Source organism: Pomacea canaliculata, linkage group LG14 (assembly GCF_003073045.1).
Source record: "Pomacea canaliculata isolate SZHN2017 linkage group LG14, ASM307304v1, whole genome shotgun sequence".
NCBI lineage: Eukaryota > Metazoa > Mollusca > Gastropoda > Architaenioglossa > Ampullariidae > Pomacea > Pomacea canaliculata.
The window spans coordinates 3,235,116-3,307,204 of record NC_037603.1 but is presented as its reverse complement, the minus strand read 5'-3'; the positions used below and the strand labels follow the sequence as shown (position 1 = coordinate 3,307,204).

The 72,089-nt window shown below is 41.1% G+C and overlaps 3 protein-coding genes, 1 long non-coding RNA gene and 1 other non-coding gene across 7 annotated transcripts; 4 read left to right on the top strand and 1 right to left on the bottom strand.

Annotated features, from left to right (window-relative positions):
- Positions 1 to 26,875: 26,875 nt before the first annotated feature.
- LOC112555395 lies at positions 26,876 to 29,032 on the top strand. Of its 2 annotated transcripts, XM_025223764.1 has the most exons (4): positions 26,876 to 27,042; positions 27,665 to 27,791; positions 28,071 to 28,195; positions 28,635 to 29,032. In XM_025223764.1, the coding sequence occupies exons 1-4, from the start codon at positions 26,997 to 26,999 to the stop codon at positions 28,646 to 28,648; spliced, it is 312 nt and encodes a 103-aa protein (XP_025079549.1). In that variant the 5' UTR covers positions 26,876 to 26,996; the 3' UTR covers positions 28,649 to 29,032. The 2 variants fall into 2 exon arrangements, with proteins under 2 accessions (XP_025079549.1, XP_025079548.1); XM_025223763.1 differs by lacking the exon at positions 28,635 to 29,032 and having other exon boundaries at positions 28,071 to 28,338.
- A 3,101-nt stretch (positions 29,033 to 32,133) lies between these two features.
- LOC112555992 lies at positions 32,134 to 32,259 on the bottom strand. Its single transcript, XR_003097587.1, has one exon. It is a non-coding gene; the product is annotated as a U8 small nucleolar RNA (small nucleolar RNA).
- Positions 32,260 to 33,292: 1,033 nt separating this feature from the next.
- On the top strand, positions 33,293 to 40,626 carry LOC112555735 (UDP-D-xylose:L-fucose alpha-1,3-D-xylosyltransferase 3-like). The gene is made up of 5 exons (XM_025224228.1): positions 33,293 to 34,446; positions 35,314 to 35,416; positions 36,534 to 36,654; positions 36,830 to 37,470; positions 37,930 to 40,626. The coding sequence occupies exons 2-5, from the start codon at positions 35,324 to 35,326 to the stop codon at positions 38,179 to 38,181; spliced, it is 1,107 nt and encodes a 368-aa protein (XP_025080013.1). The 5' UTR covers positions 33,293 to 34,446; positions 35,314 to 35,323; the 3' UTR covers positions 38,182 to 40,626.
- A 10,862-nt stretch (positions 40,627 to 51,488) lies between these two features.
- On the top strand, positions 51,489 to 58,447 carry LOC112554861 (protein toll-like). Of its 2 annotated transcripts, XM_025222924.1 has the most exons (4): positions 51,489 to 51,699; positions 52,324 to 53,071; positions 54,583 to 54,704; positions 55,199 to 58,447. In XM_025222924.1, exon 4 carries the CDS (start codon positions 55,234 to 55,236, stop codon positions 58,411 to 58,413), a length of 3,180 nt encoding a protein of 1,059 aa, XP_025078709.1. In that variant the 5' UTR covers positions 51,489 to 51,699; positions 52,324 to 53,071; positions 54,583 to 54,704; positions 55,199 to 55,233; the 3' UTR covers positions 58,414 to 58,447. The 2 variants fall into 2 exon arrangements, with proteins under 2 accessions (XP_025078709.1, XP_025078708.1); XM_025222923.1 differs by lacking the exon at positions 52,324 to 53,071.
- Positions 58,448 to 64,588: 6,141 nt separating this feature from the next.
- On the top strand, positions 64,589 to 65,591 carry LOC112554863. The gene is made up of 2 exons (XR_003097334.1): positions 64,589 to 64,854; positions 65,495 to 65,591. It is a non-coding gene; the product is annotated as an uncharacterized LOC112554863 (long non-coding RNA).
- The last annotated feature ends 6,498 nt before the right edge of the window (positions 65,592 to 72,089 follow it).

Genomic DNA, 72,089 nt, shown 5'->3' with positions numbered 1-72,089 from the left:
TGAACGTGCACGCCCATAGAGAGACAAATGAGACTGAAGAAAAAGAGAGGAGAGAAGGCCGAGAGAGAGAGAGAAAGAAATAAACCCTCATTTATTGTAGTCAAACACATGGTAGGAGAGAGTTACTCCCCTTCTACCCCTAACCTCGGAGTCCAAACATACAAAAGGTGTTTCAGCTCGGAGGTGAGCGGAAATTAATTGTCCTCGGACACCCCAGACATGTGGAGTGGATGCGGCACGCGGGTGAGATGGAAGGTGTTACTATATTTAGGACAAGTACACGACAGTGACAGCCGGGGGGAAGGTGTCAGAGAGAATTACAGCATACACACGACAGGAGTGGCCGTCAACCCTCTTGTCACAGAGGAACAAATGAACACAGGAAGACGGCCAACTGACAGGATGAAGTCAGAGGAACATCGTAGTCTTGGATTGAGGGTCGACTACAATATGGGGCAGGACCTGCACATGGAACATGGGATTGATTTTGTTGTAAATGTAATAAGACACATAACTCATTCACACACGTGATCTATATTTGAACATTTCTCTACAATTAATTATCATCAGGTGCTTTATCTGTTACTTTTTTATATCTATTATTATTTTATTGTTATCACTGTTTTAGTAAGCCGGGCTACATGATTTAAATGTGATTGGTGTTATCTGTTATCTACTAAGCACTTACGTACGATCCGTTTAATACAATTAAAAAAAATAGTGGGAGTGTTAAAGGAATAAATTTATTTTAATTCGCCATTTTAATTTATTTCGTATCATCATATCATATGCACAAAGTTGCATAGTTAATTTGTTCCAATCTGGCACGGTGAGTCAAGCTTTCCGAAATGTTCGTGTGTGTGAATGAGTGTGTGTGTGTGAATGTGTGTGAGTGTGTGTGAATGTGAGTGTGTGTGTGTATGTGTGTGTGTGTGAATGTGAGTGTGTGTGTGTGAAGGGAGAGTTCAGCGGGTCAGTGTAGAGAAACTTCCGGCACTACAAGGAGCACAGGTGCATCATTCACACCTGTCACACTAAGCAGCTTGTCTCCGAATCCTGGCTCAAGGAAATATTGTAGTCACGTGGACATTTTCAACACACTGCGAGCTTGTCGCATGCACTCATGAGCACATAGACACACACATACACACCTACACACACAGAGAGTTGCTGCACATGGCGGTGGATGACAGAAGACATCAGTGTGGCTATTTATAGCCTATCAATTAAGCAGAGAGTGATAAGGTGTGTTTGCAGTTCTGTTAGTGAGATTTTCAAATCCACCGTTTGCCGGATTCTGAGCAAATTTTGCAGGAATATTCTGTTTGTCTACACTAAGGTTGTAGATGTTTGTATTTTTTTTTTTTTTCCAGAGCATTTTTCTTTTAATATTGATTTCACTTGTGATGTGTTACAGATGGCTTCAGAAAATCATCATGGATAATTTTGGAAAAGATTTTATTTTAATCACACGGGTGTCATTTCCTAGAAAGAAAGAAGGAAAGAGAGAGAGATCAGTAATTGATGAGTAAAACCTTTTGGACTAGTGTTTCACTATTTCTCTACATTGACACAAAGCATGTAAATCACTCAGAAATGATTACTAAAAAATGTAAATCTGTGCTTTGTAACTACAGAGACACGAATTTCTTTTGGATTCCCTTATTTTTCCATAAGCAACAATTAATCTTTATTCAGGAATACGGCCTGTCAGGAGTCTAATTGCTACCTTTGTACACTCCCTCTGACGCAACGTCAGTCATTGACACACGGGTAGACGCTGCAGCTGACAAGCCACCCGTTCAGCAATTTATTATACATGTACAGCCCTTCTACGACCTGGACGACACCTTCGATATCAAATTTTCGAATTACATGCCAACGCCCCTCGTCAGACTCGGTCAAAGGCCTTTTTAATGTCTATGAAGTTGTGCTGACGTATCACTCGTCAACAAAGTCTCCTACGTATTAAATAATACAGTTAAATATTAATAATTCTCCATACAGGAGGCGTGTTAGGGTGTGTCTATGTGTTAGATTGCGTGCCACATTATCTATATTTTTATCGTCCAAGTTATCTTTCAAAGACACCGCGCAACATCGTCGGGCGAAGTTCGTGAGACCGGCGACAGACAGCTGCAGTCTCACGTCCACGTTATCGTTGATCACGTGATTTTGAGCAGCCGATAAATTTGCGATTCGTACTTTCGATGTCTTTTTTGGATCGTTCATGCGATAACGAGGGTTTCTTAGAAACGATAACATTGGTCAGAGAGGATTGGCTACTGCAAGTCTGTCTGTCTAGTTTGCGTGCGCGACTATGCATGTGTGTGTGGTGTGTGAGCGTGTGTGCATGCCCTTGTCTGTATGTGTGTGAAGAGAGTGTTTGTGTGTGTATGTGACTGGGCGAAAGAATTGTTCGTGCGTTTGTGTTACTGTGTGAGCGAGAGAGAGAGAGGGAGAGAGAAAGATTTGTGTGTGTGTTAGAGAGGGAAGAAGAATGTTGGCTTCTTGCTTCTCTCTTTCGTCTACCTGTTCATTATCAATCGTCCTCGTCTGCATCATTAGACACGCATGCTCACTGTGGTTTATCTCTCGCGCGCGCAAGTATGCAATCCGTGTAGCCACTTCATTCCTTTAAGCCCACAAGAACAAAAAAAATTATCATTAAAATTAAAAAAAAAGAAGGGAACAGACATACCGAGACGGAATGAGTCATCTAACATCTGTTTATTCGCTCACATTTCTTGTCAACATCTGCACATAACAACTATATTGTGATCTCTCCTGTAGCTGCTGTCGTCTTCACTTTAGATAAGACAACAAAAATCAACAACAAACACAAGTCATCAGCGAAAACATTCACACAGCCAACAAAACAGTTGCTACCCTGTCTAGATACCCTGGTCTACCCTTGAGAAGGTTATAGGTTTAAAACAAATTACAGAAAGACTCCTCAGTGAGATATAAAAGCAACCAATTTATCAAAGATGTCAGACACGTGTAACATCTTCCCTCCCTGTACTCCTCCCACCCTTGGTCTACATCATTATATACATTGCCTTACAACCATACACATGCCCTCGCATTCATACAAGTTTGAAACACACTTCCGGGTATGTGAAGGCATTCCACGCAGTTTTTTTTTTTTTTTTTTTTTGCTTGTTTTTAATGTCAGAGAGGTCGCCCCGCTGTACAGCTGCACACATCACGGTAAAGGCCGACTCACATGGTACGACAAAAAGTATTTTCGAAGGAACCATCTGTTGATACCGACTGCTGTGAATCTCGAATAGGTAAACAGTTAAGTTGTTGATAATAATCAAACTAATTTTCGCCCATTTTATTCTACTATTCTGACCAGGTGAGAACGGTTCAATATCAATAATTAATGATGGTCGGAAGGTAGAATTTTGAAAGGTAGTTGAGTGTTTTCTGGTGTGACAGCCCTGGTGGTAGTAAAGAGTGGAAGCTTAGAGAATGGCTTGCAGTGGCTCTTTAAATGGTTGGGTGAGGGTTATATCTGTGCAAGTCCACGTGGATGAGGTTTAAAGATGAGAACATGAGGGGACAACTCCATAAATCCACAAGAGGCCAATCAGCTGGACTGCCGTTCAGCCGCAAGGGTCGACAAACTCTTGCAGGCTGGGATATAGTAGTTCAAAGAAAACATTTTGATGACAGTTTGTTTTATAAATAGACTGGCATTCTGTTGAGAATTGAATAATTTTAAGTGAGGAGATCTGCAAACATTTTGTGCTGTCAGGGGGGAAAATTTTCTGCTGAAAACAGCAGCAGTTTGAAGACAGCCGATACTGAAGACAATATGCTTTATTACAGACGAGTATTCTGTTTAGAATAGTATCCAGTTCAATGTGATTATAACTGACTATATTTCCTTTTACAACAGGTGAATATTCCGGTGAGAACAGCATTGACTGATTGATGAGAACAGCAGTAAGTCGAAGTGATCAGATACAGCAATCAGGACATCCCGATTTACTTACATTTTGATGATTAACTAAAAGGTAAAGTAGTTGAATTCCACGCATCCCTGCTGCGCCATTGACAAACGGAAAATTGTGTTTTTCCATCCTTGAAACACGTAGCAGTGCAAGTATTCAACTTTTATCTCTGTGAATGTTTTTAATGAGAGATCGCCGCGCCACAACCTTTACGTCCTGTGGAAAGTTGCCGAAGAGAAAGGTACGACACCCCAGCATCATCCCCAACATCCTCCACACCCCAACCCTGCAACTGTACTCTCCAGCCCCTGGCGTTTCGCTTAGTGACCACAAACAAAGAGGACGAGCACGAAAGGTCCTTGACCTCTTGTCGCTACGTGGAGCTGCAGGGGTCAGGCATGTCGCAAACAAGGGAGACGAGGATCTAACTCAGGTCGGAGAGTGAACTTTGTCAACACAAACACACACACTATCGGTACAGGCGCTGTTTTGGTTGCCGCCCTTTCCCCACAACCACCCGTTGATGTTGTGTTGCTTCCCCTAACCTTTCCTTCATTAAAAAAAAATTACCCCTTTATCCCTCCACAAACAAAAAAAAAAAAAAAACATAAAAAAAAAACAAACAAACAACAACACTGCATTCCATGTGACGTTGAAGACTTAGGAGTATGTGATATCAGAAGAAATACGCAGTTTTGGGAGCTGGGTCTGACTTATTAGGTATTCTGATCATTCTATTCTTAGTTTACTGAAATAAATTTTAAGGAGTGGCGCTTTTTCATATGATAAAACAAACAACGAACCGATTGACACCATCATCATATATTTTGGTGAAGCGGACTACCAAGATGGCGACGAATGGTGCTACATCCCATCAAACACGTCACGCTGAAAGCTTTTTTGTTTTAAAGATTCACACTTGATTACATGCATCATGGCTGCTGGTTACTGTGAAAAATACAGAACGATTGTTATAACCCTGTGTCTATTGGTGACGTTTGCATGACGTCATATAAGTATCATCTATAAAGTTTTTTGGGGAGGGGAAAATCACTTCAAATGTCTCCCCCTAACTCCGCGGTCACTGGATTGGTCTTCGCCTCACCGAGTTTCCTTTCCTTACAGCGTTTGCTACTTAAATAAACATATAAAGATTAAACAGTGAGCTGTGAGTGATTCACCGTGTCTAGAACACGTTAGAAGACCGGTACCCAGTTATTTTTTTTTTTATTTTTTTTAAACATACACTGACAAATCAAAAGTTATTACAGATGGTTTCGCTGGCTTTGAACCACTAACACATCCTGTGTGGCACATTATTTGTACGAATTTGCAATTCCTGTAAAATCCCAGCATGAGTGAAACGATGCATTGAAAGTTTTTCCGTTTTCAAATCGACAAACCACCCGGATATAAAGTACGGCTATTGACTCTTGTCTAAAAAAAAAAAAAAAAAAAAAAAAAACAACAACAACAAAATAGCGCCATCTGCCTCGTGAGAAGGAAGAAAAAAAGATTAAAAAGAGGAAAGAGAAAAATGCTGGATGGTGGAACACGCAAACAAAGTATAAAATGACTCAACACAAGAAGAGATAAATCGGAGAGGAACACAAAGCTGTTGCTGAAACGGAAGTAAAAATTGTCTCGACACCAGCGAGGAGCAGGAACACAATATGGCCGACACCTTTTGTGTTCGTCTTTACTGAAGCTTAACACATCAGCTTTTGTATTCTTTGTATTATTCTTGCTATTGGAGCACTGTCTGCTTCACATCGTCTTATTATTTTGTTGTTTATTTTTTAACAATAAGACGAAGACGTAAGAATTTTTTTCAGCCATGGACGTAAACATCGGTGTTAGGTTTGTCAACTTTTTTAGTTGCGATTAAAAGATTACCTGCAACGGTCCTGGTTTAAAGTTGTACCTCAAGAACTAAATGATTCCCAAATGAGTGAGCTGAGTTCATTGTAAGACCCAAAATCTGAGAAAAAATCTCCGTTCACAACATTCAGGTTTGGAAAAGGACACAAATTATTTACCGTTGCTTTGGCAACACATTTTCTTCTAATTTTCCTATTTTTCTTTCTTCATTACTTAGAAATTAAGTCCCTTGACATGAGATTTTACTAGAATTACAACTCACTGTACATTGTTTTTAGTACACTAATGACAACATTATGTTTTATTTCTTCTTGTTCCCAATCACCCCTACAGGAGCATAGGGCCGCGATGTTTTGTTTACTCACCAACAATGTAGAGATGTTTTTAAAACTCGGGTAGTCCTTTAAGGTCCCCTCCCCACCGTAAAAAAGGTTTTCTTACTCAGGCTTGTCCACCTGTAGTTGAGGGAATCTTCCTGAAGCCTCAGTGCGAAGGAAGTATTTAGTCATCCTTTTTTTAAATGTTGTTTGTTCTCTTTACTCCTGAACATTCGCAAGTTCGTCAAATGAAACATGGCGGACACCAGGCATAGAAGCCTCGCGTCCGCTACGTTTCATTCGCCTACCCCTTACATCACCAACACTCTTGTAGAGAAGTTTTTTTTTTTTTTTTTTTTTAGGAAAAAACGTGTTTCTTTCATACTTTTCATTTGGGATAGCTCACACGGTCTAGCAGGAAGCAAACGTGTGCCCGGGTATTTTCCAGTTGAAATCCCTTGCCGCCCTCGAATCATCTGCTTGAACAAGTCCTCACCCTCTTCTTTGCCAGCGTTCCACTCTACACGGTTGAGTGGGTATACGGAGGGTTGAGCGTCAATCCCTGGTTTGAAAAGACATTCCAAACACCCCGGGGCCTGCGTACCTGGCGTTTTATGTCACACGCAAACAAAAGTTACCAACCTGCCGGTAGGTATGCGAGTGTTAAATACAGACAGAAAAGCGACGGTGAAGGCGGTAGCTGTGTCAGCACGAGCTTTTCTCCTTCTCTCACTCCAGGCCCGGGACTTTGCTGGAAGATACGGAGGGCGACCAAGGAACATGTATTTTGAAGCAAGGTGTGATTTGTTTGGGTTAGGAGCACTTCTTGGAGAAAACTGTCACGTGATGTGTTTTAACACGTGTCTGTACTTTTGAATACGATAAGATACGATATTTTTAATGATTCAGGTGTATGTCTATATATATATATGACTGTCTGTATGTGTGTATCTGACTGTATGTATATTCATGGACGTGTACAGGTGGACTGCTGTCTGCCAAGACCAACGCTTAGCCTCTTGCGAAGTGATCCGTTGTTAGTCTCGGCGAGCCGTAACAAAGAATGTGACTAAACCGGAAGCTTTCTTGTCCAATGCCTCGTTTTAGCAGTTAACTAGAAAAAAAAAAAATCGTCTGCCAGCAGTCCAGGGATATTAGTTCGTGGTATATCTGTCTGTATGCACTCAAGAATATCCCGCGATAAACAGCGCTGAACTGAATCGAGACTCACATGCAGCAACGCCTCGTGCATTGCATTCCGTGAGATGACCTCTGACCTGCATTGCACACCCAATACCCCTTTAGGTGCTCTCCATAAGCTGGACCAGACCCCCCTAAACCTTTTATCTCTCCTTGCACCCATAATGCACTGCGGCACACTCTCGTAAACCTGAGTCGCAAACATCGTCCATGGGGAAAAAGTGTCGATGTAAACAGAGGGTGGTGATGTTAAAGACAACTCCCTGCCCCCCAGGGTAGGGGAATGGCCTCAAGGCAGCTTCTAGTGTGGAATTAATAGGGCAATCGCTTTGTTTTATTGCGTCATGGGTTGTATATTACCCGGCACATGCTGCATAAAGTGTAAATGGCTCGGAATGATTGCCGAGTGTGGTGCGAGTCATCGGTTGTCGAACTCGAAATACTCCGATGCAAGGCTGGGCTGCATAAAGTCATCCATCTTTCACCCCACCACCCTGTTTAAAAATCAACAACAACAGCAACAACAACAGCAGCAACAACAACAAAAACTACCCCTAGGACCGTTCATCCAGTAAATTTTATGACTAAGCCTGGACCTTGTTGGCCAAGGTAATGGCGAGCTTGTGAAAATATTTTGGCTTGACGCCAGGTGGAACGTTTGTCAGCAGCAATACGGTAATTCTCGATGTGGCAACGAATTTTGAACGAAAGAAGGTTTGAGGCCGATAACTGGACTTTGCAGAAAAGGGAGAGTCGGGGGTGAGGAAGGTGGGGGCAGAGCTGAATGACCGTTCACTTCTCATGTCTCTTGGATTTATCTCCTCTCGCTCCACTTTGCAGCTATGATATCTCTTTCACATCTCTTCATATTCTTTTATAATTTCATACTATTGTTTACATTTTTATCGCACACAAAACTGCAGACAGGATCGTTTTCATCCTGTAAAATGACAACAGGCTCAAGCTATGAAAACACGCACGAATGTTCTTGCAAACTTTCATCCTGTTCACATTTTTGTGTGAAAGGTAGATTCCCTAATGCAAAACATCCCAACTTCTTCGCATAACATGCTTGTCCCATATAATCTGAGCTTTTTTTATTTTTGAGTGTAGTCACAGGCAACTGTTATCTATAAAAAAATTAATAATATGCGCATTTGCCGGAATCGCCTTTTAAACGAGCGTTGACGGCGAGTCGCATCTTACTGCGCAGTGAGATCAAACGCATGATAATCGAGAGAAGGGTTAAGGCTGATTTTTAAAAGCCGCCCATCCCATCGACTCCACCATCAGGACAAGTGTGCGACGACCCGAGGTTGGGGTGGTGGTGGTGGTGGTGCACTTGAAAGCTTGGGAAAACTAAGAGCAGACAATTCCGAAAACAGTTTTGGCGTGAGGGGGAGAGGGAAAAAAATCCAGGTTTCATGTCTCCCGACAATGTCCTCTAGAGATAAATTGCAATCTCACCTTTGATAACACGCTGTTGATTGCCTCCCCTTTAGCTATGTTTTGACACTCTTTCTCTTTCAATCGAACGCACGCACGCACAGAGCTGGATGGCGAACTCGAGGCTTAAATATGAAGAGCAATACAGACGTTTGCTTTGTTTTAGCATATGTTCTTAGTGAAAAATAGTGTTGCTCCGGGCCAAGGTTCGACTGATAAAACATGTATGAGATGCCAACAACACATGAAGCCACTACTCCACTCTGTTGGCGTCGGACAGGTGTAATCAGGTGGGTAAAACGTTTACGTGCGGTCTGGCTTGAAGATGAAGAAAGACTTACTTTATGATTAAAAGAGAAAAAATCCGGGATCGTTCAGGAGTTTAAGACAGAGAAATATTCATGACTGTGTTACTGAATTCTGTTCTGTTGTCACCTGTACAAAGACCTGGAGCTGTCAAGGCGAGATGTTTGGCTAAAGCAAAGAATGTACGTTAGCCCCTCCACCTACCTCGGAAATAAAACATGTTTATGAGACACTTTCATGAAGATGAAACACCGATATAAACATTTTGATCTGCTGGTGGTGGTAGGTATAACATGGAGAGACAGAGAGAGAGAGACAGTGGATTACACACTCACCATCGTGTAACTCCATCACTACAGCCTGAAAGTCTCAGCAGGAAGAGCAGCTCACCAATTAAAAAAAAAATCTGTAACGTAACCAGATCTCATTTACATTTAAAACAAAGTACGTCTCTACGTTCTTGCCACGTAAACCTTTTACGAGACCAACGAGAAGATAAGAAACATCATTGGCTATGAATCTGTCTTGGAGAAAACGACAGAAAGTAAGTGATGGAGATAGCAACCTTGACTCCAACGGTAATGTGATGTGAAGGGGCGTGTTTATTGAAACACACACAAACAAACACACACACAGATTGTTAGTGTGCTAGCACTGTAAACATCAACAAACAGAATCGTCATGAAGAGGTGTGACTACAGTTCTTCCAACTTTTTCAGAGTTGTTTGAATCCAACTGGACACACCCGAACACACCTACGAGACCTACAAACGTTTTCCATCAACACTTTGGCAAGGACATAAAGAATAACGAAAGAAGAGACAGGATAGCAAAAAAAAAAAAACAACAAAAACAAAAAACAAAAAACAAAAAAACAAAAACAAACAAAAAAACAAACAAACAAAACAAGCAAAGAAATCAGGACTGGAATAGAGAAACATAAATTATTTCTCCAACACAAACTTTTTTATAAGTCTAGGTAAGATGATTAAACATTTACACAAACACAAAGAGATGGATTTCCTTTCCCGTAGAATAGGTAGGTAGTGTGTCAGAGAACTACAAACCACAAACAAATTTTCCAAGATAGTCTGAAAATGTAAATGAGTTTAGGATGGCGATCCCACTGTACAAAATGTTTATAACTGGGTGTTGAGACAGACATTTCTACAGCTCAGTGATTACATGTATACTTATGTACACTTTTGTGGCAAATGTTCCATGAAACTGTTTATGACAGGCGCTGGTCTTCAAAAAACAAAAATTAAAAACTTTTAACTGTGGTGTGAAAACCTTTAGCACTCTATGGAAAAAAAAACCACAGACTGCCAAAGAGAATGTATTCATGAAACTAAAAAAAATATGTTTATTCGTTGTTGGAGTACACAGCTTAGCGGGTACATGGTGGATAGTCGGGTGTGATTTGTCATAGCCGGGTGTTTCCGCAGTAAAAGCTCTGACAAAGAGCTCAGCTTAATGTGCGCATTACTTACGGTGCATATACCACAGGTCGGTGGGAGGCCCGGATGTCAAAATGGAGGGTAGTGGTGGGGATTGGTGGGAGGAGGCGAGACGGGTGGAGGTGGGGTGTAGCTTAGTGTTCGTGGCGGGGTGGCCGTCGTCTGGGTATGTCTATAACTTTCCCAACAAATCAACAACAACCACAACATCTGAATTTTTTTTCTGGCGACATCAGGACAAGCCGTTGACACGTGTTGGGAGGATGTCCTATAAAGTCGGGAGGAGCCTGGGAATCCAGTGACGTCACTGTCCAATCAATACGCACGATGACGTTTGCTAGGTCGTCGAAAATAGCAGACGACAGCGGAAACTGTTAGCAGCAGCCATTTTTTATTTATTTATTTTTTATTTTGGAGTGCTGACGCACCGCTCGGGCGAACGACACGTCAGCAATCGTGGCGGGTGAGTATTGACTAACAGTAAAAAGGAGTCGGAGAAGGAAGACTTCAGGTTGCACCCTGTATTGATTTACCCACATACAAACACACAGAGAGAGAGAGAAGAAGAAAGATGAAAGGAATAAAGAAAGATGGAAGGGAAAAAAAAGATACTGATACATGCGCTTGAGCCAATAAACAGACCTAGCTCTTTAAAACGCATTATACACTTTACACACCCATCCACCCGAATAAAAATATGATCCATAATTTACAAAAAGAATTATATATATATACGTGCGCGCGCGTGTGTGTACATACACTGTGAAAAATATATATATATAGGCCGTCATCATCTTTTTCCAGACTTTTTCTCAATATTTCAGCATTTTGCCTATTTTCTATGAAACTCGAGCCACCTCCGCTTGTAAAGAAGTATGGATCAACTCCCATCATCTGCGCACGAACTGTTATCTCTGTACAGGTTCGTGACTGACCTGGACAAGCTGTAACGGAAAACTTTTTTCTCTGAGGTCCTGATTTGCTGGCGGTGCAGCTGGGTGGTCGCTTCTTGATCGCATCTCTCGTCTGAACTCAGTTCGCTTCCCGCTACTACCTCGACATTTGTCTCGACCACTTGATGCGAAACTTCTCGACACTCGCTCGCAGCTCGACAGGTAATCGATTCGAAGCCCAAAGCGGGTGTCCATCAACAGAGTGATCATTATAATACCTCATTGATTTTGTGTGTGTGTGAGTTGCGGGTGGCATCTACCCGTAACCTTTCTGTATCGCTCACTTTGTGGAGTGGTCGAAGCCTTTTACGACTTGCTTGCGTCAGGAAAGAGAGATAAAGATTTTTTTTTTAAAAAAAGGCAATAAAAGATGGCCATAAAGACCAAAATAAATACATAAAAATACAAGGTCAATAAGCGAAACGATACTGACAAAGTTTTTGATTGTCAATGTGGACATGTACGCATTACAATTGTATACTTTTGTGTGTAATATATGAATGACCTGCATGTGCTCGTATGTGCACATAATTATAAATGTGTGTAAATGTATATATGTGTATATGTATTTGTGTTATTATGGATAGAGAATGCTTGTTGAAATTATCTGAAATATTCTGTTTACTCTCTTTTTTTTTCTTTCTATTTTTGTCACAAATCGCAGTCCTTCCGTTAACCGCTCATCCCTTTGTTTTGTGTTTCCAAAACATTCCCCCGACACCAGCGAGACATCCTGGCTCCAGGCAGGGCAGTGGACAGTGAACATGAACACATCTGTCATGTGAGTTTTGTCAACAGCATTGAGGAAATGGCCGGTGAGGAACAGGAGCTTGCAGACATCCTCTTTCCTTGACACAATTAGTTTCTGCTGCACGGCGATCAACGAGACACACTAGACTGATAACAGATAACTGATAACAGATAACATCGACAGCGTCGACACAGACATCAAAGTCATAGCGATAAAAAATGTTGGATAGCGATAATAAAGGTTCAGACAAGCAACTCAGAGGTAGGAGTTAACTGTCTCCAGATAATTATCTCCAGATGAAAGCAGCAGCGAACCGAAGTCTACCTTACTGACAATTTCAAAAACCTTTATTTTTCAATCTGAAAACAGCTAGTGCAGGATAACAGACAGGTCAAAATGAGATGTTACTGGAATATTATTTTTTTGGAATCTTTTACACCGAGTTTTTAATTACTAGTATGATGATATAAGACCTTTGCAAGCTTCGTCAAACTTTGTAGGATTTTATTGAGTTGTGAACCAAGTTTCAAGATGACATTTTTTGTGAACACAGCAAATAAAAAATAATATTGGTTAATTTTGACAGTGTGGCTTCCTCCTCTACAGATGTGTTTTCTGTGTATTTTCTAATCGTTGATGTTGATGTCCAGTCAATCAGCCACAATTCGCAGTCTAACATATTTTTATTCACTTTTTTTGCGTATGCTTTTAAGGGGAGATAATAAATCAAACGCGGGACCTTTGCCATTCTGAGAGAACTCTCTTGCATTGCACCATGCACATTTTTTGTCACACCAGTTTAGGCTCTGGGGAGCGCGGTGTCGAGCTTGAAAGAAGGGAAGAAATAAACCCAAGCGCATGATGTCACCACAATGCGTTATTGTTTCGTCACTTGAAGGACAAGGGAGACAATGCACCCCTCGGGGGAAGGGAAGGGGCAATGGAGGAGGCCTGGGTTATATATCTATTCTAAGATCACTCGTAAATACCGACAATAAGATCACTCTTCCGTGTTCCACTTAATGTGAGATTAATTTATTCACATGATCCTAACCCTGACGTGGGTTTCTAGCAAGGTAGGGGGGCAAGAGAAAAGGAGTGAGGAGAACTGAATCCATTCCCCAAACCATACCTTCCACATGAGCACGTAACTCTCCGTGTTCACCTCGTGCGAGGAGAGATAATTCTGCTAATATATACAGTACATTAATTCCTCGACGACCTCACTCGAAGCTTTATGGAGGGCTGCGAGGCAAGTCGGGAACTGGTTTAGCCATGTTGTGTACGCACCCTGCACACATCCTGACTGTCCTGGTCCATGGACAGGGTCACCCCGACAAGTGTCCAGAACGAGGCTGTGAACATAACGGGCAGTCGGCACGAGCTGGCGGGTACCTGCGTGACGTCACGTTCATTCCTGCACGCATGCGGAGGTCTTCTACTTGGCAATGCACATGCACTTGAGAATAGTTGCTCTGGGTTCAAATCCTCATTTGAATATTACTTGACTTCGTTTTAACCATGACTAGCTTCAAACTTTAACCTTAACCCAAACTTTCTAATTCGCCAATCAACCGATTCGTCAACCCTAACAACAATGTCTGACCCCTACATTGCATAACTCCAGCTTTTTATGTCATGGGGTCAGGAACCCTCTCAAAGTACAGTTGTATCATCTTTTATGAATATTTATCCTTCTAAAAAAATCTGTATATTATTATTATCCATTATGAACAGATGCTGGGAATTTTCTCGCATCCGTCGATTGCAAAAGCTTGGCGCGAGGTTGTTTGCGTGAAGCCAACAGAAGTTGAAAAGATCCAGCAAACAGTCCAGATTGACAACATCCAGCAAACACAGTCAAGATGTCTGGAGTGACTCCCACAAGTCCTTCTTTCAACGGTCGAAGAAAGCAAAGAAACATGTCAGGGGAGACAAGACTCGTGTAATGTGAGGAGTGCGACTCTATGTCACATCACAAAGCGCTCTTTTGTCGAAGAGATTAAACTTAAGACAGATTGTCAGATGCTGCTGGTGTGGAGACGGTTGTTGGAAGTTTGTGGTGATGGTTGCGGGAAGGTCAGGAGTGAAGGAGGTGGTGGGGTGTGTTTTTTCTTTCTTTCTTTCTTTTTTTTTTTTTTTTGTAAGTCTTTTGTGTTTCTCGTCAAGATTCAGCAAGTTTCTTGAGAAAGACAAAGAGACAAAGAAATACAGTGTGTCTGGAGAGAAAGAGGGAGGGAGAGGGAGGGGTTGAAGGGGTGACATGAAGATTGAGTGTGGAGGGAAAGAATGTGCCTTGACTTGTGCGGTCTTAATTTTAATCTTTATCATACCTGGGGAAAACTCAGTTTTCGCTGCAGTCTTCACAGTTTTTCGAATTTAATTTTGTTGAGATCGGTGTCCTTTGGAAACATTTATTCAGCATTTACCAGTTTCCTTAGTGACGTGCGCAAACCGGAAGATGGGGTCGAGTTTATGTACGCGGCTCAGCTCATAGTATTCTTTCATCTCCAGCTTTTTGCATAACAAGATTCAAGATTCAAGATTCTTTTATTCTGTCGCCCTCCAGGGGGTATTGAGAAATTAGGAAGTATCAATGCATATACATTCACATTCTTATCATTAAATATAGGGTGTCTCTCATTCACATATATTCAAAATCATCCACTCATTCTTTCCTTTTTCTAGTCACTTCGTGTGAACTTGGATATTGTAATCGAGTAGGTTAAAGCATCTGGACATATCAGAACATAGGATAACCACTCTCTTGTTCTCCCTCACTCTCTTTCACAGGTGTTCTGTATTCTTTACAATTTCTTTATCACAGGGGTAATGCACTCCCATCCATCCCTGTGTACAATATATCCCACACACACACACGTTTTATCAATTTAACTAATTTACTGTTCTTAGTAATATCTTTACAAATTGAGATAGTCTACTGAGGTCTTTTTTATTTTTTGAGGCTAATAAGGATTGGAATTTGTAAGCATTTGGGTTACGAGTATAGTAGCTTGGTAAGTATTTTTGCGCTGGGTATCAAATTTGTTACAATTAAAAAGATAATGGAATTCATCCCCTATGTCCTTGGTGTTGCAGAGTCTAACAGAACCTTTCATTTCTAGGGATATCTGTTTGCCTACCTTTATTCACTGGAAAGTGGTTATTCAATGACCTAAATTTTATTAAGGGAGGTAATCATGTGGGGTAGGATTTTTCAAGTAGGGTTCTAGTAAGAAGCTGCTTTAAACATTCTATAATTTGAGTATATTTGTTTGGAGTCTAGTTCCCTAACCAATTCTGGATATACTGGTCCTGTAGGACACAATCTACTTTCCTTCTTGAACCAATCACCTGTTATGTTATGCTTTTCTGTTTATCCATATTCCACTTAGGCCAAGTCTTGCAGCGTTGTCTGGATAGTACTGATATAGCTAGACTTAAGAATGTTTGTTGTGTAGATTTAAGAGCATTCTATATGTAGTGCTTGATAGTTTATTACTGTTGCTAATCAATTTAAACCAAAAGCTAAGCATCCTACTTTTAATAAGAAGACTAACAGGGAAGCGACCACACTCTCCAAGCACTATACAAGATGGGGTGGACTTTCTTATTTTTGATGGACCATTTTATAAAATCTTAGCTGTAGTTTACCACAATGTCACTAATTCCTGGATGCCATTTTCACAACCATAGGTAAGACTGGAAGAACAATTCTGTCAAACATGTCAAGTTGAATATCTAGTGGTAGCTGTGACTTTTACATTTTTTCAGTAAAGCAAACAGGCTCTTGAGGCTCTGTCATATAGGGTCTTTTTGTGCTACTAGAAATTTGTTATTGTAGTTTAGTTTCAGGCCAAGATAGGAGTAATAACTACTATTTCAAGTTCTCACCGTTATAAAACAAATGTGGTTTCTTTCTTATTTTACTCTAGAGAAAATAACTATTTTTGTTTTGTCTGAGTTAATTGTCAGGTTCCACTTGTCACAGTATTTTTCATGCTGTCTAAGGCATTCTGTAGATTTTCTGGTGTTTCGGATAAAATGACAGTATCATTGCATATAGGAGTGATGAATAATTTTAAGAAGCACATCAGTTTCTTGGGGGGTGAGGTTATTTGGTGTCAGTTTGCCGCTAGTTCTGGGAGACCACTAACACAGAGTCTGCTAAGAGATGAGTTTTCAGATCATTAAGATATTTGCAAATAGTAGAGGAGATAGGTTCTCCCTTGTCCTGACACCATGACTACTTTTAAAGAACCTCTGACTGGTTTCCATTAATCTTAACACAGGATTTTGCCTTTTGTAAATATATCTTGATTATATTCATGAATCTTCCCTTGGCTCCAAGATCTAGCAATTTTTTCCCACAAGTAGTTCTATTCTATCTTGTCGAATGCTTTCTGGGTATCTATAAACGCGCAGAAAAACTCGTTTTTCTACTTAGTAAAATTTCAAGGATCTGCTTTGGTTGCATGGTGAAATAGGTGGTCAAGGGTGGATAACCCCTGCCGAAAGCCTGCTTGTTCTGCCCTATGAGATCATTTTCCTCTAGGTAATGTTTAAGCGTACATTAAGGACACTTGTGAATAGCTTACCAAAACAGCTAAGGATTGTAATGCCACGGTAGTTATTTGGGATCACTTTGTTTTCCTTTGTTTTTAAAAACTGGTGTTATAATTACCTGCCATTGCCCATTCTGTGGGGCATGACCTGTTGCTAATATGAGGTTAAAGAGGGCTGTGAATAGGGTCAGAGTCTTTGGTTGAGAAAATTTTAAGAATTCATTTATTATATTGTCATTCCACAATGCTTTAAATTTCCTTTTAGCTTTTTAGGCAATTAGCAACCTCACTCTCTGTTACTTCACTGTTGAGATAGTTATTGCTAGTTTCAGTGGTATTCACAAGTAGGTCAGTTTTCAGGTGTGTAATTGCCAGGATTGTTTATCTCATGAAGTGCTGTAAAAAGCTTCAATTACAGTTGGGGTTTCCTTCTTTATTTTATCACTGTTATTCTTGTTCCAGAATGTTCCAGAAAACCTTTGGGTCTTACTTCTTAAGTGTCTGATTTTCCTAAACCATTTTTGCTGGTAGAGTTTAAACTGCTTTCTTATTTTCTCTTGTAATCATGTCCAGCTCTATCATGCGTGATTAGGGATTCTGGCTGTTACACGTTTTCGCTTGGCGCGTGCTTTAAAGAATTCGTGTCTTTTCTGCGACAGCTGGGGTAAACCACCTGGTTTGGTTTTAGGTTTTTGACTAGGGACTTGCTGTTTCTTTGGGTTGCTGGGCATAAGGGAGTAGGCCACATCTACTAGCACTATCCAGCATAATATTACATACCTCTTGGGTTATTGCATCAATCGTGTGTAAGTCTACTTCATGATTTCTTTGTACCAGCTCGTTGACTTCATTGTTAAGTGGCTAATCTTGTTAGAATCTAGGGAACTAATAAAGTCATCTTTCATTCTGCTTTTTCCATTTGGGTTTCTTTAGTGTTGTGTCCTCTTTACTTGATCATCATTTAGTAATTGGGAGTACTTTGGGTTGAAGGTTTTGTTTGGAGGGTAGTTTGAGGTGGAGTTCTAGTGGACAGTGAATATCAGAATATAACTCATAATTCTAGGACATTAAAGTCTTCAATTATATATTAAAGAGAGTTCTCTAGACAGTATGAAGTAATCTACTATGCTTTGAGTTTTTACAGGTAAGCTTTCCTGTGTTTTGTCGGGGACCTGCTTTCCATTGACAATTGCAAGGTTCTAGGTTTCTGATAATTTCAATTAGTTTTTACCATAGTTATTAGTACTTTTGTCTTGGGAGACACGTTTTGGTAAGATCATAATAATTATTGAGACTACAATCAGGGTTCAGTGGTTCATCACTCAGGTTTTCTGAGATTTGCCCAGTTCTAGCATTTAGGTTCTCCATTATACACTATACTGTTCTGTTTTAAGAGCAAGAAGGGTCTCCTCTAGTTCACTAAATGCATCTAAATTTACATAGCGTGACCTTCAGGGGCATGTACATGCCCACAAACATAATATCCTGCCTATGGCTTCCTTTTTTACTTTTTAGAAATAAGCATCCTGGTTTATCTTGTGATCAACAAAAGAGTAATAATGCACACTATCCGTTATCTATATTATTTTTTCCAGCTTGCTCTTCAAAAATAGTTACATATTGAGCGAGCGATTCCCTTACTAGCATAAGAACACCTCCCGATCTTCTTACGCATTTGCTACGGTTCTTGTAGAAAGACACATAGCCATCAATGTGGATCGAATTCAGTGTTGTCTAACTTGCTTTCACACAAGGCAACAAATATCGTATGACTTAATCAAGTCTTCTAGTCTGGGAAAGTTAACTCGAGGTAACGCCACTAGCATTCAAGGGTAAGGCAGGACAAAGATTTACCGAGTCCACAGGTTTCTTAGGGTAGGTATTACTACGTAGGCCCACGACGGCATGGAATGTCATAACGTGCATATGCGGTCGCAAATGTTCAGTAACACTGTTGGCTCGCTAGTTGGAGAAGACACAGAGTTATCCCCCCCTGGGCTGGCCTAGGCCTGATGATCGGTCGTAAGGGTTTCGTCTTCAGGTTCAAGGAAGATACTCTCTGCCGGTGTCTCGGACAGGTACTCAATCCAGAGAGGCCGTAGTCCAATAGCCTTCACCCCAAGCTTGAAGAGGTCATCTGGGTCTCGATCGCTATTTGGTTTTGGATGATCTGCAGGGAAAGTCCAGGAGGAGATTTCTTGGTGCACATTATTTTGCCGTCTATAGTCCACCCATGTAGCCCAGTCTCTTGACATAACCGAGCAGCCTGGCGCGAAGAGGAGTGATGTCATCGTTGATGAAGGTGCGCTCGTAACCGGGTTTACTTTTTAAATTCTTTTTTTCTTTACCATCACTTCATTCCTTTTGCGCCTAGAGACAAACTTGACCAGCACAGGTCGGGTCCCCCTGGCTGCCTTCCTGCGCGGTGGACCACAGCAATGTCAGTAGCAGAGACATCTACTCCAGTATCTTTGAGGACTTTGATGCTTTTCTGCTCCACTTGTTTGCGTCTCTCCCTCATTCAGCGGAATGCCAAACACTCTAACTGAATCTGACGAACGACTGTATGCTGCAACCTATCGTTTTCGTAGGTCAGTTTACGTACAGCAGCTAGTAGTCTTTCACTCTCTGGTTGTTGTTGTGCTGTAACGAGGTGGCTCTGTGTAAGCGATTGTCGAGCTCGGCCGTCACGCCTTTTATTACCTCCCTACCATAACGGATAGAGCTGTCGCGAGGATGGGAATCATTTTCCCAATATGATCACTTTCGTCACCACTCGCAGGTTGAAGATTGACAAATGCCTCATTTACTTTCGAAAGGATCTCATCCTGGAATGACGAAGGACCGCCTCCATAGTTTCCATAGTTTCCTGCAGCTTTTACCGTTGGTGCACAGGTAGAGGGCATACTGGCAACATGCACAGAAGCTGGTGAAAATGACGAGGATGAGGAGGGAGACGGCGTCGCGGTTTTTAGTTTGAGTTTCTTTGGGTTCTCCTTGCTAGCAGAAAAGGGTGATGAGAACAAACTTTTCTTTGCTTTCCCCCGGAAAGACATAGCAACACTGCTAATACTGGGTCAAAGGGAGGTTAGCGCACAACTTACGCAGCGCAGGGCCGGTATGACGACGTGAGAAATCAGGTAGACTAGGTCTAATTTCGCACAAGGCACATAAAACTTATATCCGGTGGATCAGCACTTCAAATCCTTCCAAGAGGGCAAAAAAAAACCATGGCACTATTACGCCACAACAATAGTAATTATCCAAAAGTTCAGCAAGAAATCATAGAGCTCGAAAACACAGGTGCTACCTCCATTGAGCACAGTTCACCCACCCAACGGGATATTCAGCCGACAGTATATGGGAAGAGAGAATGAAAAGAAAAATACAGAATTAAAACAAATATACAATTATTCATTTTTATGTTTTTGTGTTTTCTTTTTCTTTTGTTATGTATGTCTGCTCAGGAGATCATTGAATTCACGAGACTATATTTGTTTTTTTAAAAAGCTTACATTCATTCTTATGTTTTTTTGTATTCATTCGTTCATTCGTCCAACTATGCTCTTCATAATGTAACATCACTACAAAAAAACATCGAAATTATTCATCTCAAAATATTTTTTTCCACAATTGCTTTCCCAGGATATATAGAGCAAAATAAATAAATAAAATTTTAAAAAATCATCTACGACAGGACTGGAAATAATAAGTGAAAATCTGTGACACACAGATGAAATTCCTTCAGATAAACTTAAGTATTTAACTATAGGTAGTTAAGAATAAAAACAAGCGGAATCCGGAGAATGTACAGAAATTAAAGAAACATGTACAGGTAAACTTTTGTGATAAAGTAATTAAATTTTTATTTTTGCATGGAATATGTGATTACATTGACCTGTAAGCCACTGTGTTCAGTTTGTAAATTTTAAGATGCTCCGAGCAAACATCAGAATTAGTATTAAAACATGAGATTCACTTCAGATGTTTCTTTTGTGTTGCTTTACAGCCTTCCTGTCAGTGACAATGGAAATAATTTTCCTTGGAAAGTAACTGACCGCAGAAGATAATTATTGAAAGAAATCTGACAGAATGCAATCGTATGGAGCATAGGAATCAGGGCTTGTGTTTACAAGTCAAAGTAAATAAGAAGAAAAGAAACAATAAAGATTAGAAAGGTAATGAAAAACGATAATTTTGCACCAAGACGAAGCATCCTTAGGCCAAACATTAAAATAATAACTCAGGTGAAACAGCAAGGTCCTGGGAATTCTTTTGTGTGTGTGTGTGTGTGTGTGTGTGTGTGTGTGTGTGTGTGTGTGTGTGTGTGTGTGTGTGTGTGTGTTATTCTGTAAGTGGTGGTCACTGTCTTCTTCCTGTCCTCAGAAGCCAAGTCACATGGTTATCTCGGCACTTGAAGTTTCTTCAACTATCCGTGATATTCATTGGGCCTAGAAAAAAAACAGAGAGAGATGAAAGAAAGAAAAAAAAACCGACAAAATAGATTCATCCCTTATTATTTCAACTTATTCTAAACAGTGTGAGAAATAACAGGTAAACAATAGATGAATATCTATCCCAAATTTTTCTAAATATGTGACTGTGATTTGTGGCTTATAGACAGAGCTTGCATATTTCACACTTACATTTACTGAATTCACTTCATTGACTGTTGACACTTACAGGTGTGCTAGTCTAACGAAGCTGAATTCTGATTGTTGTGATAAATTAACATCGATGGTAGATGATGCTTCGATAAAAGTACTGACGCAAGTCAACTGCATGGATTGTTTTAATTGTTGTATAACAGTAACATCATTAATCATCTATTGTGGTCAAACAAAATTGAGTGTTTGTGTGTTTAGACAGCAAACTCAGCCAAGCAGTCAACCCTATAGAAATACGCTACATGCAGACAAAAAAAAAAACCCAACAAAAAAACAAAAAAACCCAACAAAACACAAAAACAAAACAAAACAAAAAACAACCAAAAAACAACCAAAAAACACAATAAAAATCAAAAACAAAAAACCAACCAAAAAAAACAACAAAAAACAACAAAAAACTAAACAAAAAAAAGAAACGTGGCTGGCCGAGCTGGGATATGAACCCAGCACAGACAATCATCTCTGTATTGGTGATAAGAGCCCAGCCTCAGTGACTATTGTGATCAACTTTGTATTGTAGGTCTCCTGATGCTGCGCTGTGTATTACGAGACTTGACGAGACACTTACACTTTTTGCCCAGTGGGGCTCCACTGTTGTCACGTGTCCATAAACCGTCGATGAATTTAACTTCAGTATTGCCCCAACAGGCATCAGCCAGCTCATCAATGCACATCGGCATTTCTCTCAGCTTTCTGTCAACCAAGTCAAGAAACTAAAGTACCGAGTGAACTACACTGACAAAACCCTGTTGACGACATGAAAAAAACAAAATTAAGTTCTGAGTAGTTCTAACCGTCTTTTTCCTGTCTTCCTGTTTTTTTTTTTTTTTTGATTTGGAATTGAGTTCTTATTTTTGTCTTTTCTATTTTCAGTATTGTTTTCGAAAATTATTGAAAAAAAATAATTTAAGAAACTAGTCCCTGACTTGCAGTTCTGAATGCTTGTGTCCGTCTTATCAAGCCCATCAATTGTCGCCTGGCACTCAGTCACCCGACTGTCGGCATCTGCAGGACATTCCGCAAGTGTGAAGTCTAGAACTGAAATATGAAACAAACACTGCACCAATATTATGGTCAATAACAATATCAACGACGATTAGAACAAACAAATGCTGCAATGAAAGTTTTACTTTTCTCAGCCAGCCAGACTGTACGATATAAAATGGCATTGGAACAAAAATAATAGGCAGGGCATACAATAACCAAAAAAATAAATAAATAAAAATTAAAAAAACAACACAAAAATAACCAAAATTTAAGAGTCATGGGTGGTGCCTTTGAAACATCATCATCGTGTCACCTCTCACAGATAACGAGGATCGACAGAAGTCTTTCATGGCATTAATCCTCGTGAAAGCGATTTCGATCCAGGAATATTAGCAAAATAAATACAACAAAGAAAATCTCGAATGTTTTTAGTGAGTGGACTTGTTCCTCTCTTTTTGTTGATACACAAATACACAGTTTTCTCCCCTTTGTCTGTTGTAGATGAACATCTAGAGGCTTTTTTACTCATCATCTTTATTTGAGTTCTGTATGTTCTTGGGTGTGTGTTTGTATTTTGTGTGTAAGACTCTCTCGCTCTCGTGTGTGTGTGTGGTCTTAAATTCAACCTCCACAAGGGAACCTGGCGACCATCAACTTATGTTTGATAAATACATTATGTAGAGAGAGGGTGGATCGACAGAAAGCGAGATGACGAGTGAGAGAGAAATAGAGAGACGAAGGAAAGAAAAAAATTAAAAGGCAAATTTGACGAGTAAAATGAATTTTTGTTTGCCTCAATGATTCTATTGTCATAGCCTGGTCACAATAGGATTTTAACAACCCCCTGTCCCTTCCAAAAAAGCTAGCTTACACCTATGCAAATAATTATTAAAATATCGTTAACAATCGACTAATGAAAGTTTAGTCTATAGACACATTTTTTTCTCTATTTTTTTTTTCAAGGATTCTTTCCAGTACTAAAATATTTTGTGTGAAGCTTTGTGATGTTTATTAATGTATATAACACAGAAGTGCTTATGTTCACACTTATAAAGTTCTCTGCCAACTGTTATTTATGAATGAATGAAAGTCGGATAATCTCTTGCCCTACTTCTGTCCACGTCTGATGAAGATGATCGAGCTTACACTGTAAGTAGTTGTTTTGCTCCTCACCGACTTTCATACCCACGATATAATTTTTGGGATTTAGCTGATTAAACACGGATCACTTATTTAAAATATTGACAGGAAATGTTAGTCTGGTGTCTGCGCGAAGTTCTTTCTTCATCTCGCATCATCTCGTACACACCTGGATCATTTTTCTGAAGCCCCGCTTCACGCAAGCTGAGACAGGTTACCTGAGTGGCTGACGTCATTGAAACAGGTGAACTGCAGGTATGACCTCAGCTTTACCTGCCACCTGCTTCAGTCAGGTGACAAATCCATTCATACCTTCACAGCATGATCGTTAACACCGGCTGAGGTATTCACACTTACCTGGCAATGGGGCGCAGGTATGCCATCAGTGTATTTACATTCCTCATCGCACTTTTCATCGGCATGTCACTTGTGGTGGGTGTGTGTGGGTGAGTTTGTGGGGTGGAGGAGTAGGAGTGTGAATTAGTGTGAGGGGACTGAGCCTTGGGGCGAGTCTTCCAGCTTACCTGGCGATTTAATCTCGGGATATTAATGCGGCATGTACTTGATTAATTTCTGAGGAAAGATATCTTCATGAATAGACGGCCAATCAGAATGAAAATTATTGTCACGTGGGCTTCATTCGTGTAAGATACTAATGAACCAATTAGCAAACCATGGTTCTGTTATACACCACTAAACCCAGCTGGGATGTGGAAAGACAACTACATTATTGTCACGTGACACAGGTGAGCTTGGCAGCTTGCTGATTATTTGACACCTGGTCTTGAAACTCTCGCACTGGCTACGACTATTTGATGTCAGTAGTTGGGTCACATGACATGGTCTCGGCGTGCACAGTGGCAAGACCATGTGTCATTCAAGGTGACGGCCGGAAACAGGAAGTGCGCATGAGCAGACAAGGCTGACCGAATGAGTCATGACAGCTGGCGTCTCCTTCCGTCTTTTGGTTTTTGCTGCTGTGCGTTGATGGGGGGAAATAATTAGGTGTGGAAGTTAAAAAAAAAAAAACAACTGAAAAAGGTAAAGGTCGTTCCATGACCTTTTCAAGTCAATGTGGGGCGAGGAGTTGGAGACCTCGCTTTTCTAAATTTCTTTACACGAGGGCGGAGCTCATCTCATTTCTCTTGCTGACTTATCCTCCCCAACCCTTAATGGCGTCAGGTACCCACTGGGTCGATTGAGGGAAGTTTCTGCGCTACTCGGGTATCGAACTCGCGCGCCTCTCAGTTCGAACGCCAGCTCTCTAACTTCTCATCTATCCGCTTCCTCCGATGTAGGGTGAGTCGAGGGAAGGAAAATGTCTGCTGACCCAGGTAGCGCATGCTGGAACTTACTTGCAGAGGTTCGCACTGAATACGAAAGTCAGGCAGGCATATATATTAATATACTAATAAATAATAAATAATAATAATATGGGGAATGTATACAGCACATTTCTTACTTAACAAGCTCGATGCGCTTTAGAGAAGAAAGGAAAATACATAGACAAACCATACGTAGACCCATGCCCTCTTTTTTTTTTTCTGTCTCTCTTTCTCTCGTTTGCCTGCATGTTCACGGAGGTTATTCTCTCAAGCGGAGTCACGTGGTTTGGGACTATTTCTCAATTGTGCCAGACGATGACGCACAAACACCCAATCAATTCCTTTGTCTTGCAACATTTTTCTTTCTTTAAAAAAATCACAACTGAACGTGCAAACTACTTCCTTCTTTCATAGTTTTAAGATCACTTTGTTTGTTTACAAGATGTTCTCTTTCTACGCCTGCCGCAAAGTAATTATTTTGTCGAGAAAATTTAGCCCTTCTGCTTTAATAAATATCACAAACAACTCTCACACAATAAATATTTTTATAGATGAAAGAATCCTTAAAGAAACAAAGACAAGCGTGTGTAGATACATACTCAGCTTTCTATGGTCGACTTCTTAAAAATATTTTATAAACTTATTTGCGTAAGTGCGAACTAAATTTTGTTTATTGGTAGCAAGGGTTGTTGAAGAATCTACTGTGACCAGGCTATGACAGTAGAAGCATTGATGCCAACAAAAATTCATTTTACTCGTCAATTTTCCTTTTAATTTTTTTCTATTTTCTCTATTTCTTTCTCACTCGTCATCTCTCTTTCTGTCGATCCACCCTTCCTCTCTGTCCTAACTACATAATGTGTTTATCAAACAGAAGTTTATAGTCGCCAGGTTCCCTTGTGGATGTTGATTTTAAGAGCAGGACTAGTGGAAGGCGTTGACAGCTGTCTTTATAGTAGTAGTTCAAAACGATTTATAGAGATCCCATCTTTGATAGTACCAGCTGTCTTCACATCGGTAGATAAAAAGGAAATATATAACAGAAAATCTATGTCCATTCCAACTGTAGTCCTGTGTTGTCCATGGTTAGCATGCGTGTGTTTGTTTTTGGTGAGAGGAAAGAGAGAGAACACTAAATCACATCTGTTGATATTGTGATACCCATGACTGCTTTGTAAATGGTGCCTGATGGAATAGTTAACAATAAAACCTTTTATTGTTTAAGACGGGATTTCTTTTAATGTTTTGTGTGAGTCATTGTTGTCTGATCACGTGACTCTGTCTTGGATACCACAGACTGTTGATAGAATGACACGACATTAATAGAAACAGGTAAGAAATAAAAAAGCATTTCCCCTCATCCAATACAAAAAAGCAATGGAGGAACAGGTGGTCTGTCCAGTCAGCCCGTGACGTCACAGCAAGGGCGCGGGTGGCACGAGCCACGTCGCCCAACGATGAAAACCCTTTTTCACGCATGCGCGAGGCGTCCTTTACATCACGTGCCGGTTTCCTAATGTTCATGCAGTCAACAGGCTCATCTGCAAGAGCATCCACAGGACGACAGCAAGGACCTTTCAACCGTCATCCGACAGCTGTCGTCGCACCTCGTTGTCCACCCAAAGTTCGGGTACAGCACCAACTGTCAGGAAAGAAAAACATTCTGCTGGCTTGCTGACAACTTCTTCCAGTCTCTGTCTTCCCCATTCCTGAAAGTAAGCTGACACTCGAGGTGTATATTAACTGTGATGACTTGCCAACAAACCCACTTTTATTACACAACTGTATTTTAACCAACGCCAGATGGTCTGCTTGCTTTTTAGAATCTTCTGTTTTTTTCATTTTTTTCTTCTTTCTAGACTTGTTCCCCCCCCTTACCTCCACGTCTTCTATTTTATCTTTGCTCGTTCCTTTTCATTTTAATGTGAAAGGTGAAAAAGGTAAAAGTTTTCATTTTCTGTCGAGCAAAACAGGACGCTGCTACGTCATCAGGCTCTGAACCAATCGCCGTGCTTAACTTTTGCTACGTCATCATGTCACCCAACAACTTCATCATCCTTCTGTTAGCCTGTTCATCTGGTCAGTAGCCTCGTTCAAAGTTCTAATTTGGAAACTTTTGCAATTTAACTTAGGTTAATGTTAGTGCTTAATGGATACTTCTTCGAAAGGTTGAAATGCTTTAGCATCTAAAAATAGGCACATAGCCTCATGATCTCTCTCTCTCTCTCTCTCTCTGTCTCTCACACACACATACACACAAAAGAAAGAGAGATTGTCATTCACAAAATACACAGTCAGTCAAAAAACACGCAGGATCCCAACGAAAATATCAGGAAAAAGCTTTATGGCAAAAAAAAAAAAAAAGTGCGATACTTGAGACGTTCATTTAAAACAAACTTGAAAAATAAACAGAAAACCATAAATTAAAAAATTGACGCAACAGTCATATATACTAAGAACATTTGAGTTTCTCTTATCTTATAAAAAGTCTGGTTCGAAATTACTTTCACAAACATTACTGTGCTAAACATTTCGACAATACTGTCCGATAATGACAGCAGCCAAGGGTTTTATTTCTTCTCTGTGATCATTCTTCTACATTTCCAGTCCTCTACAACGATTGTTAACATTTGTTTGTTGTAATGGTCATTGTCATTGTTGCTGACAATAAGTCTGGGGAAGAATTTGTTTACTATTTCAGTTGCTGTTGGAGGCTACAGGATATCCCGGCGTGGGGTGTGTCCTGTCAATGCCGCTACTTTACTACACAGGTGCACGACGGGAACTGCTAACCCCTATTACACGGACTATGACCCTGAGTACTGCGCGTAAGGAACTATTTTTATTTTCAAAAAAACAAAAAAAAAAACAAAAACAAAAAAAAAAAAAAAACAAAACAAACAAACTACAGCAATTTTAGCAAACAATACGTGAAACAAAATAATACATTATAAGAAAGTGGTTTCAAAAGGAAAGAAAGGAAAGAAAGGAAAGAGAGAAAGAGGACTGAGTGAACGATTCTCAAACCTTAACTGTTTGATTGTCGTTGTCGTCAACATGGTTGTAAAAATGTAGTCCACTGAGTATCTGAAGTGTATTGGTGGCAGGCAGCTGAGACGAGCGATGAGGTGCGTGCAGTCACTGGAGTTCACCTGTCGCGACTCTCACGATCCTGCCTTCCAACAGATACTCGACAACCTTCCATTCAGTCTGCAAAGTATAACTGAGAACTGTAAGTCTGTAAGTCTCGTGTCCAGCTTTGTAGTGCACACAGCTCAGCATCCACAGTCCTGAGATGTTAATTTTAGTACAACAGTCACTCTGACCATGAGTCATTGTCACCAATGCACAAACGATCGACTGTCCTGGGTTCATATCCCGTCTCGGGCTTACTGTTCTTTATCTGTATATTTATTTCTATACCTCTTTATAGGGGTGACTGCTTTGATTAAGCCGCTGGTCCATCATTTCCCAAACAATCGGCAATTAATTCTGAGCACAGTGATGTTATCACAAAGTCAATGATTAATGCTATTATTTTTGTGAAAAAAAATCTTTGGAGTTAATTTAGAACTTCACAAAAAGTAGTGTTTATGATTAGCCGAGAAAAGAAGGTATGAATATAACTTGTAGTTTCTGTATTTCTCTCATTTTATTTGTTCTTCGTAAAGGCGGGACAATCTAGTGTCAAGTCCTACGGAGACCTGAGAGTCAAAGAAACTTCAACTGCGCGATAACCACGTGACTTCGCGTCTGATGATAGAAAGAGGACAGTGAACACTGCTTACAGAGAAACACACACACACACACCGGGTCCTTATGTTTAATAATTGCGCTTAGTCTACTTCCGTTTGGTGAGAAATTTCGTTTTTCATGACTTTTACAATCTTCTTTGTTTCTTATTTGATAATCTGTTCCAAGAGAAAATAAGAATTAAATGACTTAATCCAAGAAATCGTTTCGAATTCACGGCATCAGCCTAACGAAACGGTGAAACGTATTTCCTTTTGATGTCCCTTCCCTAATATGACAGGTTGACAGCTCATGTTCGGTAATAGGGGCACGACGTTTTGAGTGAAGGGGCAGATAACAGCTGCGGTCCTTTCATTCTCCTATTCTGACCCTTTTGCTGTCGCATAGGATAATTTGTCAAATTACGATATTGTCTAAATTTTCTTTGAGAAGTAGACTTTTTTTTTTTTGCTTAGTTATTTTTAGAATAAAAACATAAACATGAAAAATAAATGTGCTCTGGGGCACCAGAACACGAGCCGAACTTAGTCCAGGATTGATACATAGGCAATAGGAACATTCCTGATAAATGTACTGAGGAAGGAACAAACTGTGTGGACTTGATGAGGTTTCAGCCTCCACACAGAGAGAAAGAGTCACACATGGCCACTTTCTGCTCTGTTTATTTCGTCAGCGGCTGAGTCATTAACGGCTCAACGTCTCCAACGACGGGGTTGCGGAGTACGATGGATCCTCATCCTGGGGCCGTAGGTCATGAAGCGAAGGTAATTCTTGTCTGTGGTGCAACATGGAGAAATTAAGGACAAGCATCTTGTTTCCGAACCTAATAACAGCGTCCATCTCCCCACATGATGCTTTTATCCATGGAGAAGTAGTTGTAACACGGTGGCAAAGATGCCCTGGGGTAAGGAAACACGAAGGGTAGTTGTTTACACCGTGCCAGCAACTAAGATGTCCTCGGGGTTGGGTGTCGTGATGAAACTACGACCACAAGACGCTTTTTCCCCTATTCTGTCTTAAAAACAACTCCCGTCCCTCTCTCCTCCCCCAACAAGGACTACGTCCCTCGATGTCTGCCGTCAACCGAAGAAGAAAACTGATCTACAAGGCTGGTGGTAACTGAGCAGACGACATCTGCATGCATCCGGCAGCTTGAGAGAAGAAATAATTGACAGAATGGGGAGGAGGGGCTGTGTATGTGTTTGTGTGTGTGTGGAGATGGGGGGAAGTGAATAGTAGGGAGGAGGACACTTTTGCTGTTTGTTATTACAAACGTCGAAATACCGAGGAAATATCCGGCTTGATTTAAAAAAAAAGGATAAATAAAATACAAAATACAAAGCGAAGCATCTTAACAACAAGAATATAATCCAGGAAGATCTTACAGGAGATAATGACTTCTCAGAAAATTGTTTTCTATGTGTCGACAACGTGGCATCAGATGACATTTGTTTTTAACCTTCTGGATGTCGGTGTGGCAGGGCTTGCGGTGTGCGGTTCGTAGCCGCAGGGAACAGACGATGTTTCAAGTTTTATGGCGAGCAGCTGGGCCTTGGAGGAGAGAAACTGCAGTAAAGTTTAGTGAGTGCACAGCAGGAACTACAGTTTATGATTTCCCTGGGACATACACATTCTGTGTTGATTCTTAGCAACACATTTGCTTACACACACACTCACTACTCTTTCTCTCTCTCTCACACACAAATAACCAGTCAACAGGTTAAACTTAACACACACACACCACTGTGTGACATAGAATAAATATATGCAGTAGTTATGAATTTATTACAGATGAAATTGTTTGCACATTGAGAAATAAACAATAATAAATGAACATGAGGAGAAATTGTCTTCAAACTTTGTTCATCACCTAATCCACCCTATAGCCGCACACACACACACAAAGGTACACACAGAACAGCAGACTACAAACAGCGGCCGTTGAGTAGCTTCTGCAGACGTGTACCATGACGTCACCGCTCGCCCCGGGCAATTAACTCCTCACCACCATGTAGGTGCTCTCCCCTTCAGGTCTAATGAGCGGCGCTCACCCCAGGGACGACAGGGCGCGGATGTTTGTTTTGCCGCAGAAGACGGGTAGTTAGGCAGGTGAGTAGGTAGGTAAGCTGTTTCAGAAGGCTTATGGGGCATCCCCTGGTGTTCACCTGAAGCTACCCAGGCGGCACTTAATGAGATGTGACGCGAGATGGGAGCAGGTGAGTGGTTTGGGTACAGGAAGGGAGAGAGAGAACGGTGGGAAAGTCTGCAGAATTTTGCATCCACCTGCAATCCCGGTACACTAATAAAAGGTGCCAAAAATCCAAGCTCATGCACACACACACAACAACTACTGTGTGACGCACAATATATATATGCATACATATATATGCAATAGGAAAACATTATAGTTACAGTTTGCATTTAACAGACAATGACAACAACAATCCCGGTGTTGGCTTTTGCGCTTTTTGACATTTTCGGAAGGCGGTTGGCTTGCACACCAAACTGTCGTCAGTCTCTATATTTAGGCCACGGTGACTTCTAAATGAATGAGCAGCTGCTTTTTTTTAAAGAAATTAAACTCATTTTTTTATCCTTTCTTTTGACTTAGGTTTCGAGGCCGCAATTAGAGTTGATATATTCTTTTGTCATGAACCGGTTTAAAATCTTGTAAAACATTTAAGGTTTAAGGGATAAATATAAATGTCTATTTATAGCAACCAAATGGAGAAACTAGAATTCATTTTTGTGACTCACCAAAAACATATTTTATTTTGCCTTAAAAGGAACCGGTGTGTCTGCCTCTCCACAACTGAAACAAAAACAGCAAAATACTATGGGTAACAAGGTCTTCCATGTTGGCTTTAAATTTCAAAAATAAACAAAATCGCCGACATTTTTGTTTTAAAATCCGGATTTAATTAAATCTTGGCTAATTAAACGAAACGGGAGGCCATTCAATTTTTTTTCTTTTGCCACAGAGCGTCAGCTGTGACTGGACTTCACCTGCTGTGCAGCTCAATCAGCCTCCGACTTACCTGCGGCTACCTGATCGCCATGTTGCGTGTGCTGCACGACAACCCGCTTGATGAATTGACAGTCACATCTCGAATTTTCAGGTCAAACTGTGTATGAGTTCAATATCTGTAACATCACGTAGTGAACTGTGTAAAATGTTGGAGATATTATTTTTTTTTTTTTTTTTTGGTGAATCATTGTTTGTACTTTTCACACGGTCTGACATGCATGCTTGTTTTTCGTCCGAAACAACATCAAAAATATAATTATCTTCAAAGTAGACCGAAAGATAATAACTGTAAATTCTGGTAACATTTGACACTATGTGAACTCGCCCTATATTATCAAGATGTTCCCATATTCCTTTCGCTGAATGTGCAAGTCATCTGATCATCTGTTATCAGACAAGTGGTTCCGGGTCGTTGCATCCCATTCCCACCAGGTGTAATCACGTGTCATACACCTGCTGTCATCATCAACACTGATGGCCAGAGGCCAACAGGTCAGAATTAACCTTACAGATGACTGAAGACAGATGGTTTACAAAAACACTACTTATTTATTAGTTCGTCTTATTTCCCAGGTTTTAAATAATTTTTATAACATATTTCAAAAATATTCTTAGTTTTACTAATTTATTACAATCAAAATTAAAACTTTATAAATATGTGCATAAAGCTTTATATTTCCTTTAAAATACTTTTTAAAAGAAACTTGGTAGATATTTGATTTAATTTTTTTAAGTATTTGTTTCTAAATAAAGGGAAGTAACAACTGTCTCTAAAAATAAGGGTGAGTACTCTAGCGAGCACAATAACAGAAAAATTCTGTGGCTGTCTGCTTGGTACTAGTTCTACTGGATGACAATCATAGACCAATAATTGTATGGAAGATGTTGATGAGACAGGTGTACGGATCATTTGAGTAGAGCAGAATAGAGTAATAATCAGGTATGTACTTCAGATTATTAGTGGATTGTCCACATGATCACAAAGCATCTCAATGTCACTGTTTGCTAATAGAAATCGTTCCTTATATTTTCAGATTTTGTAGAGTGATTGTTTTATAATGCTATGGGTTTGAATGTCACCTAGCAATTCGAATTTGCAGAATTGACATATGCCTCATTATTGCGATTTAAATTTACGCTTTTTTTTTTTTTTTTTTTTTTTTGTCTGCACCATTCCAATCTCTGCTAATTTATAATTGTCTCCTAGTATACTGAATAATCAGTGGTTTGAAATCTACTCCATTTCCTAGAAATTCCGTTTAACTTGAAATCTTGAAAGAATTGAGTAAGTTTAGTAAAAGGTATTTTTAATGATAAAAAAATATGAAAATAAACACTCACAGTGCATCAATGAGGATCGATGAAAACGGCAAAATATTTATTGATAGTGTAGAGATGAACAGTATATTATTGGAAAAATAAACATTCACACTCTATCGATGAGCACTAGAATAGTTGTAAAATACTCTGAGTGTATCGATTAACACTAATTTAATGGAAATTATACTCTTTCAGTGAATCAGCGAATAATATATCATTGAGTCCGTACGTCAGCCTCGTTACCAACTCTGGCTTATGCCTGGTAGCTCTTCACACTGCGGAGTCAGGATTAGACCACGATGACGTCACGTAGCATTGATCTCTAATTATGATAAGCACTGTCAGGGTCATCGATGAGACATCGAAAGTCGCCACTACTGGCTCGTTTAGTAGGAATGTTGAGTCACAGTATTATCAGGCTCACCTAACCCGGTCTCAGCTCTGGGTTATCGTTCATGCTCTACGTGAATACCACTCAAGCTTTTAATGTCGCTTGGCTCACATGTAAGCTCTGCGAAGCTTCTAGAAAGCATACAGAGGGATACAGAAAGCTAGAGGTATACAGCTTGGACTCAAGAAAAAATATGATTAGAGGAAGGAAGAATTAAAAAAAAGCTTGCAGAAAAAAAAGGAATCTGTCGTGATGGTTATGCCACTGTGAAACTTTTCAGCAACGCATTTATTAAACTTGTGCGAATTCTGGTAAATGAGATACGTGGAAGCTTTCAAAGTGTTTACATTGACTGTCAAAATCCTAACCGTCAATTGAAAAAAAAAAAGAAAAAAGAAAAAAAAACCTCAATGTTTCTACGATGAGATTTGAACGAGAAACGTTCCGATTCTCACTGAACTGACAAACAGCCAAAGGAGATGGTGCTAGGCTGTTTGTAACGCGCCGACAAAGCGTCACGTGACTCACCCTACAGTTAGCAGCAGTGTCTTCCGCGCGCTTGGCACTCAGCTACTACGTCATGTACACGTACATAACAACAGCGCGTGGGGTCACTCGCAGAGAAAGTGGCCTTGAACCCAAAGTAAGCGCCATTGTAGTTAGGTGTCATTCCACAAGCTCAGCCATCTGCAGCATCCTTTTTTTTTTTTCGTTTTATTTTTTTGATAAGGAAGTCCACTCGCGCATGCGCAATAGGCTATCAAGAACGGCGTCGATCGATATTTCCGGTGGGCATCATGGCTCGAATGTGATGCCAGACCGGCATGCGCGTGCTGCTGCAGCTGCTGTTTCTCGCTCCTGCGATGCTGACAGGGAGGCAAGGGACTGCGGGAGGGTGCGGCGAACTGAAGTGAAGCAGAATCTGTGTAGCTGAGCATCCTGGCTCTCCGAACACCCGGCGCCGCCACCCGCATCTGTCTTCTACTCATCGGTAAGTCGAAGACTTCCGCCTGCAGGCTTGTTTGTGTGTCTGTGTGTCTAGAATAACTCGACTGTCGTGAACAAGCAGCACGCACGTTCCTCTGGCAGTGGATTCCAGGGAGGTCGCTGCACCCTGGATAATAACCTGCCAAGGTCGGCGACGTGGGAGGGTCGATGTTGTGGCGGGGAGGGTAGCAGGAGGGACGCGAGTGTTTCTAGCAGCATGTCTGCTCCAGATTCTGTCAGCAGACTCCTCTCTGTGGAAATGGAAGTGGGCTAATGGGGGACGATACCCTCCCTGCCAAGTGTGCTGCCTGACGGCGGGGTCGTTTGCTGACCTCTCGCGCGCGCGGATGTAGAGACTGCTGCGGAGAGTGCAGGAGATGAAGATGTCGAGTATTTCGTGTCTTTCCTTCCTTGCCAAGATGGTGAAGAAAAGGATTTCTTGCGATAACTGAAATAATGCAAGTCGTTAGCCTGGTTATCAAGTTGGTCATTTGCTTTGCCGAGCTTATTAAATGTTGTAATTTTATCAACTTACGAGTGTTACAGACATTACAAACGTGGGCAACAGGCGGCAGGAATGCTAGCATATGGAAGACAATTTATTATTAAATTACAGCCAGCGATCTCTAAGATTCAGCACTGGCAGAGAAATAATAATAGAATGTCATTTAGAATTTAGAATGTCAGTATGAAACAATCGATGCCAATGATGGTGTCTTCCTCTTAATCATAATAATACTATGATGATCCCCTCATGCTCCTCAATAATCATCGTCATAATCTTACTATTATTATGCAGAGCAGTTAGTTTCTTCTTCTTCTTATTATTATTATTATTATTAACTGATTGATTAATTAATTAATCTGGCAGGACAGAGTCGATGGCTCTGCTTATTACTGACCTGCGGCGAATGAAGCCCAGTGAGACCAACCCCGGGCCCTGGAGAAGAAAATGCTGCAGTAACTCCATCCAGGTGATTCTTTTCCCTTTCCCTGTCTCCCCTCTTCCTTCCGGTCGTCGCCAACATCATTCGTGCTCCTCTTCCTTTCTGTTTCTCCCTGTCATCTTCATTTGTCTCTAGCATGAGTAAAATCCCCGGGTTACTGCCCCCCGGGGTTACTGCCCCGTTTCTCGGTGGTGGCGTCAGGTCATGTTGCCAGAGGTTTCATATCTGAACTTAAGATGGAATGATCTTTGGTTTTTTCCCTTCGGACTGCTATGTTGTGACTAATTATCTTGACATGACAAACAACGAGGAGGGCATTCTGATCATTGTGTCTTTGATTTGATGTTTCCCTTACATCTGCTCGACCTTTCATCTGCTTGAGTGCTGCCTGCGTTTATATAACCTTTACTCTCTTTTCTGTTCTCTTTCTAGTATACATATATAGAAGACAGACTCTACATATATAACACACCCACACATCCTTTCTTTCCTTTTTCTTCTTCTCCTCATCTGTCTCTTCTTATCCTCTCTCTTCTCTTTCACATTTTCTCTCTCCTTTTCCTCTTCCCATCTGTTACTTACTCATCTTTTGCTATATCCTCCATTCTTTCTCTTTCCTTCTGTTTATCCATTATCTGTTTTTAGTCTCTCTCCTTCTCTTTCCATCTCTCTCTCTCTCTCTGCTTCTTTCTCCAGCCTCTCTTTGTATATAAACACGAATATACATAAAAAATACAATAATATATAACAATACAAAAAATTATACATATAGACACGACAAAGGCGAATGCGATTATGTTAGAAATGGTGGAGTAAGTTGTGTTTTATTTCTATCTTTCTCTGGGTATAATCTCCGCAACATCTCGTTCATTTTCTATGTAAAAGGGGGCGCAACGGCTAGCGCCAGTAAGTGTTGGGCTGTCCTGGGTTCAGATCTCGTCTCGGGCACGCTGTTCTTTCAATCACGTGGCATCTGTTTACAGGGCTGGCTGCCTTTCCGGGATATAGTCTTAGTTGCTGGCTCAGGGTAAACACAAATTCTTCCCCCATTTTCCACCCTCCCACACACATACACTCTCCTGTGCAAAATGTCACACCCCGATGAGTCGCGCCCTCTGACCTCGTGTTTGTCCTGACTGCACAGACCAAGCTGCTGCTTCTTCTCATCATCGGCTTCCTCAGCGCCTCTCTCTACGTCCTCTACGTTGGGCATTCGGCGTCTTGTCAGCAGACCAAGAAAACTGACCACGTGATTAATACACAAGGTATTTGTTTTCCTTTTTATTTTTTATATTATATTACATTATTTTAAGCTTAACATTTTGACAACCTTTTTCTTTTTTAGGAAAAAAATTATTTGACATTATCTTGCTGGAAATCTTAAGATGTGCCCATGCGCTCTGACACACACACTGACATAAAATGTTCGACTGTTCGCAGCATACACGACAGGAAGTGACCTTACTCTCTCACACGTCGTTACCGCCGCCAGGTCCCTGCTGCAGCAGCAACCCCTGCTGGTGACCTTCATCAACGACGGTTACCTGCCCTTGACCTACAACTGGCTGTGCCACACCAAACGTTTCCCGGGGCTACACGCCAGCATCCTCTTCCTCACGGAAAACGAGTCCACGCGCAGTCATGTGCAACAGTCCTGGCCAACCATCCGCAGCGAGGTTGTGACCCACGCTAACCTCAGCCTGGGCGGCAACCTGGTGTTCAGCACGGCGGGTTATCTCCGCCTGATGGCATTGCGGACTAAAACTTTGAACGAGTTGCTGCAGAGCGGCTTGAACGTCTTTCTTTTCGAGACGGACTTCATCTGGTTTGACAATCCGCTGCCGGACTTTCTCAGCCTGGCGGACAAGCACGACCTGGACCTGGTCGGAACAAAGCCCTGGGCCAATGACGTCATATGTGGGGCTTTCATCTACTTCCGCAACACTCCACGCACGCGCGAGGTCTGGGCGGAAGTGACACGGCAGATGACCGTGTTGGAGTCCCGCATCGAGTCACTGGATAGAAACAGAGGGTTACCGGAAAAAGAACATGAGCAAGCATATCTGAGTAATTTACTCAAAGTGAGTCCACTTGTTTAGATGTCATGTTACTAAAAATAAATAATGTGTGAATATTTATATAGGAATACGCAATGAAAGGTGCATGAAAAGATAAGTATAAATATGTATTATTTTCGCATCAATTTCACATCGAGTTTCTATGTGTCTGATTGATTGCTTTGGAAGATTGTGGTTAAACAAAGAGCTCCCCTCGAACCAATATGGTGTTCAATGCAAACTTGAATCTTTCAGGATGCCAACTTTTTGTTTTGCTTCTCTCTCGTTCTTCTGTCTTCCGCATCTCACACAGAACATGTTCAGACCGACAGACAAACATAAAAAAAAGAACGTCCACCTCCCAAGGAAGGTAGGAAGAGAGAAGCTAGGAAGGTGTGGTGAAGGAAATGTTTGTTTACTTCCCCACAAGCTGCCTTGATGCTTCAATGAATGACCATGCACTTTCTTGTCTTCCTGTGGCAGCACCATTATCACGGAGTGCGGTACGGACTGGTCGACTACAACACGACGGTGGCGGATGGCAAGTGGTACGAGATGGACGACCACAAGAGGGAAGCCATCAGACCCAAGGCCGTGCACAACAACTGGATCCGCACCAACATGATGAAGGTCCAACGCTTCCAGGAGTTCGGACAGTGGGTCTTGAAGTCCGACAACTCGTGTGACGAGGGCAAGGTGGACGAGATGCTGTCCTCCTGGTTCCAAAGGTTGTGAAGGTTAAGTGTTGTAAAATCAGAAAGGCTGTGCGGTGCGAGATTCGTTATTAATGCTGACAAATTCACTTATTTGTTTACCTCATCTCTTGACTACTTTACTCCAAGTTAGCTCTGGGCGCGATGAGGCAAGAAAACACATTATCTACCTTTATAAAGTTAGAACAACATTTTGTGTTTTGGGGAGTAGTACGATGGACTTCTGTTTGCCAAAACTTGGCAACAGCGACTACAGACAAACTCTTGGCTTTGAGTGATGCACATGTGAAGAAGTTTGAATTGTTTATTTTTGTTTGTTGGTTTGCTTATCATAATATGTGCTCCAGCTGTCTAAGAAAAATCCAAAAGTGGGCCCCACCTCTCACCAAAAAAAAAAAAAATAAAAAATGGACAAATGTCTACATGTGAGGTGATAGGCATTGCATTTAGTGGACACAGGGAACTTAATTTCACTTTACATGTAACTACAGAACATTTTATCAAGAGAAGCTTCTTTGTACTTGTGTAGGTATTTACTCAAAGGGGTTTTCTTTCTTTCAGCGTATGATCTCGCCGTGCATTTCATGCGTAAGCTCGATGCCTCTATAACTGAGTGTTAGTCTCAGCTTGAATCAAACAAGAAGCTAAAGTTCGGTAGCTAAATAGTTTAGTCATAGCCTGGCGATGTGTGGAAGCTTCATATGTGGCATTATTTTATGAGGTTAGCCACCTCTTTCCGAGAAATTCTGAGACAATGTGAAAGCTGGTTAACGCCGACAAATAACTGCAAGCAGACGATATAATAATAATAATAATAATAATAATAATAATAATAGCACATTTGTATAGCGCCTTTTTCCATCGTCAGCGAGACTCAAAGCACTTACATGCAAGCACATCATAATTTATACATATAATTATATAGCATAACATTAATTAATAATCATATGCCACTGACAGCAGAGTCGGATATAAAACTTGCCGCTATTTCAGAATTTTTATAAACAGATCTCAAAGTTAAAACTTGTTGACAATACGCCCCGTCCCCGCTAACCCATAAAAGAGACCGGATGTAAAAAAGGGCGATAAAACTACGCCATAAAGGGACGTCATCCACTGGCAGTGCTCCAGCGATTATCGTTCTGATTGATCTGATGGTCCCCGGTGTGTCATGAGTCATTTTTTCACTCCATTGACCTTTTTTTGAATACCGTGTTCCGTGGGTCGCATCAATAGCAGTTATTCCAGGTGTGTGTGTATGTGTCTGTGTATGTGTGTGTGTCTGTGCGATTCTCTTTTTCGGAGACATGGATCACTGATCTTCCACTCCATCTCACAAGCTCTCTATAAATTGTCGAGAGTGGAAAGTCGTGTAAAATGTGTAGAAAGGAAGTGTAAATGTGTGTAAAGGTAGGTAAAGTGTTTGACAACGTACACGTCATGTTTGATATCTGCTGTGGAAGTTCACTAGAACCAGCCGACTGTGGATCAAATTGTAGCCGTTATAAACATATTATTTTCAAGAGATATTATGTGGGAAGCAATTTATGTTATGAGACAGCCATTGCGCATGCTTCAACAAAAACGGATGTGCCTCTTAACCAAGCATTGACACAGGATTGGTGGGACCACGAGATCAGAGTCTCCAATTTATAGAAATTAAAAGCCATGCCAGTGGTAGGGAATATTTTAACTCTTTAAAAAATCTCGTTTTATTTAATTTGCCTCATAAGTGAACTCTTCCGGTTTTTTTGTTTGGTTGGTTGCTTTTTGGGGCTTTTCGATCTCCTTCGAAGATAGTCCGCAGAATAACCGCATAATAACATCCATTGCGTTTTTGTCGATCACGGTTCAATCACAGTTCGTGTTTTTGAGTAAGATGTTTTAAGCTTCAGTGTTCCTTTTCCACCGTCTAATTTACTTGTAAGGATGGCTTCCATTCGTCTAATGTGCTTGTAACAATGGAGTACAGAGGTGTAATGTGTTTGTAACAATGAATTACAGACGTCTAATGTGATTTTCTGGCGTGTAATATGCTTGTATCGATGGCTTTTCATTGGCCAGCGACATTCCAAAATGACATGTTCTAGAATGTTTGTACAGATAACTAAAGTTTATTCCTTTAAACCAAGTGCTTCCTCCTTTTCCCTTTTATTTTTCCATATTTCTTTATATTTTCTTCTCCCCTTGTTCCTTTTTTCTGTATTCTTTTTTCACTCATTTTATTCTTTCTTATTTGTTTATTGTTTTCCTGCTTTATTTTCCTTTTTTCCGTCCATTCTTTCTTTCTCTATATTCAAAATCTTTCTTTCCTTCATCTCGGAGCTAGTGAACGTACAACGTTATTTTTAACGGAAGACGCTTTTGGCGGTGATGTTTGTTGATTTTGCCATTGTTTACTGTTCAACGCTATGTCGTTCTGCTGATGTGGCGACTTTTTGCCTAAAATAAAGATTATTTGACTGCTGGCATGGACGTCCTTTGTATTATTACACAGTCATCTTCATCGTCATAGCATCCCCTTCATCTTCATCTCTTACCTCCTCCTACTCATCATCATGATCATCATCATCATCAACAACAACAACAACAGCCAAAAGTAGCCTTTCAATACTTGAATCTTTTTCTGATTAGAATGTGACAAGAAAGTAACCCATATATTTTGAAAGAAATACTGACAGTTGAGAGGAAATACTTCCCCACAGGCTGACAACAAGAGTGACAGATACGGTTAGCAAAGAAAGTGGTCCACAAAGTTGTCAAGATTTGGGCATCCCCCATAAAAATGTCAAAAGGTGGTAAGAATCTCATCTGTATGGCTTGCATGAATTTCACCCACATAAAGCTGGCAAGCGGGTGCAAAGTAACACCGGCAAACGATTTGTCACATTGCTTCCCTTACACACACACACACACGCACACAAACACACAAATCACGCAATATACTTACACCTCTGCTTCTGACGACTGGTGTGAGAGAAGTGGAGGGACGCACTTACTCCACGTGTCGCCTCGGGGTTTGTGGAGGAACCTTGTCGCCCTCGTCGATCAGTTGTGGTCCTCTTGCCCGCTGATGACTGTGAGGGAAGAGGGCAGAGATGATTTTTACACCAGATTCTGTTGACAGGGAGGAGCCGGTGTATCTGACTGATAACTTATCTACTTCTTATCAGCGTTATGCGTGTGCATGCGTGTTTGTGCATGACTGCTATATAAGTGACCATTTGTCGTGCAGTTCCTGTTCAAATGTAGTTCGCTACTTGAAAAATAAAAACTTTTCGTAGTTAAGCCGTTTCGTGCCTCCAAAGCCTTATAAGCAAAGCAGCCACTTAAAGGGATACTAAAGGGAAAATTAAACTGCTTAGAAACTCGTAAATAGTAGGATCAATTTGAATCTCGTCTATTTTCATGTCTGTTCATGTGAAAAAAGGTGAAGGTTTGTAGTAGAATGTTGCGTTTAAGAAGAGAAATTACACGGACTCTTTCGTCTGCTTCGACGAACTCTCGTTCTCGGTCACGTGACCTTATGACGTTTCAGTAGGATTGTTTACATGTGAGACCGAACCATGCCTGCACCCGATTGCCAAGAAAAAATGGGAAAAGATTCGACATTGTCATCATTTTCCGAAATACAGATCGAGCCTTACAAAAAGAGTGTGTCATACAATAACAAGGCTCGATGCCACACGTTTGGGAGCCCAGAGAGTGGGAGGTGTTGTGCCAGCATTTTGTTGACGATCAGTGCTTTACTAGCCGGAACCGAAATGTCCGAACAGTTAGATTTGGCCTTCAAGGCACAGCTTCTGCCAGATGCAATTCCGACCATTTTTCAACACAATGAAATTTCTCGAAAAAGAATGAAGGATCTATCTGACAGACGAGTTTCACTTGCCAAACGACTACAGCAGAAACAGGTCAGTATCAGTGCTATGTACTGTTACTGTGTTTACAAAATGCACTTTTCATTATTGGTAGATAACATTACAATATACATATATCAAAGACTGTACATATCTATAAAACAATAAACATGTTATGTGGTACTTATAATAAGCGGGTTTCAATAGGTAAAAATTCATAGTACATGCATAATAAATGAAAAATGTCAGCATCAAACTGAAAGTGTACAAGAAATGATTGTTGAAATCCTGTTACTTGTTACATTATTTTTTAAAAAATCATTGTTTGCTTTTATAAAATGAAATATTTTTAAATTCATATTTTTGAAAAGACAGCCTATTTGTTTATGAAATCTAAAAACAATAAAATTCATGTGAAAGGTATTTCCTACATAATGAGCTTATCAACAATAGTAGGGAAATCTATGTGCAGTACACTGCGGAAGTTAGACTTGATATTTCAACATTTGAAAATTAGAGTAATATTAATGATTGTGTTTTATGTTGGATACTGTAAAGAATTAAAAATAATAATAGCTTGATCACATGGTATAATTATAGTAGTATGGAAGACAGCACGCACCCGGGAAGGGTGGAGGGTGGTCGCTAGCTGGGTGACAGTGTCAATGGCCGGGCAACTGAGGTCGCCGGCCGGGTGACAAAGAAAGAGCGTAGCACGCGGTAGATGGGTGGCATGGTCACTCAGGGTCACGGACCGGGCGACGAGGACAAAGAAAGAGCGTAGCACGCGGTAGATGGGTGGCATGGTCACTCAGGGTCACGGACCGGGCGACGAGGTCGCTCGTGAGGAACAAGAGAGGGGAGCCAGCGGCCGGGCAGTGTGGTCGGGAGACTCATTGGTGGTGGAAGCATATTTCACTGCTAGCTTACTTACTTATTGGTAGGCCAACCCTGTTACATAATCATACATGTTTTATTATTGTTTTAATGTTTTGTGGAATGATTACTTTATAAAACTTTAATGTTCAGACTATAACAAGTCAGTCACAACAAACAGTTCAACTGTGCTTAAATAAAGAGGTTCAGACCCAGATCTCAGCTCCAATCCTGAAAGGTAATGGCCACTTTTTAGTTCTTTTCTCTATTACACATCTCTTTTATCTAAAATTGGCATGAATTCCACAAACTGTGCCAGATATTTTCTTCTTATAAGGATATTCAAGGCCAAAAATATGTGCAGTTTTAAACACTTAGATAAAAAAAATAATTTTATATGGCTTTGTAAAATTTTTATGTGGATAAATTTTTTTCATAATGAAATGAAAAAGAAGGAAATTGTGTCTATAAATGTCTGCTAGGTGTGATCCTGATATTGATATGGGAGTCAGAAAATGAAAATGACACCTCAGAGTGGAATAATTCAGCAGTCGAGGAGCACCAGTAAACAAAATTTATATTGCAGTTACTAACAGTCAGTACTTGATAGTTTATATCAGAAACATGCTAGCACAAGAATTTAAGCTGATATTTAGCTATAAAAATGATTTATGGTTTTAACTATGATTTTAGTCTCGATATTTGTCTCTAGGAATTCTCAGAAAGATGAACTGGGCACAAATCCCTTCCTGGAAAGAAAATTTATCATTCACGAAAAGAAGTTGGAGGAGCTGCTGAGTGTCTGCAGGCAGTGTAGCAACCCCTCTATCACAACTATAGATGAGTGTCACATAGAAGTCAAATTTATAACCATATGCCAAGACGGCTCCTGTGGCCATCATTACTCTTGGACATCACAGCCACACTCTTTTAGGCTTCCTAAATGTTCAACCTTTGACAAGTACACAAACACACATGTGTCTCAAATTGTCCACTTGGTTTATTGGAATCCATAACTGTGCAAGAATTAAGAAAATTATGACAAAATACATTGTTGAAACTGTTTTAAATGCTTACAGAGCAATCAAATGAAAAATTCACATGCAGTGGAACTTGAGGAAATAAAAAGATTAAGCCACATGTCTGTATATTATGTGAAAGAAAGAAATCAGTTCTCACACAGTTTTCCTTGCATTATTATTAGTTTGTAAGAAAATAAAGAATGAAAGGTAAATTCAGCACCAAGTATTTCAGAAATGATGTTTGTAAAATAAAAATGCCAGATGCATGCACGATTTGTTTTGGACATAAAGATAAAGTGTGTCCCATACCTGAGTTTGAACAAATAAAAGAAATTAATGTTAACAAAGAGAAGATTTTATTTTACAATTCATGTCAGATACATGAAAGTATTTTATGCATCTGATATGAAGTGTGTCCAATAACTGGATTTGGATAAATGTAACAATTTTCATGATGTATAGGGAACATTTTCTCGACAATTCACTTTTAAGCTTTTACTCTACATTTTTTTATGCTTCAACATTTGTTGTGGCCATTCCTCACAATGCTCACAAATGCACCAGTCTGAAACTGTGATAAATGAATCTATGTAAATACACATTTAAACAACAAACATATAAGTTAAAAGCACAGGCATAATAACATATAAAGCAATCGTCTCTGCTTGAATTCTATCCATCGTTGTTATAAAGTAAGTCATTAGTGTAATTATTCAAACTATATCCCCAAAAAGGCTGCAAATAGTATTATATTAAAGTCTGTTTAAAATATTTAAATACAGATATTTCAAACTATTAATTTTTTAAACTATCCTTAGGAAAGTTCACTTAAAACCCAAATTATCATATACAATGTGAATATTCCGGTGTGTGTGAGGAAATAATTAGCATACCAAATGTAATTTATTTTTTAAATACACTACGAAGTGAATTCGTCAACAACAATGCCCAGTGTAAAAAGTTTGAGTGCATTATGTTTATTTAAAGTGCTTGAAGGTAAAGCATGCGTTCACTTTCTGTTCCCGTGCACACAGTATGACTTACTTCTATAGTCCTACCAGAGATCTGTCCCTACAGATCTCTCGTCCTACGTACCTGCTTTGTGCTTCGACTGCTGCAACATTTTCCTCGTCCTCCGAGGATGTGCAGTCGATTGTGAGCTGATGCAAGTGGTTCAAACTGGTAAAATTGAACATTATTCATGGCCATCTCGATAGTTAATGACTTTGGAGATCACAAATCCAACTAAGAGACACCACCGATCACTATCCTAGCAATGACCACAGACACTTCCTGTCGTTTGTGACGTCACAAAAGACTCGTCTGCTTGACCATATCTCGGGAAGCTATCGTGGGTACTCGGCGGAAGGACACAAGGGTCGATTTCACTGGATTTTTTCGATTTTTATGAACATCGGCAACCGACATAGTGCTAATAAGTGGTAATTAAGTGAGAAACGAATCCTTTTTTTCTCCTGTATTGCTCTCGTGCTCTGTAATTGTAACTAAATATAGTTTTGAAACGTTTGACCGTCGCCACAGCCTTATCACTACCCTTTAGTATCCCTTTAACTCAGAAGCTTTTAATCCCAAGAATGGCGGAGTGATCAAGGAGCTACGCAGTTCTCAAGCCTGCGACCTTTTAATTAATCATGAACCTCGGGCTGACCTCTGAGACCTTTTGACTTCAGGTGACGTTGTTTCTGTACTGACGTCGTCAGATGACGTCATCACAGAATGACGCAGCAAGTCCTTGAAGAGGACATTGGTTTAGCCATCTTGTTACACAAATATCTGCCGGTAAGCCTGAGAGTTTTTAGATGCTCTGTGTTAGATGGTGTACTTATCTACATAGATATTGTCAGCCATTTATGTCAAAGCTTTTTGAGGTTGCTACCAACAGGGAAATACGCTATATAAATGTTTTTACTACCGTCTCTCCAACATCTTTAGACCTTCACGCTTGATATTGTAGATCGTCATGTAGACGAACTCTTTACAGTCTCGCTGACAAGTTGGTTTCCATTTTCTATCACATGGCTTTGTAAACGCTGACCCAGTGATGGGATATTTAGGACATTTACTTTCGGTTTCGATAGTCTGCAGGACAGAAAAACTGAGAAGTTCACAAGAAATGTAAAAGGAATAAAGAGGGTTTTGATGTGTGTTTTTTAAACAAAACTTGTTTACGTCTTCGTTTGTTTTCAGATAATGCTATCAGCAGTGTACACTGCAGTGTTCGTTCCTTACAAGCTTTCCAAAAAGCGGAAAACAAATTAGTTCTAGCACAGTTACATGACAGATATAAAACTTTATACATGTTTTTGGCGGCTACATTACAATGTCATGCGATATGTGTTTGCGACAGCTACATGAAACGCTCACGTGCACAAATCACGTGATGACTGTTTGTGACGACCGCATTACAATGTCGACAATTACAGTCCAAGTGCACTGATCTGAAACTAATGGACAGATCCTGGATGGCTCTTCCTGACGCCGACTAGCCGCCATCTTAGAACTTGTGAAGCGAGATTGTCCTAGTGATGTACTGTCATTGTATTTTCAGTTTTCATAAACTGTCATACTTGCACGGGTTAGCTTTCTTGATACTGATTTGATCCTTTTATTGAGTTAGATGTCAGTCTGTTCATGTTTTATCCAGGATCGTGTGACATTAAGAGTGGCAAGATGGCTGCGTCGTGGCTTCAGTAAGCTGTGTTACAGGCGCGTGCAGTGTATGTCGGGTAGTTTTACATCACGAGTAATATTGTGACGTGTACATTACTGTATCACATGTTGGCGTCACGTGACGTCTGTCCTTCAAGTCTACAGAGACGTGTTCGCAATCACAACCTTGAAATCAAAACCTCTCCGCCGATGATCATTGCACCTGTAATTAAACCATCCACCCGCAAACCAGGTTATGATACCCGAGTTCACTGCCTGCATAGTTCAGGTCGCTCACTGTAAAGTTCACTAAGAGCTACAAATGATATACGCTGAACTACGTGGAAAAAGAGGTTGCAGCAAGGTGCACGGCTAATGGCCGTACAGTGTTGGAAGATGACATTTAGTTTCAGATAAGAGAAACGCCTATAGCTAATTAAGCTGAATTATAATCCATTTAAGACGAAGGAAGAGAAAAAAAGAACACTTAGAGGCGATTCGACATGATGACGAAGATGACAAGGATTATGTGTGGTGGTGGTGGTAGAGTGATGGTAGTGTCAGATATGACAATGGAAGCAGCGATGATAAACTTTCCATGTTGAACAAAGGCTAGCAAGGACTCCAGATATGAATGAATTCCATGGCCGGGCACTCATTTTTAGCTGACTGGAAGTGAAGATGAGATAACATACAAAAAACACACACGCACGCACACACACGCATACCCACTCATTATTTTCTGTAAATATTTTATAAACTAAAGAACTTCTGAGCTCGTATGTCAGAACACTTCACTGACTTTTAATGAGAACTTCTGTGAAGGTGAAGCTGATCGTCTTACAGAACTACTTCTTCCATCAATCGAGATGTCACGATGACTGAAGTGAGAAAATATTTTTTTCTGACATCACGCATTTAATTTTTCCCAGCCAAACCTGTTGTTTTCACTGCAATGGACAGTGAGAGAGGAGAGCAGATCAGCAGATGCCCACTAAAGAGCTACTGTTATTCCTCGGTAAAACCTCTCAACGTGTGTATGTACAAGAATTAAGTTCACTTTTTCAAATACTATACTGTCTTAAGTTTATGTAGAAGGTTAAACCCCCAGCGAGCAAAGGAACACCTCACACACACACACAATGAGATGTACAAGCAAAAGAAAAAAACAAACCCATTCCCATGATTTTATGTGATGTCGTTACCAGCCAAGGTTTATAACACGTGGCGAGTCACGGATGATTTCCTTCACTTCATACTTAACCGCTCGGGTTAAACTCCGAAAGTATGTTACAAGAGAGTCAGTAAGCAGACTCCGGCACTCACATCTGCATAATTATCTAGGTCACAACTGCAAAATCATCGGCTGAAAGATCCTCGTGCTGCACGAAGACGCCGGGGTCATCTCCCTGGGGTCATTTGCCTGGAGTACATCCGCCATCAGGACGACGCAAACAACCGCGGTGAATGACACGAGCGCTCTGCCATTTATTACATTTTTTTTCTTTTCTTTTGACAGCTATGGCGGCTTAAAATGTTTGTGAAAAAACATTTTAAAAAATGAGGAATACATTTACAACATATTTGTGTTGTTATCTTTTAGGAGGAAAGAGCTAGCGGCGCACGGAGGTTCTGAAAGGAGGATCTAAATATAGTCAATAAAATTATTCCGTGTCCGTCGTTTTAGAAAATTGAATTAATTAGTGCCAATAACTGATTTTATCGGCGTCGTCGTTTCATCGACGTTTTTAGCATGTGCTCCGATGGATTTACTCAGCCTGATAATGACGTCATCGGTCTTTACGCATGCGCGCGGTGGAGGCTGTAAGAGCTGGTTATGTTGCCCACAGCACTTACTTTAATGCTCGTAAAAATTAGTTAAGTCAACGCTTTTAACCCCCTAGCTTTACATAGGTAGGTAGTGAAAGCCCCGCCTAGTAGATAACACATGAATAAGAGGTTGGATGGATACCCAGCACTCAACATTTAACCGTGAAGATAAATGGGTTAGTGTAGGAATTGTTGTTGGTTTTTTTTTTCGGGTGGGGGGTATGTACTGAGGTGAGCCCCGTTGGTTGGTTGCGTTGACGGGAAAGTGCTTCCACCTACATGTGATTTCGAACTATATGCGGGAAGAGGGAGGTGAGAGGAATATTCAGAAATGCCCGATTGCCACAAATATCGAGAATTTTTTTTTTTAAGTGCTGTTTCATCTGTGTTCGTTCAGGGGGATGTTTTTATGCCAGAGCTCGATCATAGGTCAGTGTAATACGTAAGACAAAAAGGTATAGAAAGGGACGTAATCTACTTGCCAAATAGTCAAAGAAACAGCCACATGCTCGGGTTATGTCCCGTGATCTATGGTTCATGCCATTCCATGGACACGGCTATGAAAAAAGGTGAGATTTCGTGTTCACAGTTCATGCTCGCTTTTCATGTTTAAAAGCAAAACTACAGAGTGCGTACTCCCAGATAAAAAAAAAATCTTTATGCTGATTGTATGAATTTATTTATTATTTTTTTTTGCAATCCTTTATGTACTGACAATCTTACTGCTAGATATCGGCCATATTTCAATGATTGCTTTTGAGACCAGCATCCATTATTATTATTATGTTTATGTGTTTTTCCTTTTAGTAAAGCGGTTTAAGCTCACCTTTAATAGTAGGAGGAAAGCGCTACATAAAAAAACTTCAAATTATTATTATCGTTGTTATTATTATTGCAAAATATAACGTTCGCCATGTTTCAGATTTTATTTTGTGCTTCTTTTTCTTTTTTTTGGGCGGGGGGGGGGATTAACAAATAAAGTTTGTGGAATGTATTCTATTACATACAATTGTGTGAAGCTTGAAATGTTAATGTCGTCATTTAAAATGTTTAAAATAGTTGAACTACACAAGTTAGGCTCCCAAATATACAAAGAGAAACTAAATTTGAAGAACAGATGCAGGTTGTTTAACTTTGGTGAAATAATTGAAGTGAAGGGAACATCTCTTTCTACTTTTACTTCTGCTTCTTTTATTACTTGTGCCTCTGCTTCCACTTTCCTTCCCCCTTTTTCAACATACCTCTTTCTTCTCCTGCTTCTCTTTATATTTCTCTTTCTACTTCTCTTACTCCTTCTCGTCATGTTCACACAGCCCGGGATTGTGCGGAAGAGACAAGATGAATATTTAATCAGGCTCTTCCTCAATTTCACTTTCAAACCATGGTAAGAAGCTTGACCTACTGGGATTCTACGTAGTATGAGATGACAAGGAGTTACTGGCACTGACAGGATCCGAGGCAGAATTTCTTTACCCATCTTCCGTCCAATGAACGCGACTTTTGTAAATCACTAGAGATCGAGGTGGAAGCTGCGACAATGAAGATGCTGCCGGTGCTAGGACATGATCCACCCGAGACGAAAAGCAATTGCCGCACCACCCCGTCTAACCTATGACCCTGCCCCATCCACCGCGCCAAAATATCAAGCAACTATTATATTCAGCAATTAATTTGTATGTTCTGGTGATCACGTGTTTGCTATTTTTACCGTGTAAAAATATGTATTAGTTCTTTTCGATCTAGTGAAGATGTCAGGTCATGTTCAATGAACATGGTGGCCAGACCAAGTAATTTGGCTTGCGGATTTTGATAATGACATCTGATAATTTTTAATTACTTTCGACGTTAGTTTTGTGAGGGGAGGGGTGCCCCTTTTCTCTCGCTGTCGCTGCTTTACGTTTTCCTAACCCTCTTTGTAGTCAGGTACCCGTTTCTGACAAATGGGTTGACTGAGAAAAGTTATTGTGTCCCACGGCATGAAGCTGGCACACCTCCGGGTTCAGAGGTCAATGCTGTAATCACTTAGTTCTTGCGCCCTCGGCATCTTCCTAGTTTGCCTAAAAAGCAGAACCGAGCATGCACAAGGTGGGGCGGATAGCTGGGTGTATCTCAGACGAAATAAGTAGACTATGAAAATGCCATTTTCACCCAGGATATTGCAAAGTACCGTGGGGAAGCCCCCGACTTTTTTAAGGGTTGGCTGCGACTCACAAGGTGTACAAAGCCAGACTCTTATTATTCGCATTTCTCCGGCATGTCTTCCCGTTTGGCATAAAAAGTTGTAACACGTGGCGTGGCGTGATACTATAAAGATGTTTTATTTCGGAAATTTCCAGTGTTAGTCTCAGCCACAAAAACGCATCTGTGTCTGTATGAGGTTGACTGTTAATCCCACCAGCACCTGATGCTTCTTATCGGAGATGTTTGGGACATCCCTGGTATTTAGACTTATCTGCTTGGAAAACGTATTGTAGTGTCCTACATACTGGGTGATAGCTGATGTCAGCAAGAAAGACCGAGGTAGTGACAAAAAGCTTGTCTGAAGAAAAGAAAAACGAACTGATTCACTGCCTACTGGACTCACTGCATTCTTAGCGTTCATCTTGGCCTGGCTGTTGCCTGGTGAACGAGGTCGTTTATGATGTCACGAACTGGGAGCTAAATATAGAATACGAACAGCAGGTGTCAAAGGTGGTGGGGAGATGGGGAGGGGAGGGAATAGTAAATCAGGGGACTGAGAGATGGAGGGAATGACGGGAGGTTGGAGACACATGACAAGGAGAAGGGAGACGCACACACAAACAAACACACATATGTTAAGAAGCCACAGTCAAATTTTGTCATTACTGATGAATAATTTGGACGATTTTTCTCACCCCACCCCTATCCCCTCTCTATCTTTCTACTCTCTGTAAATCTCCTACAATCACATACAGACACATACACATTCACACACACATACACACTCCCACACTCTCTTAATTTGTTGTCTCGCCAGGTCCTTGTTGACATCTTCTGTTTGTCTCTAGTCTACACAAGGGGCTCAGCTCTGACCCAGTTTAAATGGCTTAAAAACTCACCACAAGCAGGATTTGCCTCAGTGTCGCTTGGGCTGCGCAAAATTTTGCCTACAGAACATTCACTGGGAAAGGACATGGGTGAGACGGATCCTGCAAGACATCTGTAACATCATGGTGACTGTGCCTACTGTGACTAATGTCACGTGATCAGTCCATAGTGTCATGGAAGTTCTACTTCAAGTGTCGTGAATAATGTGTAGATGTGAGTACAAGATTTTAAGTCAAATTTTCGCTTTTAAGTGTTTTAAGCCTATCTCTTAACATGAAGCTCCCTTCTCATAGTTCTGTCCCGGAGGTTTGTGTACTAAAGTTGTTGTCTTCTTCTTTGTTTGTGTTCAACGCGAGGTGTCATAGTCTGAGGTCTCATATTTTCCGGTATTTGGTATTTTTCCCTCCTCAACCACACACACTCTTTTACATCGCCTATGTTTTGTTTACATATCATGTTGTTATGTGTCCTTGATGAGCAATTACTACCAAGACCAATCACCTTTTATACAGCATGTCTACAGGTGAGGTACTCCGAGCTTAAATCCGGTTGTAGGAGTGCGATCGAAGCCCGTTTCTTCTCTATAACTGGTCTAGTGAAGCTTTTTTATATACAAAGGGGAGAAGGGAAGCGAACTTAAAGATCCCCTGGAAGAAGTATTGACAAATCACCAAATTTATTAATCTCGGTGAGCAATTATAACATAGGAGCGTGCACTCTTAAAAATGCGAAGAAAACAGAACAAGTGCTATGTAAAAGATGAGACAAGTAATACATCTTAGCAAAACATAGACAGCCCGCATTTTTACATCTAAAACATCTACATTATTATGGCAGATTCGTGTTTAAGAGATTTGTTCAGAAATCTGGTTCTTGAGGCCAGAAATCTGAACAAACCGGTCTCTTGCTGGCTACGGGCGATGAGGAGTGACAACCGTTCTGAGGAGCGTCGTCGCTACAGACCAGAGTAACGACTAAACCAGCTTCATCATCCTACTCATCCTTCTGTCTATCATTCTCTGGCGACAGACGCAGTAAACGATTAGTGTTATGCGCAGTTCACTGGTGATGGAGGAGGACGGAAAGCAAGACCGCAGCAGGTCAAGTGGACACTGTCTCTTCTTCCGTTTTAAGGCTGGCAGAGGTGAAAGGTCAGTGATGGAGATACACAGACATCTGGCGACACTCCTGCTCGTTCACAAGAACCGAACGACATGAAGAGTCCAGCAAGCCTGCAGGCCAGTGAACTGTGGATACAACAGCTGGAATCGGTAAATTACCTGAAAGCCTAACTCGGCAATAAATTTTGCAGGAATGTTGATTGAACGCGATGCTCCCATATGATGCTAGTGTGATGGATTATCAGGAAAGTTCCAGATGGCCTTAGACTAGAGGGGAAGGAGTGGGTAAGTCAAATGCACAAGGAGGAAGTCGAGGACAGTCGTCATCCATCGTCTGTGTTCATGTTCATGTGTGTCACCGAAATACCAACCGGATATCGTCTGCTTCAAATTCTCAAACCACGCATGCGCAAATGAAGCGGCGATGACAGACTTTGGACCTGAAGGAAGACGCAGTGCAGCGGGTAATTATTTGAATCTGTTTGCTAGTACGTCGCTCATTAAAAACCATTACAATAATTGTGAAGGTTAAAGTTCATTTTCGGTTGATTCGCACTGACCTTTGTTTGTGGGAGGAGGAGCGCACGCGCTCGTGTGTACCAGACGACTGAGTGTGTACCGGATGTCTTGTGGGTAATAAACAAATAACATTCAATGTGCTGTCTGGTTTCTATCCTCATCTTGTATATAGAAATGTTTAGGCATGAAACATAAACAAAAAAGTAAGAGAATGTGAAATAGGACGACAGACATAATCTCGTTAATTATAAACACAATGTTTGACGATTGGCGCTACAGTCAGATAACTGGACTGCTACCAGTCATTTGTAATTTGTGGATAGGGAATAAGGTTCAAAGAGCGAGATGTGAGTAAATAAAATGTTTGCCAGTGAGCTGATTTCCCAACTGTCAAGCCGATGTATCCGTGAGTAGCTCTGAACTGTGACTTTACGAAGTTAAAGTAATGTTCTCATACCTGATAATTTTTCTGGATTTTTTTGTGGTCGTCATCTCCAGAATTTTTCCGGCTTTCATATCCGTTTGAATGTCTGTTTGTTTGTATATATATCTTCAAATGTTGACCTTGTTTTCTCTTCCGGTCACGAAGATACTAGTTGCTCTCTTACCTCACTCTTTCCCAATGTGTCTGTATGTGTGTTTTAACCTGCCATGCGCTAACACACACATCAGGGCCCCAGAACTATTGTTCTGATACCTAGCTACACACTGGCGTGACATTGAATTAAACATTAGTCTTAATTCGTGACTGACCCCGTCACAGGTTTGTAGCCATTTATTCTGCTTTCAAGAAACCAATGAAAGAACAACGAGCTTGAAACCATCCCGGTCCGGGGGCAGGTGAAGACAGTTAAAGGCCTGGTGGGGTGAGGAGAGTTATTTTATTTTCTTTCAACTGGATAAAGTACATCGCAAGATACTATCTCTCAAGGTATTTGTGGATACCACCCCTTTCTGTTCTGGGTACAGACGCCTATAGACATCACCAGACACAGAAAGAAACCAACAACTCCAGACATCATCATCGTACAATGATAATATAGAGGTTTTGAAGGTTTTAGCCATTAGAAGAGACATGATCATATGTTAATTAAGAGCATTGTATTCTTGTTTGTGTTTGTTTGTTTGCATCATTGTTCGTTAAAGTGGTGTGGTTGTGTCCCGATGAGGAGGAGCATCTGGGCAAAACCTGATGGAGCTATGAGAAATAGGATAAGATATAGATGAGTCATCGTATATTTGACGATGTGACGTCCACTTCCCTTTCTACAGGAAGGGTGAGCGAGGGCAACGATCGACTGTGGAGTGACGAGTCTAGATAGCAAGCGACAGAAAACAAACAAACAAACAAACAAACAAACAAACAAACAAACAAACAAACAAACAAACATTCTTCTCCAGCAGATGTATAATCTAACCGACCACGATGACATGGTGTTTCTGCTTTGATTGACAGATGGCGAGATTCTGAGATGCTTGGAGTGATCAGCCCGGAACCTGATGTCTGATCGCAAACCTCAGTTTGTGGGATCAGGAAGAGACCCAACCTCCGGATCGTGATTCTGGTTCAACTCCCACGTAAGTACTCTATTAAAGTCATTTCCCCTTAGTAATCTAAATGGGAGAGGCTTTGTATAGTGACAGAAACGGAACACAAAGAAAAAGGAAAACAAGATATATATATTATAAATAGACTTGCATAAAACAGAAAGAAGAAAAAGAAAAGAAAACCAATATTGAAGATTTTACGACCTTGTGAATAACGAGGACATTACAGTTAGACCGTAATAGAAGAATAATCACAAAAGATGACTTGATTAGCATGTGTTCGTGTTCTTTATGTCTGTGTAAGTACGTGCATCCGTTAATGTGTACATGCTCTAGAAATTTGTATTAAAAATACGCCTGAACATATGTAATACTCCTTCGTGTACAATGAAACCATTCCACATGTGTGTCCCTTAAAAGGTATTTCTTTTCAGCTGTTTGGAAAAAATTGTTGATAAAAATAATATTTTTATTGTCTATTTTTAGATGCTTTTATTTCATATTAAAGAAATGTTTCTTTGCAGAAAAGAAGAGAAAGAACAGTAATAAACATCAAAAGATGGGATGGTGGAGGGTTGCTGCCCTTGCCATTGCGACCAGTGTCTGGATTATTAAAGCTGACGCTCAGTCAGTGACAGACAACTCTACCACCTCCAGCAACAACATAGATAACACCACTGTCACTGGAACTACGGACAGCACCTACCTGACTAGTTCTTCCAACGACGGTAACGTCACAGACCAAGATGGCTCCTCTAACAGTTCCGAAGGAACCCAGGTGAACACCAGGTGCCGGATGGAGTACACTACTCTGACACGAGATAGTCTTTTCTCCATCCATGGCTACATCTTGCCATATCACGTAATGGTTCGCTCCTTTTCAGGCGAGAGGGACGATGACGACGATAGCACCAACCGAACCGTGTGCTTCGTGACTCGGAGCGACCTCGAAAGCAAACTCAATTCTTCCGACGGGCCGCCGATCATCGGGATGTTTCATTTCGCTTGCAGATCCTCCAACATAGAAGTCATGTTCCTTGAGGACGAGGAAGTCAGCACCAATACTACTTCTGAACCAAGGGTCGGTGACAGAGTTTCAAGTTCCCAGGGACATAGGTTCTACTCTCGCTACATTTCCTATTTTCAGATCGAGCGGTGTAGGGTTTCTCTTCGTGGTGCATGGATGGTGGCAAGCATGACGGATCTCAGAGTCTTTAGCAGCTACGGTGAAAACAGCTTAAACCTTCAGGAACTGCAGCAGGATACTAAACTTTGCGATACGTTTCGAAATGCTGTCGCCTTCAGTGTCATCAACAACTGGGCCGTGGAAGATGACTTGCACCTTCTGGCCACCTGCACGGGAAAGCTCGAGAACGTTGTAGAAGTCGTTCTTGCCAACGTTAGTTTAAAAACATTTCCAGAAATGCTCCACACTGTGATGCCCAACCTACGAGCTCTGGAGTTAAGTAACAACCATCTATGGGAACCGGTAGATTTTGATTGGATGCCAGGCTTCGCGGAGCTGCCGCGAAATCTGTCGAGGACCTTCCAGTTCAACAACCTCTACAGCTTCTACGGAGCCATTGATATACAGCCCAACCTATTTCGTAGGGTGTACATTTTAAACGGAAACAATATAACTAACATTACACACTTTTATTTCCGAGGAGAGTTTCAGTACGTCTCCCTCGAACGAAATGGCATGACAGAAATTGGAGAGGAGGTCTTCTATCGCATTCCTGACTTGCAGTTTCTGAGTTTGGCTGACAATGTCCTTGAAAGCCTGCCAGAAAACCTGTTCTCAAGCCTCCGCAAGCTCAAGCGACTAGACTTGCAGGGAAACAGATTAAAGTATTTACCAACGAATTTGTTCAGAAACCTTTTGCAACTCCAGCAGCTGAATTTGGAAGGAAACAAGTTGGAGAAGCTGCAGGATGGTTTGTTCTCTAACCTGGAACATCTGACCTCTGTCCGTCTCAAGGGAAACAACCTTATGCACGTGTCAGACAAGGCTTTCGATACTCTTTCTATTAAACTGTCCTTACTCGACCTGAGTGAGAATCCTTTGAAGGAAATCCCACCAATCATCTTTCTTCTGCGAGGGTTGGTCAACACAAATCTGGAGTCTACAGATATAGAGATCCTCGACTTTGTAGAGATCATCAACCGGACTTCAACCTACAGGATATTGGAAAATCTGAGAAACCCAACTTCTGGAGAATATGTCAACCTTAAAATAGCTCCTGACTTCCAGAGGGTCGTTTCTCTGAGGAATAGCAAGCTACGGTCCATTGTGATGTATAACTCGACTGAGGAGACAGTTAACACCTTTACGCTGCTGGCCAAGTACTTCACCTTCCAGACAGATGGCGCCCACCTGTCATGTGACTGCAACATTCTAAATGTGACTCACCTGGTGACGGAGATTAGGGAAAAGGGGGCCTTAAGTGGAACGGAGGCGTTGTTCACTGGCTGGACGTGTTCGTGGCCGGACGAGCTGAGACAAAGAACTGTGGCCAGTCTCCGGGACGAGGAGACTTACTGTCCTTTTCGCAAGGAACGAAACCTTACTGAGATCGAGACAAGATGTCCGGATCCGTGTAATTGCTACGTTCGCACGGGTGTTTCTACTATCATCGTTGACTGTCAGCACGCGCGTCTGACGTCACTTCCAGCCTTTGTTCCAGCCCGTACGAGGGAGTTGTGGCTGCAGAACAACACGATCAAGACGGTGGAAGAACTACCGTACCTCCAGCAGCTGGAGACCCTCAAGTTAAGCGCCAATAACCTGCAGGACCTGCCAAAGAAGGTCTTAGATCAACTGACGTCACTGCGAGTGCTGCACGTGGACGACAACTGGCTGACAACCCTTCTCCCTGACCTGGGCGATTTGCAGCAGCTTCGGAGCGTCCGACTGTCGGGGAATCCCTTCCGCTGCGACTGCAACACCCGCTGGCTGAAGCGCTGGGTGCTGGACCCGGAGGTAGAGGTGGAGGACTGGAATGACATAAAGTGCAGCCTGGACGACGACGAGGGCCAGCTGATCACGAGAGTTCCGGACGAGAAGTTCGTCTGCAAGATTGCGCCCAGCCTCACGCAGTTGGCCGTCCCCATCGCTGTTCCTGTGTCGCTGGCGCTGCTGCTGGTGATTGTGGCCGTCATCGCCTTTATCTGCCGACGTCAGCTAAAGGTGCAGCTGTACATCTACACCGGTCTTCACACCTTTGACCGTGACCCCTCTGACGACCGATTTCTGTACGATGTGACAGTGTGCTGCTCATTGGGGGATCAGGACTGGGTGCTGACAAACGTGGTAACGGTTTTGGAGATGGCTTACAACTACAAAGTCTTCTTCCTTAACCGAGACGCATTCTTGGGTTACTCCATCAGCAACAACGTGCGTCACTGCGTGAAAAACAGCCGGCGGTTGGTAGTGATTCTGTCCAAAGGCTGGGACAGCGAGGAAACGTTGGTCACAGCCGTCCATCAAGGGTTGGACAAGTGCCGCAAGGACATGGTCCACTTCTTGACCGTTGTCCTGCACGAGATCTCACCCAGGGACATTCAGGACAAGGACTTGCAGCAGTTTGTGAAGAAAGGTCGCTTTTTGACGACTTCTGAAAATCACTTTCACAAGAAGCTGGCCTACGAAATGCCTCATCTTCAGACGGACAAAATCTTCCTATGCTGCCGAAAAGTGCGAAAGCTGAGGGTGTTGTCAAGTTTCACGACATCGTAGCCATCGCTGAAAACGAACAGAATGTTATTCTGGAGATCGGTGCAGTTCCCTCAGCAGGATGTGATCATACTTTTGCAAATTGTCATTGCTGCATGCCAACGCTTTGAAAGCACTGGAGGAAGAAGAAAGCAGAAATGAACAAACGATCGTGAAGGGGGAGGTTAAAGAAGAAAATATGAACAACAGCCAGCAATGTGCTGCTGCAGATGATAAAATTGGACGATGAAGACGGCAGCGATTACTATTCAAGTGAAGAACATGCAACAAAATCGGTGTTTGTGTGGTACTCTGATGTCGACCTCACCTACACGGTGGAAAGCATCGTTAAGCCGTTGGAAAGTCGCGGTCATCCAGTGCATTGTGCAGGACCGAGACTTCCCGCTAGGCGCCGCCATCCAGGACAACATCGTGCGCGCGGCGGACTCGTGCTCACGCGCAGTCTTCGTGCTGTCGGACGACATCGGCGCCAGCGAGTGGTTCCTCTTCACCTTCCACGTCGTCTTCGACCGCTGCCAACAACACCGCGACCGGCGGGTGCTCCTGGTGCTGCGGGCGGCACTGAACGCGGACCGCTTGACCAGCGACGTGCAGCAGGCCGTGAGAACGTCAGCCGTTCTGCGGGAACAGGACCCCTGGTTCGAAGCCCGTTGCAGAAGTTTGCAGAGTCAGATTTCAACGAGATGGACTGAGTGCTTTGTTGGGATTGCAGAGGAAAAACTATATTTGATTATGGGATCATTTTAATGCGTTGCTGGAAAGAAAAGTTTCTTAGTTCACTTCTTTCACTTTGTAATCTTGACTCTCAAGAAAAAAAGACTTACTGTACTGCTTGACACGTCCCCTTACATTTTTAATGTAAGAGTCTTTCAAAGAGTTTGTGTGATAGCGTGGGAACAACAAAACTTTTATATCAGTCAACATTAAACTCACACACACGATACTGCGAACTATATATATATAAAGTCTGTCGGTCTTCCACGCCGCAGCCTGTAAATCAAAGTTGTCGTATATTTTTGAATATTTCGTTAAAGTCTTAGTTACTCACAACGCACTGCCTGAAGAGAACGTCTGTGCAACCCAAAAATTAAACGTCCTGGTAAGTTCCTCCCTTTCCCTGGTCTAGAAATTGTGCAGTCTTGGCAACACTTGGCTGATATCCACAAACAAAACTCTTAGGGGAAACCACATACACGTTCCTGTTCTTAATAGGAGTAAGTGCTGACTTGGCAGACACCTAGTCGACGACTAAGAATATATTTCCTGGGATCAACACACAAGATCCAAAGCGAACACTGCAAATAAATTCTCTGGGATCGACACACAAGATCCAAAACGGACACCACACACACTTTCAGTCCTCCTCTCTTCACTCCCCACAGCCGTCTGCTCTCCTCCAAATAATTTTCATGCTACGTCCCTCTAAAATTGCGTCATAAAATGACGTCGGGTTCTGACGCGAAATCACGACGCAGCAAACACACTCTCATACTGGTAAGGGCAATAATCCCTGACTAACAACAGACAGGGGCAACAACCCCCTGTTCCTAACACACACAAACGATTTTACAGAGATTGACTAGTCTCTTTGCTTCGGAGAAAACAAAATATTTTTGGTTGTTTATTAGTGAAATTTTAAAGGGATCAACTGGTTTAGTGTCCTCCACCCTCCCGACTTTGTTTCTGATTCTCTATGCATGGACAACTACCGTCGGAAGCTGTGTTCAATGTTCACTGCAAAGATCACCAGAACTAGTATAAGTGTGTCGTTATGCCCATGTGTGGTTATTCGAAAAATGTCTTTTAATTCCTCGTTTTTAAATATTTTTTTCAACCGTCTCATTTAAAAACTGTCAAAGCTGAGCACTTTTGTTGATGATATGGGTGACATATTTGACAAGTTCTTGAAAGTGTTTGACAAGCACTTTAAGGTGTAAATTTATATCACTGTCTGTCCTATCTCTTCCGTTTTAAGCCTCTGTACCCACAGCTTTCCATTTAAAAAAAATTGGCAAATTTGGCAAAATCTGTCCCCTAAACTTCCGACTTTAATATCAAAATCTGTTAATAAAATGTTTGAAAATGTTTGGTACTTGATTTTCACAATTTCTCGTTTAAAATATTCACACATTAGAGGCGAGTGTTTCGAAAAAAGTTAAGTATTTTAAGTTTGAAGTGTTTAATTGTAAAGTTTAGGTTTAAACTACTTTAGCTTGGTAATTTCTAGTTTGAAATATTAAAGATTAAAATGTCTGGCTTGAAATGTACGTTTGAGCCGCAAAACAGAGCAGAAGAATCCTCAGTAATATTTTTAGGTGTCTTACTTCCCATAATTGACAGATGTAATTACAAACTTCATTATAAAAGAAAACGGTTGATGAGATCCGATCTGAACTATCGTTGTATTTTGTAACTTTGTAGGAAGAAGTACTGACGATGAACCAACATTAATCTCAGTGAGCAATTTTAACATAGGAAGGCAAGCTCACTTAAGGGAAAAAAGTAAGAAAAATAAAATTTGAAAGATGAAGCAAGCAATGTATCTTAGCGAAACACAGAAAGATTTTTTTGCATATTATTAATAACATCAGAACAAACAGGTGTCTTCCTGGCGATAGGCGATGAAGAGTGAAGAGCCACGATGTCGCTAGAGGGCAGAGTAAAGATTAGACCAACTTCTTCCTCCTCCTTGTCCACAACTTTCCTCTGTGGTACAGACTACCAACACGATGCACTGACATCTAAGAACAAAATGAAAGCAAGGACGTACCACAAGGCGGAAGTGTTGCCATTGGTGCGTGGTGCAGTTACAGCTGATGCTGTTCCTCCATCTTCTTTTTCTTCCTTCTCCATTTTCGCCTTCATTTTTTTCTGTCTTTGATATTAGGTATATTGACAATCATTTTAAAATTTTTGTTCTTCCTTGTCTTCTTTCTTTACCAGCTCGTCCTTTTATTTTTCATTCTTTGGCGTCAGACGCAGTAAGCGGTTAGTGTTGTGCACTGGTGGAGGACGGGGCCTGTTTATAAGAAAGCAAGACTAAAGCAGGTCAAGTGGACACTTTTCTCCTTCCGCTGTAAGGCCGAGAGAGGTCAGCGAGGTCAGATGCACAAACATGTCGCCATATTACTACGCGCACACAAGACGCTGCACAACTTTGCTCATGCGCAGTGCCGTGAGCCCGCAGACCACCTACAGTCCTAGATAGCATTGAAACATTTTATAAACACTTTAAAAACGCTTACAGGGTATAATAAGATTAACGTTTTAGATGAAACATTTTAGAAACATTTACCAAATAAACATTTAAAAACTGAAAATTTTTAAACATTTTAAAATGTTAGAAAACATAACATTTAAGCAAAAACATGAAATAAATGTATTGTAAACATTTGAAGCGTTAACGTTAAATTATTTATACAATTCACACAAAATTTTTTAAAGACTTTGTAATATATTTCTGATTGCTCGGTATAAGATATTGAAAATCATTGCGGTTTACAAAACATATATGGTACATAACTAAATATTTGTTATTCTTCTTGCGGATGCACGTACTCCCATGATCCCACGCGGCGCGCCATTTTCTCTGTAGCAGTACCTGTCTGTGCGATAAAACAAAATTGTAATCTTTTGTCTTTGTTTACCACACTGCAGGTTCTTATAAAACGTCATATACATTGTTTTAGTGCACCACTGATTTAATGTATGCTGATTAGGTTTGATTTTTTAAACAAATTTTTCTATTTGAACAGTGCGCGCGTGCATAATCTAGCTGACAGAGTTCTGTCCCTTGCCCTTACAGGCTGAGGCGATCGGCTCTCCTTGATTTGTTTATATTTTGTGTTCGTGCTTCGATTTGGATAAAAGTGTTGGACCTTCATGTTTACAAGTGCTTCTGTTGCGTTTTCTTCCTCTTCTGGTTTACAACAGGAAGGTATATATGATTTTTATATATATATATAATGTATACAATGCTATTTTGAAGTGCGAACTGTTTAGATCTATTGCAGGATTCCATTCCGCTCGCTTCACTCGCTTCAGCAGAGACCTTGAGCTACTTTGAGTAAACTGAAGTGATGATCACCCTCTTGCAGTTTCATGTGATAACATGTCTTCATATTCTTAAGATAACTCAATATCGTCCCAGTATTTCCTGATGTCACTGACCTTATTGTCTGGAGTCGTGACCGTTACATCTACAGTTATTGCCCTTTACTGTCGGAACGCAGCGAGTCCTCGCGTTAATTCTTCCTTCTACATCTTTCTCACTATTTTGTGATTTTGTTTTGCATCTTTGTTATTATTTTGTTCTACATCTTTGTTACTATTTTGTGATCTTGTTCAGCGCAGTAAGTTCCCCTTTGGTTGTGACATTTCGAGCTTTATAAATTCCCAGTTGTTATTATTATCAACCTTTTTCCATAATGCTAGTCCTTTTTCACATCCTTCCTTTTGCAATATCATGTTACTCTCAGCTTTTGTTCTTGTTATTATGTTCCTCTTTGTGTTTTTTGTATTTGATTTTATTCTTCGCTTAGTTTAGTTGTTTATTCTTTTATAGCTCATATATTATTTGTTTTCCTGTCCCTTGTATGCTGTCCGTGTTTCGTTTTTGTTCTTATGCGCTAAGAGCATACTCCTTAGGAGTGTGAGAATGCCCTTTACAAATTTTGATTTTTGTATTATTATTAAATCATGTAATAAGGAAGACAGAGCTATTTAATACACACCAATACAATCACCATTCACTGTCCTGTAGAGAAGGTGCTCTAAGTTTTAGATTTACAGTCGAATAACAGTTTGAACCAGCAGACACCAGAATTTTCAGCGACAACATTGAGCCAATATTTACAGACCGACTATAAGTTAGATGAAAATAATGAAGACAATATTTTGATAAGTCTAATTTCAGTGAATTTGAAGATTTTATTGATGATCAATTTGATCCAGTGATATCTTCAGACAGTGAAAGTGAAACAGATACAGACTTTAGCCACACAGTTGGCATGTATGTGTGTGTGCTGACACCATTATCATTACTTGCTATGTACTAACTGCATGCATTTGATTCATTGCTATACCATTGTCTATGGCTGAAACAGTACCACTTTTATTGAGAAATTGAAATTCAAAACTGTGACACTGTTATGATCCTCATCTTCAATTAAGAATAAAAGATTATATTGGAGGCTTCTTAACTCATTTGCTGCAAATAGGACAGTAGATAAAATTCCATCATGATGAATGTGCCTAACTTTCAAAACTTAGGGAACATTCCTGATGAAGGGATCCTTTCTAATACATGCCCCTTGGATGTAAATGATGAGTATTACTGATATTTTGAACAAATATGTGATATTTGACTTTGCGATAACATTTTTCAAACGTTCATAAAATGTGTAAATTCTATCTGGAGAGTAGATTGTTGAAACTGCAGCTGGAATCAGTAAATGATAAGTAAATGATGGATGTCTTTACCTTTAGGATTAATTTGAAAATTAACTTTGCAGGCATGTTGATTAAAAGCCTCGTTTCAAATATGATGCTTGTTTGCGGGATTATCAAATTCACGACTAGTAGGTCTTCTTTTCTTCTCCAATTCAATTAAATTTTTTTCCAAACCCTCAGCTGTGTATAAGTTACTTCTTCACGACAAAAGTTGTATGTTCGAGCATATTTTTCAGTTCGCTAGGCATGCACCGATTGATCAATGCATAACCAAGTGATATTAATCAAAGCAAAGATCAATAGACAAATAGAGATGTAGATATTTTACTCTATGTTGCATTTTAGTAGAAAACTTAATGTGACAATCTTGATTGCAGCAACCTTTAGCTATCATTACTAGATTTGTGATTAAATTAATGTCATTTTCCTGTTGTGAAATAATAACTACAGAGATTATGTAAAATAAATAATTTATGCCTGGGTAAATAAATGGAAGGTAGGGGTGACACAGTCAACGTTTGAGCTTCCTTGTTGCTGTTGCTTTTGGTCACATGCCTCAGTCTGTGCGTCTTCTGTCTGTCCTTTGCCTCTATACCGCATGCCTGTAGTCAAAAACGTTTATGTTGATTGAAGAGCATTAATCATGTTTGTATGGTGGTGGTGGTGGTGGTGATGGGAGGGAGGAGTAAGCAAACAGGTATGGCAACAACATGGCTGTCTGACCTCCGTAAGGCCTCTCGCTGCAAGCTAAAACTCGAGCAAGACTCAAGTAGATGGGGATGGAGCGGGTGGATGACGTGTAGAAGAAGGAAGATGAAGATAGTCGTTATCAACTGTTTGCTCGGCTGTCTGTGCACATACTTCACGTTTACTTTTGCAACCGAAATAACTATAAATAGTCTGCTTTAATCTCGCACTTCACACAGCGCACCGCGTATACGCTAAGGAGCAGACGCTGCGAGACGTGGAAGACAAGAGGGAAGACGCAGTGCAGTAAGTAATCATTCCGTAAATTACCAATACATTAAAGACTACAACCACTTACGATATGTGTAAAGGTTAAATGTTATTATTCACGCTTGATTTGCTGTCAGTGACCTAGTCAGAGTACTAGGTCTGAGCGCACGTGCATGGATGAAAGGGTGTGAATGATGGACGTTTCCTGAATGCGTGTCTTTTAGGTGTTAAAAGAAAAAAAAAGAAAAGAAAAAGAGGTGTGACTGGAGAGGGAGAGAGTGATGAGAGATTGGGGGAGAGAGAGCAAAGGGCGAGAGGAGGTGAAATTTGATGCTTAATTGTAGGGAGAGGTATTGTGTTCTTAGTTTTGGAAGTGAGAATTCATTGCCAGTGTACTTATTGTTCTGTGTGCAGTGAACGTTCAGTACACTGAGTTTATTACAGCAGGCTTAATTCAGGGAAATAATTTGTAATCAATGCATACTGTGCAATTGACAATCAGATTTTTGTTTGAGTTTTTTAATGAAATGAGAAGCACTCGTTAATTCCCTCCTTCATTCCTTTCTTCAGTCATGAGTTTATTTGTTGGCTTCGCATGTGATCTCCGAACACATGCCTAGCGTGAAAGAGACATCCATTTAAGTCAAAAATTACATCGTTTCTGCTCTAATGACAGATTCCTGTCGATTAGTCGATGACTAATCACAAACCTTGGTCTGTGAGAACAAGAAGAGACCTTATTTGACGGTTGGTGATTCTGGTTTACCTCACTCGTAAGTACTTCAGATGTTTGCCCTTGGAAGTCGGAATGGTATAGGCTTTGTGTTTGTACACAGACAAAAACACACAAAAAAATGAATGAAAAAAAAATATAGAAAGGCTGACATAAAAGAAAGGAAGAAAGAAAAATAAACCCAAACTGAAGCTTTTACGACATTGGGAGTAACGATGACATAACAGTTATGACCACAATAGAAGAGCAATCAGAAAAGTTGTTTTTTTGTTGTTTTTTTTTTTGTTTGTTTGCACGTTTTCTTTCTCTTTATATGGATGTGCCTGTGCGTGCATGCATGCATGTGTGCGTTAATGTGTACTTGTTCGACAACATTGCATTAAAAATGCGCATGAACATAGGATTTCATGAACACTGACACCTATTCCATTTTTAAAAGTGTCTGATCAGCTGTTTGGAAAGCTTTGTGAATAAAAGTAATATTTTCTTGTTCGTTAATTAGACGTTCTTGTTTCATCTTTGGGAAACGATCGTTTGCAGAGAAAAAAAAGAGAAGAAAAAATATCAATCCCCGGAAGATGGGTTGCTGGAGGATTGCTGCCCTTGCCATTGTGACAGGTGTGTGGATTATTCAAACTGACGCTTGGCCAGCGGAAGACAACTCTACCAGCTCCAGAAACAATATAAATAACACAGCTGTCACTGTGACTATGGACAGCATCTACCTGACTAATTCTTCTCACGACGTTAACGTCACAGACAAAGATGGCCCCGATGGCAAACAGGTGATAACGAGGTGCCGGGTGGAGTACAGTAATGTAAAACTAACTGATCATTTCTCCATCCATGACTACGTTTTGCCTTCCATAAAAATGATTCTCAACTTTTTAATGGACGAAGAGAGAGACAACAAAAACCGTACCATGTGCTTCGTGACTCGGAGCGACATCGAAAGCAAACTTAATTCCTCTGACGGGCCACCGATAAACGTGATGTTTCTATTTACTTGCAAAGATCCCGGAATAGAAGTCATATTCCTTGAGGACGAGGAAGTCAGCAAGAGAGATGTAGAAACCAATGATACGGAAGAGGTGAGGGCCAGTGACAGAGTTTCAAGCTCCACGGAACATAGGTTCTACTCTCGCTACATTTCCTATGTTCAGATCAAGCAGTGTAGGATTTCTCTTCGTGGTGCATGGATGGTGGCAAGCATGACGGATCTCAGAGCCTTTGAGAGCTTCGATAATAACACCTTAAACCTGCAGGAACTGCAGCAGGATACTAAACTTTGCGATGCGTTTCGAAATGTTGTCGCTTTCAGTATCATAAACAACTGGGCCGTGGAAGATGACTTATACCTTGTGGCCACCTGCACGGGAAAGCTCGACAACGTTGTAGAAGTTCTCTTTACCAACATCAGTTTAAAAACATTTCCTGAAACGCTCCACACTGCGATGCCCAACCTCCGAGCTCTGGAGATGAGTGACAATGATCTGTGGGCACCGGTAGATTTTGATTGGATGCCAAACATCGAGGAGCTACCGCGAAATCTGTCGAGGACCTCCCAGTTTAACTTCGAGTACAGCTACTCCGGAGCCATTGATTTAAAGCCTAACATATTTCGCAGGGAGTACATTTTAAACGGAAACAATATAACTAACCTAACCCACTTTTACTTCCGCGGAAAGTTTCAGTACGTCTCCCTACAACAAAATGACATGACAGAAATTGGAGAGAAGGTCTTCTATCACATTCCTGACTTGCAGTTTCTGAGTTTGGCTGACAATGTTCTTGAAAGCCTGCCAGAAAACCTGTTCTCAAGCCTCCGCAAGCTCAAGCGATTAGACTTGCAGGGAAACAAATTAAAATATTTACCAACGAATTTGTTCAGGAACCTTCAGCAACTCGAGAAACTGAATTTGGAAGGAAACAAGTTGGAGAAACTGCAGGACGGTTTGTTTGCTAACCTGGAACATCTGACCTCTGTCCGTCTCAAGGGAAACAACCTTATGTACGTGTCAGACAAGGCTTTCGACACTCTTTCCATTAAACTTTCCTTACTCGACCTGAGTGAGAATCCTTTGAAGGAAATCCCACCAATCATCTTTCTTCTGCGCGGTTTGGTCAACACAAATCTGGAGTCTACAGATATAGAGGTCCTCGACTTTGTAGAGATCATCAACCGGACGTCATTTAACAGGGTAGTGGAAATTCTAATAAACCCAACTTCCGGAGAAGATGTCAACCTTAAAGTAGCTCCTGACTTCCAGAGGGTCGTATCTCTGAGGAACAGCAAGCTACGGTCCATTGTGATGTATAACTCAACTGAGGATACAATTATCACCTTTACGCTGCTGGCCAAGTACTTCACCTTCCAGACAGATGGCGCCCACCTAGCATGTGACTGTAATATTCTGAATGTGACTCACCTGATGACGGATTTGAGGCAGAAGGGGGCCTTAAGTGGAACAGAGGCGTTGTTCACGGGCTGGACGTGTTCCTGGCCGGACGAGCTGAGACAAAGAACTGCGGTCAGTCTCCATGACGAGGAGACTTACTGCCCTTTTCGCGAGGAACGAAACCTTACTGAAATCAATGCAAGATGTCCGCATCCGTGTAATTGCTACGTTCGCACGGGGGTAGCTACGGTCATCGTTGACTGTCAACACGCGGGTCTGACGTCACTTCCAGCCTTTGTTCCAGCCCGTACGAGGGAGTTGTGGCTGCAGAACAACACGATCAAGACGGTGGAAGAACTACCGTACCTCCAGCAGCTGGAGACCCTCAAGTTAAGCGCCAATAACCTGCAGGACCTACCCAAGAAGGTCCTTGATCAATTGACGTCACTGCACGTGCTACACGTGGACGACAACTGGCTGACAACCCTTCTTCCTGACCTGGGCGATTTGCAGCAGCTTCGCAGCGTCCGACTGTCGGGGAATCCATTCCGCTGCGACTGCAACACCCGCTGGCTGAAGCGCTGGGTGCTGGACCCGAAGGTAGAGGTGGAGGACTGGAATGACATAAAGTGCAGCCTGGACGATGACGAGGGCAAGCTGATCACAAGAGTGCCGGATGAGAAGTTCGTCTGCAAGATTGCGCCCAGCCTCACGCAGTTGGCCGTCCCCATCGCTGTTCCTGTGTCGCTGGCGCTGCTGCTGGTGGTTTTGGCTGTCATAGCTTTTATCTGCCGACGTCAGCTAAAGGTGCAGCTGTACATCTACACCGGCCTTCACACCTTTGACCGTGACCCCTCTGACGCCCGATTTCTGTACGATGTGACAGTGTGCTGCTCATTGGGGGATCAGGACTGGGTGCTGACAAATGTGGTAACGGTTCTGGAGGTGGCTTACAACTACAAAGTCTTCTTCCTTAACCGAGATGCATTCTTGGGTTACTCCATCAGCAACAACGTGCGTCACTGCGTAAAGAAGAGCCGGCGGTTGGTCGTGGTGCTGTCCAAAGGCTGGAACAGTGAGGAAACGTTGATCACAGCCGTCCGTCAGGGCTTGGACAAGTGCCGCAAGGACATGGTCCACTTCTTGACCGTTGTCCTGCACGAGATCTCACCCAGGGACATACAGGACAAGGACTTGCAGCAGTTTGTGAAGAAGGGTCGCTTTTTGACGACTTCTGAAAGTCACTTTCACAAGAAGCTGGCCTACGAAATGCCTCATTTTCAGAAGGACAAAATCTTTCAATGCTGCAGGGAAGTGCGAAAGCCTGAGGGTGCTGTCAAGTTTCACGACATCCTATCCATCGCCGAAAACCAGGAGAATGTTATTCTGGAGATCGGTGCAGCTCCCTCAGCAGGATGTAATCGTCGTGTTTGCAAATTGCCATCGACAGGAGAACGTGCAACGAAATCGGTTTTTGTGTGGTACTCCAATGTCGACCTCACCTACACGGTGGAAAGCATCGTCAAACCGCTGGAAAGTCGCGGTCACCAGTGCATTGTGCAGGACCGAGACTTCCCGCTGGGCGCCGCCATCCAGGACAACATCGTGCGCGCGGCGGACTCGTGCTCACGCGCAGTCTTCGTGCTGTCGGACGACATCGGCGCCAGCGAATGGTTCCTCTTCACCTTCCACGTCGTCTTTGACCGCTGCCAGCAAAACCGCGACCGCCGGGTGCTCCTGGTGCTGCGGGCGGCACTGAACGCGGACCGCTTGACCAGCGACGTGCAGCAGGCCGTGAGAACGTCAGCTGTGCTTCGGGAACAGGACCCCTGGTTCGAAGCCCGATTGCAGAATTTTGCAGAGTCAGATTTCAACGAGATGGACTGACTGGCTTTATTGGGTTTCAGAGAAAGACTGTATTTGATTATGGGATCATTTTAATGTGTGTCTGGAAAGACAAGTCCCCTAGTTCATTTCTTTCTTAGGAAGAGGCAGATTTTTAGAGAGATGAACTGGTGAGTCTTCAGTGCTACCCGTGGAAATAAGACATATCGTTCGGTTCTTGTCTTCACAATTTGTAGTCGGATTTTAAAGAATTGTGTAGAGGGATGTGTTATCACTTGTGCTGCAAGATAAAAGATCCCTGGTTTCTGTGCTCGCCTTCTATATTGAATAAAATTCTCCTGATATGACACTATGATTGCTTTAAACAAATTAACTGAAAACTCTCCTACTGTCTCCTTTTTTGTCCTCCTTTCTTCTACGTTTTAATGTTGGGATAACGTGAATCAAAAGTGATGGAGCTTGGTAACTTTGAAAGAGTTGGTTGTGTTATTGTGGGGGTTAAGTGTGATGCCTCTATACCAACAGTTTTCCACTAAAAAATATTGGCAAATTTGGCAAAATCAGTCCCCTAAACTTCCGACTTTAATATCAAAATCTGATTTTCTCAATTTCTCGTTTAAAATATTTACACATTAAAGATGAATGTTTCGAAAGAGTTAATTATTTTATTTTAAGTTTGAAGTGTTTAATCATTTAAACTTCAGGTTTAAACTGCTTTAGCATGTTAATTTATAGTTTGAAATATTTAAGATTAAAATGTCTCGCTTGAAATGTACGTTTGAGCCGCAAAACAGAGCAGAAGAATCCTCAGTAATATTTTCAGGTGTCTTATTTTCCATAATGCACAGATGTAATTACAAACATCATTATAAAAGAAAATGGTTGATGAGATCCGATGTGAACTATCGTTGTATTTTGTAACTTTGCTTTTGGACAAAAGGTAGGGAATGTGAACTTTAAGACACTCTTTGAAGAAGTACTGACAAAGAACCAACTTCATTAATCTCAGCGGCCAATTATAACATAGGAAGTGAGCTCACTTAAGGAAAAAAGTAGAAAAATAGAATTTGAAAGTTGAAGCAAGCAATGCATCTTAGAAAAACACAGAAAGCATGCAATTTTGCATATTATTATTAACATCTGAACAAACAGGTGTCTTCCTGACTATAGGCGATGAAGAGTGAGGAGCCACGATGTCGCTAGAGGGCAGAGTAACGATTAGACCAACTTCTTCCTCTTCCTTGTCCACAACTTTCCACTGTGGTACAGACTTCCCACAGGATGCACAGACATCTAAGAACAAAATGAAAGAACGACTTACCACAAGGCGAAAGTGTTGCTATTGGTGCGTGGTGCAGTTACAGCTGGTGCTGTTCCTCCATGTTCTTATTCTTCCTTCTCCTCTTTCCCCTTCATTTTTTTTCTGTCTTTGATATTAGGTATATTGACAATCATTTTTATATTTTTGTTCTTCCTTTTATCTTTCATTCTTTGGCGTCAGACGCAGTAAGCGGTTGGTGTTGTGCACTGGTGGAGGACGGCGCCTGTTTAGAGGAAAGCAAGACTAAAGCAGGTCAAGTGGACACTGTTTCTCCTTCCGCTGTAAGGCAGAGTGAGGTCAGCGAGGTCACATGCACAAACATGTCGCCATATTACTACGCGTAAACAAGCCGCTGCACAACTTTGCTCATGCGCAGTCCCGCGAGCCCGAACAGTAGATTGTGGATACTGCAGCTGGAATCAGTAAATGATAAGTGACGGATGGCTTTACCTAAAGAATAATTTGGAAAAATATTTTTTTTTCGGCATGTTTATTAAAATTTTGACCTTATATAGGATATGCTGTTTCGTGGGATTATCAAATTCGCGACCTTGACTGTCTTTTTTTCTTCTCAAATTCTATTTACTTTTTTTCCATCCAACCTTCAGCTTTATATACGTTATTCATTCACGACGAAAGTTGTATGTCACAAGCGTATTTTTCAGTTCACTGAACATGTACGTATTAATCAATGCATAACTAACTGATATTCATCAACGCAAAGATCGATAGACAAATAGAGATGTAGATATTTTAATCTATACTTAATGTGACAATCCTGATTACAGCAACCTTTAGCTATCATTACTAATATTTGTGATTAAATTAAAGAGAAGTTATGTAATTTTTCTGTTGATATAATATAATTACAGAGATTATATAAAATAAATAATTTATGTCTGGGTAAATAAATGAAAGAGGGTGACGGTGAGAGTCAACGTTTGAGCTTCCTTGTTGCTGTTGCTTTTGGTCA

Coding starts and splice junctions, on each gene's coding strand:
- LOC112555395 (XM_025223763.1), top strand. CDS start 26,997: ATGTCACCCAACAACTTCATCATCCTTCTGTTAGCCTGTTCATCTG. Junction 27,043..27,664: donor TCTGTTAGCCTGTTCATCTG/GTCAGTAGCCTC, acceptor TTACTATTTCAG/TTGCTGTTGGAGGCTACAGG. Junction 27,792..28,070: donor TATGACCCTGAGTACTGCGC/GTAAGGAACTAT, acceptor TATTGGTGGCAG/GCAGCTGAGACGAGCGATGA.
- LOC112554861 (XM_025222923.1), top strand. CDS start 55,234: ATGGGATGGTGGAGGGTTGCTGCCCTTGCCATTGCGACCAGTGTCTGG.
- LOC112555735 (XM_025224228.1), top strand. CDS start 35,324: ATGGCTCTGCTTATTACTGACCTGCGGCGAATGAAGCCCAGTGAGACC. Junction 35,417..36,533: donor GCTGCAGTAACTCCATCCAG/GTGATTCTTTTC, acceptor CTGACTGCACAG/ACCAAGCTGCTGCTTCTTCT. Junction 37,471..37,929: donor ATCTGAGTAATTTACTCAAA/GTGAGTCCACTT, acceptor TTCCTGTGGCAG/CACCATTATCACGGAGTGCG.